At 39.0% G+C, this 72,089-nt stretch overlaps 3 protein-coding genes and 1 pseudogene across 3 annotated transcripts; 2 read left to right on the top strand and 2 right to left on the bottom strand.

Annotated features, from left to right (window-relative positions):
- Positions 1 to 25,283: 25,283 nt before the first annotated feature.
- Positions 25,284 to 26,246, top strand: LOC110195146 (olfactory receptor 52I1-like). Its single transcript, XM_020967778.1, has one exon. The coding sequence runs from the start codon at positions 25,284 to 25,286 to the stop codon at positions 26,244 to 26,246; it is 963 nt and encodes a 320-aa protein (XP_020823437.1).
- Positions 26,247 to 32,669: 6,423 nt separating this feature from the next.
- Positions 32,670 to 34,362, bottom strand: LOC110195147 (ribosomal protein S6 kinase beta-2-like; annotated as a pseudogene).
- A 13,605-nt stretch (positions 34,363 to 47,967) lies between these two features.
- Positions 47,968 to 48,915, bottom strand: LOC110195012 (olfactory receptor 52P1-like). Its single transcript, XM_020967663.1, has one exon. It carries the CDS (start codon positions 48,913 to 48,915, stop codon positions 47,968 to 47,970), a length of 948 nt encoding a protein of 315 aa, XP_020823322.1.
- A 17,413-nt stretch (positions 48,916 to 66,328) lies between these two features.
- LOC110195257 (olfactory receptor 52K2-like) lies at positions 66,329 to 67,273 on the top strand. The gene has a single exon (XM_020967916.1). It carries the CDS (start codon positions 66,329 to 66,331, stop codon positions 67,271 to 67,273), a length of 945 nt encoding a protein of 314 aa, XP_020823575.1.
- Positions 67,274 to 72,089: the final 4,816 nt, after the last annotated feature.

The following is a 72,089-nucleotide window of genomic DNA, read 5'->3' as shown; positions in this document are numbered from 1 at the left end:
GCAATATTTTCTCCTTGAACTAGGAACTCTGGAAGTTGGCTATAATACTCCTAGGAGCTTTCCTTTTGGGATCTCTTTTGGGAGGTGATTGGTGGATTGCTCCATTCTAATTTTTTAAGGAATTATTTTCTTCAGTGAGCTTTTGGACCTCCTTTTCCATTTGGTCAATTCTGCTTTTTAAAACATTCTTCTCATTGATTTTTTTGGACTTCTTTTGCCATTTGGGTTAGTTTATTTTTAAGGTGCTATTTTCTTCAGTATTTTGAAGGGGGTTCCTTTGCTGAGTCATTTTTCATGTTTTTCTTACATCACTCTCATTTCTCTTCTTAATTTTTTTCCTTTATTTCTCTTACTTGCCTTTCAAAATCCTTTTTCAGCTCTTCCATGGCCTGAGACCAATTCATATTTTTCTTGGAGCCTTTAGATGTAGGAGCTTTGACTTTGTTGTCTTCTTCTGGTTGTATGTTTTGATCTTCTTTATCACCAAAGTAAGATTCTAGAGTCAGCTTTTTTCTACTGTTTGCTCATATTCCCAGCCAATTCCTTGATTTTTTAACTCTTTGTTAAGGTAAGGCTCTGCTTCCAGTGTGGAGGGTGTACTGTCCCAAGCTCCGGGGTTTTACGTAGCTGTTTTCAGAGATACTTCTAGGGACCCATAAATGTTCAGTTCTTCAAAGGTGGTATGCTCACAGGAGATGTGTTTACTCCTTTTCTGGCCTGTGTTCTGGTCTGTGAGTGACCACAAGCGCTCTTTTCTGCAGTGGAACTGTGAGGAGGATTCTCTCTTTACCTCCTCCCTGAGCTCCGCCATGCCAGTGCTCCTCCTCACCCCAGGACTGCCACTCAGGAATGTGACCTAGGTCCAAGCACAGGCAAAGCAAGGGAATCCTGCCTATGTGCCAGGAAAGAGAACCCTGAAATCCCCTTCTGATCATCTTCTCAATCCCTCTACCATCTGTGGGCCACGAGCTTCAGAAACAGCCACCACTGCTGCCACCCTGGGGCTGCACCATGGCTGGGGTCTGACCATGCCCCTCTCACCCAGATCCAACAGACCTTTCCTACTTTCTAAGTTTTCTTTCGCATTTGTGGGTTGAGAAATCTGGAAACTGACACTGCTGCCAGTGATTCAGTACCCTGAGGCGTGCTTCAGGTTCATTGTGGCCTTGTCTTTGCTGGTGCAACTCGTGCTGAATTGTGCTTCTCTCCTAGCCTGGTACAACAGACCTTTCCTATCAACCATCCAGGTTGTCTCGGGCTGGAAATTTGTTTCATTCTGTTTTTGTGTGGGTTCTGCTGCTCTAGAATTTGTTTAGAGTCGTTTTTACAGATATTTGGAGGGGTTTGGGGAAGAGTTCAAGCAAGTCACTGCTTTTACTCCACTGTCTTGGCCCCAGCCCCTCAGCTCATCATTTCTTATACCACACTAGTATTCTATCAAAATTATATACCACACTTGTTTAGCTTCAATTTCAATTGCCTCAATTTCAAGTTCTTTGCCACCACAAAAAGAACTGCTATAAATATTTTACAACATATGAGTTCTTTTCCTTTTTTCCTGATCACCTTGGGAAATAGACTTAACAGTGGTGTTTCTGGGTCAAAGGGTATACACAGTTTTATAACTTTTGGGGCATAATTCTAGATTGTTCTCTGAAATGGTTGGATCAGTTCACAGCTCCACTAACAGTGCATTAATGTTCCAGTTTTCCCACAATCCCTCCAACATTTGTAATTTTCCTCTTCTGTCATTTTAGCCAATCTGATAGGTATGAGATGATATCACAAAGCTGTTTTAATTTGCATTTCTCCAATTAATAATGATTTAGAGCATTGTTTCACATGCTTATATACACTTTTGTTTTCTTCCTCCAAAGTCTACCTGTCCATGTCCTTTGACCATTTATCAGTTGTGGAATGATTCATATTCTTATAAATTTGACAAAATTCTCTATATATTTAAGATGAGACATTTATCTGAGACATTGTTTAAATTTTTTTTCCTCTAATTGTCTGCTTTCCTTCTAATCTTTACTACATTGGTTTTATTTGTACAAAAACCTTTTTTTTACTTTGATGCAATCAAAATCAGCCATTTTATGCCTCACAAGGCTTTCTATCTCTTATTTTTTCAAATTATTCTACAGTCCATAAGTCTGATAGGCATTAAGTTCCATGAGAACTTTTTCTAAAGAAAATTTCAAAGCTTTCAAAAGAGATATAGTCTCATCTTTGTCTTCCTAATTCTGGACAGATTGGGAATTGAAAAAATGAAATCTTCCCCCATTGCAGAAATTTATAGCATTAAAAACTAGAGAATGATTTTGTTAACTAAAAGGAAATTTGTTGCCAAGCATTCCCAAATTTTGATGGAATAAATCCATATAAATCATTAGCATTTCTATATATTATTAGCAAAGCCCAGCAGCAAGAGACAGAAAGAGAAATTTCATTCAAAATAACTATAGACAATACAAAATATTTGGGACTCTATCAGCCAAGATAAACCCAGGAACTATATGAACACAATTACAAAATATTTTTCACACAAATAAAGTCAGATCTAAACAATTGGAAAAAGTTAATTGCTCATGAGAAGGCTGAGTTAATATAATAAAAATGACAATTCTAACTAAATTAATTTACTTGTTCAGTGTCATACTTATCAAACTACCAAAATTGTATTTTATAGAGCTAGAAAAAAATGATTTAAAAAAATCAACTAGAAGAACAAAACGTCAAGAATTAATTAATTCTTGGGAAATTAATGAGAAAAAAATGCAAATGAAGGTGGCCTAGCTGTATCAGATCTAAACCTATGTTATATCCTGCCCTACAGGGAAATAGAAGGGAAAGGGGATGGGGGGGGGAGATAGAAGGGAGGACAGACTAGGGGAAGGGATATTCAGAATGTATGACATCTTGGGGTGGGGGGAGGGGCAAGATGAGGTGAAAATATGGAATTCAAAATCTTGTGGAAGTAAATGTTGAAAACTAAAAGTAAATTTATATAAAAATAAATAAGACTACATTATAAAGCATCAAAAATAGAGTGGATCAGTGGAATAGATTAGGTACACAAGACATCCGTCAATAACTATAATAATCTACTATTTAATAAACCCAAAGACTCTAACTTCTGGGATGAGAACTCACTATTCGACAAAAACTGCTGGGAAAACTGGAAAATAGTATGGCAGAAACTAGGAATCGACCAACATCTCACACTATCTATCAGATAAGGTCAAAATGGGCACATGCTTTAGACATAAAGGGTGATACCACAAGCAAATTAGGGGAGCAAGGGTTAGTTTACCTGTCAGATCTGTGGAGAACGGAAGCATTTATGACCAAACAAGAGATAGAACATTGTGAAATAGAAAATGGATAATTTTGATTACATTAAATTTAAGTTTCTGAACAAACAAAACCAATGCAACCAAGATAAGAAGGAAAGCAAAAAGCTGGGAAATAATTTTTACAGCCAGTGTTTCTGATAAAGACCTTATTTCTCAAATTTATAGAAAACTGAATCAAATTTATAAGAATACAAGTCATTCTGCAATTGATAAAGGGTCAATGGATATGAACAGTCAGTTTTCAGATGAAGAAATTAAAGCTCTCTATAGTCATATTTAAAAAAAGCTCTAAATCACTATTGATTAGAGAAATGCAAATTAAAACCACTCTGTGATACCACCTTACACCTATCTGATTGGCTGATATGACAGAAAAGGTAAATGATAGATGTTGGAGAAGATGTGGGGAAATTTGGGCACTAATACATTGTTGGTGGAGTTCTGAATTGATCTGACCATTCTGGAGAGCAATTTAGAACTATGCCCAAAGGGCTAGAAAACTGTGTATACTCTTTCATCCAGCAATGCAACAGATCATGAAAAAGGGGGAAAAGACCTACATGTACAAAAATAATTATATCAGCTCTTTCTGTAGTGGCAAAGAATTGTAAATTGAGAGGATACCCATAAGTTGAGGAATGGCTGAATAAGTTGTGGTACGTGAATGTAATGGAATACTATTGTTCTATAAGAAATGATGAGCAAGAAGACTTCAGAAGAATTTCAAAAGACTTATATGAACTGATGCTGAGTGAAGTGAGCTGATGGAGGAGCATATTTCCCAAGAATTAAGGCCATCTCTTCTATCAGCCATGTCCTTCAGAGGCTGGCTGACTGACCTACAGTGTCTGGTCCTAGGATTAGGAAATAAAAAGCCTGGATCATAATTAATAATAGCTATTAATAATAGCAAATAATCATTTCTTCCAATGACATACAAATATATGTATGGATTATACAGGTAAACTGTGAATTGTGGGTATAATATACAGATGTACAAGTATATGGGTATACTGTACATGAATATACATATAGATGTACAGGCATACATGCATTATATGTATTGGGGTTATATGGGGTATGAACACAGGTTTATAGGTAAACTGGATGTTTGTGTGCAAAGTAGCCTAAGTAACTACATGTTTAACCCTTGTTTGACCTTTGGGTACACAAGGAAGCAATCAGCCTGCAGAGAATGGTGATCTGAAATATACCCTTGTACATGTGTACTTACACATGGTGAAAAGCTGAGGTGGCATAAAACCTATCTCCTCATTCTACGTGTACCAATCATTCTTTTCCTGCCCTTATATGGAAGTTTTTTATTCCTGTGTATGACAATGTTATATTGTTTGAAATCAGGGTTGGCCCCACTCCGTCTGTTTGCTGCCTTGGTGGGCTAATAAAATACTTTTGCCTTTCTTTTCCTGAATTTGCCTAATTGACCAGGATGAGCCAGGAACCAAGATTTCTTTTAACAATGTGTGTGATCCCAAATGGGACCCTTTGCTCACATGACTGTCACTGGGCAAGTATACCATCCAATTATTTTATTTATGGTGATCAGCCATCCTTCCCAGATATCTGTTGGGAGCTTATGTAAATTATTGGCCAGAAATTGAGTTAAAGAATAATTCAGTGAGCTAGTTCATTGCCTCTGTGACCGTTTTCATGTACAATTGTATTCAAACCTAAGACCCTAAGGTATAGTTTGCTTGCTTTATATCTGAAATGGCTTATTTACATTTCAATATCTTTCTCTTTTTTTTTTTGCCCATTCTAATCTTCACCTTTGCTGAAGTCTAAACAGATATTCCTTTACACAAATCTAACACACATTTTCTAAAATACAAGTTCACTTCTCATCTAACTTTACAATTAGTAACATGCAAGTTACCACACCGATGGTAAATTATTTAACTTGAAAAGACTACAAGCCAAGGCCAAAGTAGAGGGAACATTGATACATGATTTTTTGTTGTTGTTACTGTTGTTGTTTACAGATGATTGTGCACTCAGTGCAGCCTCTGAAGCTCAGATGCAACAAAGTATGGATCAGCTCTCCGCTACTTGTGTCAATTTTGGCCTGACAATTAACACTAAGCAAACACAGGTTCTCCACCAGCCAACACCACATGATCCATACATGGAACCATCAGTTACAGCAAATGAAGAAGTTTTGAATGCTGTGGATAACTTTACTTACCTTGGCAATATCCTTTCCAGGGATGTACACATAGATGAGGAACTTGATGCATGCATTGCCAGAGCTAGCTCAGTGTTTGGAGGCTCTGAAGAAAAGTGTGTAAGAAAAGAAGTATTAGACTGCCTGTCAAACTGAAGGTCTACAGAGCCCTTGTGCTTATTTGTTGTATGTTTGTGAACCCTGGACAGTATACTAGCACCACACCAGGAAACTGAATTGCTTCTGTTTGAATTGTCTTAGGAAGATTCTGCAGATCAACTGGCAGGATAAGGTACTAGACACTGAGATCCTTTCTCAAACTAAACTGCCAAGCATTCAAACTCTGCTGTAGAGAGCCCAACTCTGATGAGCTGTCCATGTTGTTTGAATGCCAAAAACACATGCTTGTCTAAAAGACTATTTTATAGAGAACTCAAGCAAGAAAGCAGATCACGTGATAGAAGAAGTGATATAAGGATACTCTCAAGATCTCTCTGAAGAACTTTGGAATTTATTGCATGTCATGCAAGACACTGGAACAATACTGCCAAGAGTGGCATATCAAAGAAGGCACTGTGCTCTATGAGCAAAGCATAATTACAGTAGCTCAAAAGAAATATGAGATACACAGATGTTCACATGGACTATTTGTGCCCCACCTGTGGTAGAGCGTTCCAAGCTCATATTGGTTGGATCAGCCATGGTCAGACACACTGTAACTTGATTCTAAAACAGCGATGTAATTTTGGTCCTATTCAAGAAGGAAGGACAACCAACATGGAATGCTCACCCTGTTCATTTTGGCTTTTTAGAATCCATAATTCCATCAAGATTCAGCTGAAGTGCCAACTCCTATAGGAGATATTTTCTGCCTCTGCCCATGACCCAGTTATTTGTCCCCTCTACTTGCCCAACAAAATTATTTTGCATTTAATTATATAATAAAGTTTGAAAAACTAACTGGTATTACAGGATTTATAGTTTCAAGGGACAAGAATTCCCTCTGTAATGAACAAGGCTGACTTAGGACAATTCCCTGTTAGAAGTTTGGTTCTGGAATGAAATAAGAGTTGTAAGTCATTCACTTTTTTGCTCACTTGTTTTTCTGTCATGTCTGACTCTTCATGACCCCATTTGGTGTTTTCTTGGCAAAGGTACTAGAGAGCTTTGCTATTTCCTTCTCCAGCTAATTTTATAGATGAGGAACTGTGTGCTCAGGGTTACACAGCTAGTAAGTGTCTGAGGCTGAATTTGAACTCATGAAGATGAGTCTTCCTGATTCCAAGCCTAGTACTCTACACACACACACACACACACACACACACACACACACACACACACCCCTTATCTTCATATGGAAACCTGTCTGTTCAGTAGGACAGGGTATAATTACTAGAGGCAGATGCTATTACTATCCTCATTTTATACATGAGGGACTGAAGCAAATAAGAGTTAAGTGAATTGTGCAGGGTCACCCAGCTAGTAAGTATCTGAAGCCAGATTTGAATGTATTTAGCTAATACTGAGAAAAGAGGAATGGATGGAGTAAACCAGGGATTAGCTGAAATACACAAAATTAAATGAGTATAAAGAGTTACACTTCTGTGTGGATTTTAGGCCCTTTGCAGTCTCCTTCAAAGGTAAGGCCTTCCCTCTTAGGTTAACTTCTATTTATCCTGTATCTAAACTTGTATGTACTGGCAGGGAAATTAATCTTAATGTTATTATTATAAAATAACTGCCCTTCTGTCTAAATAATCCTAGTAATGTCAGAATTCTAGTAATGTCCTTGTATTTCTACTCTTGTGGCATTTACTCTCTTTTTAGTTGAGCTGAGGCCCCACCCTGGGACCTTACCTTGTTAACAGATCTAGCTTAAGCTAGTTGCAGCTATTGAATGTCCTTGCATCTCTCACTGGATTTATGTAGTTAGATCATGAAGGGTAAAACAACCAGAATGAGGTGGATTTTCCTGCTCTGATTGCTGAGGGCAGCTAGTGCCGTAGGACTAGTCCTCACTCCCCATATGACTCCCATTTTTTTTTCCTTCTGAAAATGCTAAAAACCTTTTCTGTATGTTTTCTCATTGGATATCCATGTACACAAATACATGGGTGACTCAGGTTCTTGAAACCTGCCTTTTTTTCTCCACTTATGAGTTTGATTTATTTCATGACTAATTAATATATAATTATACATCCATCTCCTCCATTAGACTTCCAACTCCTTAAAGACAGGTACCATTTTTGCCTTCCTTTGGATTGCCAGTACTTAGCAAGATGATACTATGACTCTCTGGGAATGATAAGCTTTGGTGACCACTGAATATCAGGAGCTTTGCCAGAGTAGCAGTTGTCAGGCTTCTGTTCTAGTTTGCTTGTTATACCCAGAACACTGGCTTCCTGTTCTGGGGTGTCCTAGCTCTTAAATGAAGCCTATGCCCTACCAGATTCAAAGGATCCAATCAATTCAAGGTTATTTGCTTAAATTCTTATTTTATAGAAAAATAATGTTTAATAGAGTAATACCATTGAGAAAACACACCAAAGCTTATGGGATGTAGCTAAAGCAGCCCTAAAAGAATTATTCTTGTGAGATTTGGGGCAAGTCTTCACCTATTTGGGGCTCACTATTCCCACTTTACAGATGAAGAAACTACCACCTGTCCCTTTTCCTTCCCTTCCCAGAGGAAATGTATTTAAAATATTTCCCAGTTTACTTTGGATCATCCTTTTAAGTGTGAGGAAGGGAAGCAAGAGAAGAGATACATTAGACTCCAGTCTCCCAGAACCTCCATTAATTCAAAGAGGAGTGGTAGAGGAAAAGAACAGTGATTTGTGATCAGAGGACCTAAGTTCAAATCCCGAGTCTGTATTTACTGGTTGTATGACCTTAAGCAAACCACTAACTTTTCTGTGCCTCATTTTCCTCATCTGTAAAATGAAGAGGTTGGACTAGAAATATTCAGCACTGAAAGAGACTTTAGAACCTCTATACAATAAGCATGGCCTATAAAGAATGTGACAAAAACCCAGTCAAAATGAGTTCCAGCCACATTCCCTTCCTCTCCCAGCACTTTTAGACTTTGGGGACAAGAGGATTTTACGTACACAAGTTGTCTGTAACTCTTGTCAATTTCCTAGATAGTCCTTAATATAATAACGCCCGCTCAGCATATCTTTCATTACCCTGCCCCACAACTGCATGCCCCTGAGGCCCCAAAGGACCCCTTTACCCCAATGTTTTGGATTCTTTTTGTTTGTTTCCTCAGACCCAAGAGTTCACTCTCCTGCTTTGTCCCTTTGGGCCTGTACCTGGAAACAGAAAGTCCTCAAGGTATTTACGGTGGTTGGCTATGGTAAAGGCTAAGCTATCTAGAAGGAGTATAGACAGATGGAGACAGATGGGGCCTCAATGTGGAGTCTTTTCTTTCACAGACCCTGCCCATTGATATTGGCTTCCTTTTATGAGTCTCAGCACCACATTTCCTTCTCTTCTGTTCTGTGACTTGACCCACAGTCTATCCTCTGCAAGATCCTTGGGTCCTCAAACTGAAGCATCTGGAAGAGATTCCTCAGAAGGCGAGCCCAGAGTCATCCTAAGTAGGTTGGTATCTGAGCTGAACCTAATGGAATAGTCTTGGCTGTATAGAGAAAGGCAATAAGATGGACTTCCCACTAGAGTTTAAATGTGTTGCAGGGAAGAAATGGGCAGCAAGAAGGCTTCACTGCCTCAGTTTCCTCAGCTACAAAATGAACAAGTTGGATTAAATTATTTATAAGGTCCCTTCCAGTTCTATATCCTAAGGTCTCAAGTTGATTGAAAGACTGTTCCAATCATGATAATTCTCTGACCTTCAAATCTGATACCAAGAGAAGTCAGGAATAGTGCAAGGAGTACAAAACCCCATTTGGAAGACTTATTCTATGATTCTATAAGCCAATCACAGGAGAAGGGATCATGGCAATTGTTTCAATCCAAACTTCTCCTTTCTACATCTCCTCTCTTCCCCTCAATGAAGGAATCCCTCTGTAGTCCAATTAAATGCTCTCAGGGTCTCCCTGCCTACTAAGGAAGTGCTTCCATTGTGAGAAAACTAAATTGTTAGAAACCTCTGCCTTGGCTAGTCAACTTCATTGTAACTTCTATGAGTTATACCTTGCCTTTTGGGCAAAAGAAAAGTGGAACAGTATGTTGGAAGAGCTCATTTAAATTAGCTTCAGACACTGGTTGCTTCATTCTAGTCTCATTCATATCTAGAAGTAAACCGCTCTTCTACTGGTTAAATGGAAATGATAGTTTCCAGGTGCAGTACAATCAGGTTCATCTCAACACCACTGTTCTTCAGTCCCCTAGGCCACAGGAGTTTTTGCCCCAAGACCCTTTCCTATGCACTCATTCACCAAAAATAGAACCATAGAATTTCAGATTCTTAAAGGACTAAACAAAGGGATCTCTATTACAAGATCCCTACCCAAGGGATCATTCAGCCTGTAATTGGAAACCTTGATGACATAGAATGTACTAAATTTTCAAGCTTTCCATTGAGTTTTTGGGCTAGTTCTAATTATTTGGGAGTCAAAGGAAGGCATATTGGGGACTTCACATCTCCTCATTTGTCCAGGACTGCTCTTCAGGGCCAAGTAAAAGTCTATTTTCTCTTTCAATAACAGGAGTGATATGGGCAAAGTATTCTTTTCTCCAGGTTGAACCTCTCCAGTTCCTTCAAATAATCCTCATATATCATGGTTTCTCTCCCCATCCTGGTTGCCCTTCTCTTTACAAAGTCTAGTTCTGGGCACCTTTTACAAAGGGCATGGACAAAGCTGGGCAAAGTGTTCCAAGTATTGTCTGATCATGGTGGAGTACAGCCAAATCATGACCTCTGTTAGTCGAGCTCAAATGGCACATCCTGCACAAGAACAGTTCTGATTCCCAAGTTGTAAGTAGTACCGCCCCTCACCCAATTGTTTCTGTGTATACATGTCTCTCATTAGAATGTAAGCTCCTGGAGGGTACTTCTGTTTTTGTTGGTGGTGGTGGTTTGCTCATTTTCTTTTCCTGGGGATATCTGGCACCTTATTCTAGTAGTTGGCATATAATAGATGCTTAATAAATACATTAAGGTAAACATAGCCTAGGCATATAATTTTTTGAGGGGTGGGAAGGGTAGATAGGGAACTCCTATGTGTGGAAAACTTCCTCCCCTAGTATAGATCATCAATTCATTTATAAATTATAGACACCCTTTCAAAATAGAATTTTTAAAGTGATCTCATTCTGGATGTTATACCTATGTCAAACTAATGATTAATATTGAGCCTATAGCCCACCAAAATCCCCAGGTCTTCTCCATACCAGCTACTTATTATTTCTCCTTCATACTTTACTTGGGCAGGTGGTTTTTGAACCTTGTGTCCTTCCTCTAAATGTGCTCTAGTTTATATCCTTTCTAAAATATGTGCCTAGATGTGAACACAATGCTTGATCAAATCATTGACAGAGCATGCTCCTAGATTCACAACCCTGCACTAGATGAGACTAGAGAAAGTGAAGTCTAGTTCACAGAGTATGCATAATATAGGAGTGACCTTGAAGCACACGCACTGAAGTAATTTTGCTTCAATTTGGCATTTAGCTTCTACTACATCATGATATTACACACAATGAACTTGATTAGGATTCAGAGTTTTAGTAGATCGTGGCAGCCTCATCAGAAAAAAGTTCAATGGAGTTGGCTACTAAAGAGAGAGGGAAGAGTATGGGAAGTTAAAGAATGGCTTAGAAGATATTTTTCTACCATAACCTCCTACAACTCAAGCAAAGGACTGAAAAGGACCTTGGAAAATGAGACTTAGTATGTTAGAAGATCTGGAGAACAGTTTAGGATCTGATTCTACAACTTGACTAGTAATTTTTTAAATATAAATTGTAAAAAGAAAACTGATTCTCAGTTTCTTCTTCTATAAAATGGTGATAACAATGCATCTATTAAGCTATCACCAAAGAGCTGCTGTAAGAAAAAATAATTTGTGAACTCTAGAATTATATATATATATATATAAAACATCTATTATATATGATATATAATCATATAATTTATATTGTTCTAGAATTATATATTGTGTAAGTATATAGAATTATATATTGCTTATAGTTCTAAATATATTCCATATACATATACATGCACACCTTTTTTTAGGGGACCTGTGATTTTATTGGTGTAGGGAGCTCCTAGTAAGGAGCATTCTCTATCAGTGCAAATCAGGTATATACCTAGGATACTAGGTATCACATTGGTTGGAGACCTTGACTTGTAGTCAGGAAAACCTGAGTTCAAATCCTGCCTTAGACACTTATTAGCTGTGTGACCTTAAGCAAATCATTTAACCTCTGTCTCAGTTTCCTCATTGGTAAAGCATGGGTAATAATAACACCTACCTCCCAGGTTGTTGTGAGCATCAAATGAAATAATATTCATAAAGCCCTTAGTAAAGTACCTGGAAAATACTAGGCACTTAATAAATGTTTTTTTTAATTTAAAGTTTAATTCTTTTTAACTTAGTGTTTCAGGCAACTCTGTAAGTTGTTGTTATTGTTGTTGTTGTTGTTGTGTTGTTCAGTTGTGTCCAACTCTTTGTGACCTCATTTGGAATTTTCTTGGCAAAGATACTGGAGTGGTTTGCCATTTCCTTCTCCAGATCATTTTACAGATGGGGAAACTGAAGCAAATAGAATTAAATGACTTGCCCAGGATCACATAGCTACTAAGTGTCTGAGGCCAGATTTGAACTCAGGAAGATAAGTCTTCCTGAGTCCAGACCCAGCACTCTATTCACTATGTCACCTGGCTGCTATCTAAGACTAAGCAGCTAAAATGACTGGGTCACAGAGTCATATAGAAGAGGCAAGTGTTGAATCCAGGTCTTACTGACTGAGGTTTGTGACCGTGCACCAATCTGGACTGGTTTCTTCATTTTCAGTAGTGTTAGACAATGGTTCTTTCCAAAGGTCCCGTTCTTATCTATGTGATTTTTACACTGATCCTGATTTCCTAAGCTATATAGGCTCCTAAAAATAGGTCACTCTAATGAAACAAGGGAATAATCAGGGAGAGAAGACTGAAATCAACCTGATCACTCAGTAATCCTTGGAATATATTAACATCCCAGTCAGCAGGGGAAGATATGGGGGGTGGGGAATGCCAAGGCTCTGAAGCCTTGGGCTTTGCTCCTCTTTCCAATTATTCACTAAGAACATTTAGGTTCATTCCTTTGAGGTACTTCTTCTGTCCCTCAAATAGTGATGCCTAGCCCTAGGTTTCCAATGTATGCTATATATTTATCTTCTACTCCTAATTCTAACAAAGCCATATTATGACTACAATACAGTGGTTGTATTTAGGCAGAACCATTTTTAGAAGGGAGCAATGGATACCAGACAAGGTATTCTTCCAATGAATCAAGCTCTGAGAAATCATCATTTTCCTGATCCCCCAGCTGGTCACAGGGACAAACACTAATATGATTACCTAATAGATAACTTTAGATATAACCTGGAATTATGGGTAGGCTTATAGGAGGCAGAATATTTATAGAGACATAACTAGGGCAGAACAGACAAGATTTCCCCCCAAACATTGATATCTAGGAATTGGGGTGGAGGAGAAGAGGAGAGTTCTCTTCCTTGAGAATTGGTAGACCTCATGCTACTCCCTCTCTGCTTTTGTGCTCCTGGAGGGCTTTGTAGAAGGATAAGATAGACCTGGGGAGAAGGCAAAAAAGAGAGATTACAGGCTGGCAAATTATGATGAAAAGAAGGACAAGTCACCTCATCTTCTGGTAGAACTGGCTTTGGGACACAAGTATATATTTGATGTCTTAGAAAGGTCATCCTGGGGGCAGCTAAGTGGTGCAGTGGATAGAGCACCAGCCCTGAAGTCAGGAGGATGCGAGTTCAAATCTGGCCTCAGACCAAACACTTGACACTTACTAGTTGTGTGACCCTGGGCAAGTCACTTAACCTCACTTGCAAAAAAAAAAAAAAGTCATCCTGCTCAGAAGTTTCTGGTCAGTGGAAGCTCCTACCATCCTCATTCCCTAGACCATTTAGTGCCTTATCTCCATAGTTTGCAAAGAGTGGAGGTAAAATTCTATATTGCCTTGCACAACAGTTTAGGGATGCAAATCCCCTCCACTGAGAAGCTTGGCTCCTATCACTGGAGTCTTCAGGGGCCCTTTATGACCCTCTGAGATCCACAGAAATATACCTACTCCCTAAGAAACCACTCTCCTCCAACCAATGCCATCTCATATTCTATTACCCTAGCTGTTCTCTCCAGTGGTAGTAAAAACTTCAACAGTTTTGCTCCCAGGTCTCTAGGGGTTGGTGATATATTCCCATCTTTTGTGACATATCCTTATTGTTCATGACCTCAGTGTCATCCTTTGTGAGACAGCCCTTCAATTCTTATAAATAGATTGTGGGGAAATATGGAAAAGCCAAGCACAATGTTCTTTCAGGTAAATAGCAGTACTGTTACTATTGTTGGTAATGCAGTTGTACCAATTTTGCTTTGAGAAAAGCCCTTGCCAATATCTAAAGTATTCCCACCAGAGAGAAAGAGAGAGAGAGAGAGAGAGAGAGAGAGAGAGAGAGAGAGAGAGAGAGAGAAGAAAAGAGATCTAGCTAATCTAATAATGGATTGCATTTGTTAGCATATTTAATTCTAAACAACCACATGAAGGAGGTACTATCATTATCTCCATTTTACAGATGAGGAAATTGAGGCTGAGAGAGGAGATTAAGTGGCTTGGCTTGACTTCTCCAGGATCACACAGTTGGCAAGCATCTGAGACAGGATTCTAATTCACTTCTTCTTGACTCCAACATCTAAATTTTGCCATTATGTGTCCTTAATGAACTCATGCTGGCTCTGACTGATTACGCTTTCCTTTCTAGATGCTCAAAAGTCATACATACTAGTGTTTTGCTAAGAATGGAAGTAAAGATCACTAGTCCTTAATTCGAAATCTGAGACATTTACCAGGCTCCAGTTCCATAGCATTCTCCAATTCTTGACTTTTTTTTTTCAAACAAAACTATCACATTCACACTTCCTGGAATATAATTTGTCTGGACCTGGTGACTTGAAGCCATTGTAGAGAGCTAGATGTTCTGGAAGTAACTTCTAATTGAAGTCTTCCTGTGAAGATTGCTTGTCCATTATATTATCACAGCAGTTTTTTTTTTTGAGGGGGAGCTGTTAACAGAGTTAGTAGGTTAAGAGATCAGAGAAAGCCCTACACATAATATGTCTGGATTTTGGCAAAACATTTTTAAAATTAATGGGCTGTTTTTATAAGAAATGAGCTCACCACCAATAAATGGTCATTTAATAGGTCATCTACTCAAATCTCCTACTTACTCAATAAATATTAAGTGCTTTCTATTTGCCACTCCCTGGGGATACACAAACAAGAAAAGAATATAAACTTCTTGAAAGCAGAGATTGTTTGAATCAGAGGAGACAAATATTTAAGCATACACATGTAGTATAAGTGGCATTGACCTCCAGTTCCTGAGGCTGGAGTGCTCACATGACCTGTACTCACAGTGCATATCCAGGTGGTTCCCCAAAAGATAGACATACTACTAAAACTCACTTTCAGGGTCCTAGGGGCAATCCTGGTGTGTAGAGTTATATCCCATAACTATGACTTCTTACCCTCTAGCCACCACTAGTGCATCTCCCATTAGAACAAATCAACCAAGTAGATGTTAACTCTTAATCATGAGGCATTCGGTAAACAAAAGGTAAAGCATAAATAATAACCTAGTGGTCTACCCCATAAATCAGGGTCATAATATCCCACAATTTACACAGTGGCCATATAGGCATAAGCTTACATTAACTTACCAATGACACAAGTTAAGAAACCCACATGCCAGGGCCAGTCAACTCTGAACTGCAGGCTACCATGTCTTAGGTCTCTTAAGGGAACAGTTTAGCATGGGTCACCTGTTAGGTGGAACCATTCTTTTTCTAGGCTTCTCTACCCTCCTGCTTAATGAAACAGCTTCTCTGATACTCTTAGGCCACTGAAACAGTGTTAAGCTCTTTTAGCAAACAGCAGCCATAAGCTTGTGATCTGCAAAGTTTCCTAGGTCTGCTCCTTAGCTACATGATGATGTAGCTTTCTGCTCTCTCAGAGAAAGGAAGCTCCCTTAAGCCTGAAATCTGCAAATCTGCAAGAGAATAAATACGTAATAGTTAAATATAAGGTAGTTAGAAGGGGAGGGTCAAGATCAAGAAAGACTTCACATGGGTGATACCTGAGCTACATCTTAGAAGAGAGAGAGAGAGAGAGAGAGACAGAGACAGAGACAGAGAGAGACAGAGAGAGACAGAGACAGAGACAGAGAGAGACAGACATTACATGAGGTGGAAATGAAGAAAGAATGCATTCCAGGGATGAAGGACAACCAAAGATAGGAGACAGAGTATTAAGAGTGAGAAAGAGAAAGTCAATTTGACTAGAATGTAGGTATCCTCTGTATAGACCCTCTAAAAGTCACAAAACCTTAACATTGTTGCCTAAAATGCAGAGGTTAATAGATATTTCTTCTGGTTTGGATGTGAGAAAAATCTCTCTTCCCACATAAACTGGCCTGAATTAGAGAACTGCATGGAAAAAAAAAACCCAAAAGACTTCATTTCTTCAGTATCTACAAGCAATGGCCAGACTGTGGCTAAGGCAAAATAAAACTAGAGAAAGGAAAAAAAAAAGAACTTCTTAGAGGAGACCAACATGAAAACATGAATGAGGGGACGAGGTTGTGATATTACTGTAATGGGGGTTCCTTATGCTGCTTTCCCCGAGGTTTATTCCTGGTTGCTAGAAACTTTACCAGTTTTTACATCCTACAGCAGTCTGACTGTGGCAAGATGTTAATGAGGACTCATTTTTAAGATGGGTAATGGAAGACATTTAAGTTCTGAAGATGACACTGTCTGAAGCCTCAGGAAGAAGGATGCCAAAGTCTTAAGTCAACAGATGGTCTCCCTGTTGTGGGTGCCTCTTGTAGGGAGAATAGGATATGAGAGGCAACATGGTGTAATGGACCAAGAACTAGCCTCAAAGCAATAAAGACAGAGGTTCATATCTTATCAGTGTTAATATGAACAAATCATGAAACCTCTTAGCCTTAGGTTTTCTCATCTATAAAATAAAGTTAGAGTAGATCAAGGGTGTCATATATATGGCCTGCAGACTGCATGTGGCCCACAGTACTCCTGAGTGTATCCCAAATCAGATATTGGGAAATATTCTAAAAATAAATAAAAATACTAGGTAACATTATTTTTATTAATTTATTTTGATTTATCAACAATTATTTCTACTTTTGAATTTTAATTTTTTCTCCCCCTCAAGATGGCATGCAATCTGATGTAGGCTATACATATACATTCCTATTAAACATATTTTCACATTAGTGATGTTGTAAGGAAGAATTAGAACCAGTAGGAGGAACCACCAGAAAGAGGAAACAAAACAAAACAGAAGAAAAAATAGCGAATAGTATACTTTGATCTGCTTTCCAACTCCATAGTTCTTTTTCTGGATATGAATAGCGTTTTCCATCATGAGAACTTTGGAGATGTCTTAGATCCTTGCATTGCTGAGAAGGGCTAAGTCTATCAACATTATTCATCACACAACATGGTTGTTACTGTGTACCACGTTCTGCTCACTTCACTCACCATCAGTCTGTGAAACTCTTTCCAGGTTTTTCTGAAGTCCACCTGCTCATCATTTCTTGCAGCACAATAGCATTCCATTACATTCATACACAACCACTTGTTCAGCCATTGCCCAGTTGATGGCCATCCTCTCAATTTCCAATTCTTTGCCACCACAAAAACAGCTGCTATGAATATTTTTGTACATGTGGGTCCTTTTCCTATTTGTTTGATTTCTTTGGGATATAGCCCTAGAAGTGCTATTGCTGGATCAAAGGAAATGCACATTTTTGTAGCCCTTTGAGCATAGTTCCAAATTGTTCTCCAAAATGTTGGATCTTTTCACAACTCCACCAACAATGTATTAGTGTTCCAATTTTCCCACATCTTCTCCAACATTTATCATTTTCCTGTTTTGTCATGTTGGCCAATCTGATAAGTGTGATGTGGTACCTCAGAGTTGTTTTGATTTGCATTTCTTTAATCAATAGTGATTTAGAGCATTTTTTCATATGACTATAGATGGCTTTAATTTCTTCATCTGAGAACTGCCTACTCATATCCTATGACCATTTATCAATTAGGGAATGGCTTGTATTCTTATAAATTTGACCAATTTTCTACTTTCCTTCTATCTTGGTTGCATTGGCTTTATTTGTGCAAAAAACTTTTCAATTTAATGTAATCAAAATTATCCATTTGAATTTCACAATGTTCTCTATCTCCTGTTTGGTCATGAATTCTTCTCCATAGATCTGATACCTAAACTATTCCTTGCTGTCCCAATTTGATTATAATATCAGCCTTTATATCTAAATCATGAACCCATTTTGACTTTGTTTTGGTATATGGTGTGAGATTTGGGCCTATGCCTAGTTTCTGCCATGCTCTTTTCTAGTTTTCCCAGCAGGTTTTGTAAAAGAGTGAGTTCTTATCCCAGAAGCTGGGGACTTTGGGTTTATCAAATAGTAGAGTACTATAGTCATTGACTGCTGTGTCTTGCATACCTAACCTATTTCACTGATCCACCACTCTATTTCTTAGCCAAGTAGTTTTGATGATTGCTGCTTTATAATACAATTTAAGATCTGGAATGGCTAAGCCACCTTCCCCTGCATTTATTTTCATTAGTTCCCTTTATATTCTGGACCTTTTGTTATTCCAAATGAATCTTGTTATTTTTTCTACCTCAATAAAATAATTTTTGGTAGTTTGATTGGTATGGCACTGAATAAGTAAATTAGCTCAGGTAGAATCGTCATTTTTATTATATTAGCTCAGCCTATCCATATAAACAACTGGTAGTTTTCCAATTATTTAGATCTGACTTTATTTATGTGAAAAGTGTTTTGTAATTGTGTTCATATAGTTCCTGGGTTTGTTTCAGTAGGTAGACTCCTAAGTATTTTATAATGTCTACAGTAACTTCAAATGGAATTTCTCTTTCTATCTCTTGCTGTTGGGCTTTGTTAGTAATATATGGAAATGCCAATTATTTATGTAGGTTTATTTTATAGCCTGCAATTTTGCTAAAGTTTTTTTTATTATTTCAAGTAGTTTTATTTTTTACTTGATTCTCTGGGATGCTCTAGGTATATCATCATATTATCTGCAAAGAGTGATAGCTCTGTTTTTCTCTTTGCCTATTCTAATGCCTTCCATTTCTTTTTCTTCTCTAATTGCTAAAGCTAATGTTTCCAGTACCATATTGAAAGACAGTGGTGATAATGGACATCTTTGTTTCACCCCCAATCTTATTGGAAATGCTTCTACATTGTCCCCATTAGATATGATGCTTGCTGAAGGTTTTAGGTAGATGCTGCTTATTATTTTAAGGAAGACTGCATTTATTCCTATGCTCTCCAGTGTTAATAGGAATGCGTGTTGTATTTTGTCAAAAGCTTTTTCTGCATCTATTGAAATGATCATGTGGTTTCTGTTAGTTTTGTGGTTGATATGATTAATTATGCTAATAGTTTTCCTAATATTTAATCAGCCCTGCGTTCCTGGTATAAATCCTACCCAGTCATAGTGAATTATTCTTATGATAAGTTGCTGTAATCTTTTTGCTAATATTTTATGTAAAATTTTTGCATCTATATTCATTAAGGAAATTGGTCTATAATTTTCTTTCTCTATTTTGACTCCTCCCAGTTTAGGTATCAGCACCATATTTATATCATAAAAAGAATTTGGTAAGACTACTTCTTTGCCAATTTTCCCAAGTAGTCTATATAGCATTGTAATTAAATGTTCTTCAAATGTTTGTTAGAATTCGCTTGTAAATCCATCTGGCCCTGGACATTTTTTCCTAGGGAGTTCATCAATGGCTTGTTCAATTTCTTTTTCTGAGATGGGGTTATTTAAGTATTTTACTTCCTGTTCTGTTAATCTGGACAATTTATATTTTTGTAGATATGTATCCATTTCACTAAGATTGTCAAATTTGTTGGCATACAGTTGGGCAAAATAGTTCCTAATTATTGTTTTAATTTCCTCTTCCTTAGTGGTGAATTCACCCTTTTCATTTCTGATACTGGTAATTTGGCTTTCTTCTTTCTTTTTTTCAAATTAAATTCACCAAAGTTTTATCTATTGTTTTGGCATTTTTTTTCATAAAACTAGCTTTTAGTTTTATTAGTTCCATAGTTTTCTTAATTTTAATTTTATTAATATCTCCTATGCTTTTTAATATTTCCAATTTGGTGTTTAATTGAGGATTTTTAATTCGTTGTTCTTCTAGTTTTTTTAGTTGCATGCCCAATTTATTGACCTACTTTTTCTCTACTTTATTCCTGTAAGCATTTAGAGATATAAAATGTCCCTTAAGTACCACTTTCACTGCATCCCTTAAGTTTTGGTATGTTGTCTCATTATTGTCATTCTCTTGAATGAAGTTATTGATTGTTTCTTTGATTTGTTTGTTTGACCAATTCATTTTTTTAGGATTAGATTATTTAGTTTCCAATTAATTTCAGTCTACCTTTCCATGGCCCTTTATTTCATATAATTTTTATTGTATCATGATCTGAAAAAGATTCATTTAATATTTCAGCTTTTCTGCATTGGATTGTGAGGTTTTTATGCCCTAGTACATGGTCAATTTTTGTGTATGTACCATGTACTGCCGAGAAAAAGGTATATTCCTTTCTGTCCCCATTCAATTTTCTGCAGAGGTCTACCATACCTAACTTTTCTAATATTCTATTGACCTCCTTAACTTCTTTCTTGTATAGTTTTGCTATGTATTTCTTCCTGCAATTCCCTGAACTCCTCTAAGAATTTGGATGCTATACCATTTGTTTCATGCATGTTTAGTAATGATATTACTTCATTGTAGTTTCCTTCCTTATCCCTTTTGATAAGATATGCTTTTGCTTTTGCTTGGTCTGAGATCAGGATTGCTACCCTTGCTTTGTTTTTTTGTTGTTTTGTTTTGTTTTGTTTACTTCAGCTGAAATATAATACATTCTCCTCCAGCCTTTTACCTTTACCCTATGTGTGTCACTCTTTTTCAAATGTGTCTCCTGTAAAAAACATATTGTAGTATTGTGGTTTTTAATCCATTTTACTATCTGCTTCCTTTTTATGGGAGAGTTCATCCCATTCTAATTCACAGCTATGATTACTATCTGTGTCTTTCTCTCCATCCTATTCCCCCCTGTTTATGCTTTTCTTTCTCCTTTCTCCCTTTCCCTCTTCACTAGTGTTTTGCTTTTGACCACCACCTCCCGCAGTCTCTCCTCCCTTTTATTAGCCCCCTGCCTTTTCTTCCTTTTTACCCTTACTACTTCCTCCCTCCCTTTTCTTCCCCTTTTCCCCTCTTACTACCCACAGGGCAAGTTAGATTTCTATACCTAACTGATTATTTATTCCCTCCAAAGCCAAATCTGATGAGAGTAAGGTTCAAACAACAATTATCTCCCTCGCTTCTTTCCCTCTGCTGTAATAGGTTTTTGTGTCTTTTCCTGTAATGTAATTTACTCTTGTCTTCCTCCTCCTTTCATTTTCTCTCAGTACATTTTCTTAGATCAGATTAATAAACTTATTTAGATCCATTTAACCCACTTAATTAGATTTTTTTTTATCATTTCACCAAAGTCAACTTATACCTACCCCCTCTATGTATACTCTTTTAAAATGGTGTAATAACAATACAGTTCTCAAGAGTTACAAGTGCCATCTTCCCTTGCAGGGATGTAAACAGTTTGCACTTATTAATAACATGGTGTTGTTGTTGTTGTTGTTGTTGTTTTCTGTCCCATTTACCTTTTTGTGTCTCTCTTGAGTCTTGTATTTGAAGATTAAATTTTCTGTTGAGCTCTGGTCTTTTTATCAGGAAACTTTGGAAGTCCCTTATTTCATTGAATGTCCATCTCCTCCCCTGAAAGATTATGCTCATTTTTGTTGGGTAGTTGATCCCTGGTTGTAATCCAAGCTCTTTTGCCTTACAGAATATAGTATTCCACATCCTATGATCTTTTAATGTAGAAGCTGCAAAGTCTTATGTAATCCTGACTGTGGTTCTATGATATTTAAATTGCTTCTTTCTCACTGCTTGCAGTATTTTCCCTTTGACCTAGTAATTTTGGAATTTGTCTACTACATCCCTTGGCATTTGCAATTTGGGATCTCATTCAGGAGGTGATCTGTGGATTCTTTCTATGGCTATTTTGTCCTCTGGTTCTAGGACCTCAGGGCAGTTTTCCTTTATAATTTCCTGAAAGATGCTGTTCAGGTTTTTTTTTTTTTATCGTGATTTTTAGGTAGACTAATAATTTTTAAATTGTCTCTCCAGGATTGATTTTCCAGGTCAGTTGTTTTACCAATGAGGTATTTTATATTTTCATCTATTTTCTTCATTCTTTTGTTTCTGTTTGACTGATTCTCACTCTCACATAGAGTCATTAGCTTCCATTCACCCAATTCTAATTTTTAACAAATTGTTTTCTTCTATTAGATTTTGTACCTTCTTTTCCATTTGACCCATTTTATTTTTTAAGGAATTCTTCTCCTCAGCTAGTTTTTGTGTCTCCTTTTCTGTTTGGCCAATTCTGCTTTTAAAAGAGTTGTTTTCTTCAGTACACTTTTTTTTTCTCATTTGGCCAATTGTATTTTTTAAGTACTTGTTTTCTACAGTTAATTTCTGTCCTTTCTTTTTCTTTTTCCTATTGACTCTCTCTTGTGTACCTCTCATTTCTTTTCCCAATTTTTCTTCTACCTTTCTTATTTGACTTTTAAAATCCTTGTTGAGCTCTTCCAAGAAGGCTTTTCAGGCTTCAGACCAGTTTATAATCCCTTTTGAGGTTCCAGATGTGGGTTTGTTGACAGTGTTGTCCTCTTCAGAATTTTTGCCTTAATCTTCACTGTTCCCATAATAAGAATCTATATTGTGTTTCTTTTTGCTCATGGTGTTTGCTTATTTCCTGACCTTTAAAAAAAATTGAGCTCTCTTGCAGGGGGCACTGACCCAAACTTCTTGTGCTGGGAGCCCAAGGCCTGGTCACTGGCTTTGTGTGCTGGGTCTTCTGATGCTGGCAGTTGGAGGCTGTAGGGTGCTGGTAGGTTACTTGGTGTTGGGCTGGAATCAGCAACACTGAAACTCTAGGAGTAGGATTGGGTAGTCTGGCCCCTGGAGGTTGCCTGTTTACCCAGCCTTTCCTTTCCATCCTTTCATTTTCTTCAGCTCCTTTCAGATAGATGTTTCACTGCTATGGGATGTTTATCCACCTCAGGCCCTTGGAGCACTTCCCAGAGTTTTGCTGAGGCACTAGGAGACTTGACTGCTATAGAACACCAAGGCACGTGATGATTTTCTAAGCTGGTTTCCACTGGTTCCCCTGCCTGTAGTTAGGTACTCGGTGAGTCCTGGTGTTGTTGTTTGCCCACTCCACCACCTGAGGTTCAGGATCTCCCCCTAGTATGCAGAGGTGGGGTTTTCAGCTATCTTGCTGGGGTGCCTCCCATTCTATACTGCTCCCCTTTCCCCAGGGCAAAAGGGGCCTTTCCCATTAATCCCTCAAGCTACGTGGGCTACTAGACTGCTGCACCCCATCCTTCTTCTGGTTCAGCTGTTCCAGGGTTTTTCCTGGAGAGATATTTTCTGGACTTTCAGGTTAATAAGGGACAGTAAGAGTGACTTACTTCTTACTCTGCCATCTTAGCTCGACTAGGTTAACATTAGCATGCGGTTTCTAAGTTAATATGTGGCCTGCAGGTCCTTACGTATAGCTTAGTGGTCCCTGTTTCTTTCTGAACTTGACAGCAATGGACTAGATGGACTCTTCTTCTTTGACATCCAGCCCAAGAACTATGCTCCAAAGAACTTTACCCTTTTACCAACAGAGATTCGCAGCCCCAGTGGTCTAATTGGTGGTTTCCTCAGTTATCTACTTCATCTACACCTGGCTCCAGCCATGCTTTACTCCACACACTAGCCATATTCTGGATAACTGTCTTCTGTCATCAGTATACCCTTCTTTCCCCATCTCCTTCCAGTTTTGTACCATGAACAAAAGAGCTATCATTTGTGCTGGAAATGGTGCCTCAATCTACTCCCCTAGATCTAGTGGATTCAGATAGCTGTATTCATCCCCATAGCTTTCCAAATCAAAGTGCCCAAATAGCCTTACCTTGGTCTCTACTCCCCTGTGGGTGTAGTCTCCTACTAATAGTCCGTGCTCTAAAAGAGTTTAATTTTTTTTTCACTTTTTTATTTGTATCCACAGCACTTAGCATGGCACATGTTATTTGGTTATTCAATCATGTCCAACTCTATGTGACCCCATGGATTTTGTCCAAGGGGTTTTCTTGGTAAAGATATTGGAGTGGCTTGGCATTTTTTTCTCTAGTATGTCTCCATTTTAAAGATGAGGAACCGAGGCAAAAAGGGGTTAAGTGATTTGCCTAGGGTCACATAGCTATTAAGTTCTGAAGCTGAATTGAACTCAGATCTTCCTGACTCCAGGCCCAGTGCTCTATCCACTGCACCACCTAGATGCCCCCACTTGACACATAGTAAGTGCTTAACAAATGCTTTCCCGTTCCTTCCTTTTAAGTCTATGACCCCATAAATATCATTATTACTTACAATGTAGGAAATGGTTCTTAAAGGGGCAATTGATGCAAAGGTGTTTAGTTCTTTCATGGTGATCCAGAGGAGATACAAAACACAAATAGAGTTCTCCAGTCTCAACATGATCTGGAAATGGCTCTGAATTTTTAATGGAAATGTCAGCAAAGTGCCAAGCCCCAGAAATTAGTATAGGTCCAGGGTCGAGACAGTCAGGTCTACAACATGGAGTCATTGTTAAGAGGTTGGCTTGCAAGTGATATTTTTTTTTCAGCCACCCCCGAAGGCTGTCCAGTAGGAATGGTACCAGAATCAGTGGAGAAGTGACAGACCCTTGAAATACTGAATTCAATGCTATCTCTGAAGCAGGATAATGCTTCAACTCACAAGGCTGGAGCTATATTATTTCCCACTATATGACAGAAAGGTAACACAGTAGAGTGGGAGGAGAACTGGATTTGGAGACAAGAGCTATGAGTTCTGGTCCTGGTTCTGCAACTTATTAACTGTATATGACCATGGGTGACTCATCTCCCTCTAATAGAAAAGGAAACATGCAGAAAAATTAATGTTAGCTCTACCTACCACATAAAGTTGTGAAGAAAGTACTATGCAAATATAAGCCATGATTATGGTTATCATGACTTTTGAATTCTATTTAGGGTCAATGTTATTATCTTCTGTAAAAAAAAAAATGATGTTCAAAGGGGTATACAGAATGATTTTAAGGACCTTAAAATGAGGTGCCATCATTTTGGGCCCTCCCATTAACTTTCCCTCAGTACTTTCAATACTTTTTTTCATCAATTATAAAAAAAGAGAAGAATAAAAAATATAGACCAACAGACTTGGGGGCTAGAAGAACCAGGAAGGCTTTCCTTGTGATATTTTTGTTTCTTTCACAGGAAAGAAAGTTCCCAGCAGATGCTAGAATTGCCATTCAACCATACATCACCTTCTGATACATTTGTCCTCATGGGTATCCCAGGACTAGAAGTTACTCACCTCTGGCTGTTGGCCCCACTAGGCACCATGTATGTTGTGACTTTGGTGGGAAACAGCCTCATTCTGACAGTGATCTGGGTTGACCCTGCCTTGCATGAACCCATGTACTATTTTCTATGTATTCTGGCTATTGTGGACATTGTTATGGCAACTTCTGTGGTCCCCAAGATGCTAAATATCTTCTGGTCAGGTGATGGAATTATTGGCTTTGCTGCCTGCTTCACTCAAATGTATGTTGTCCATGCAGCCACAGCTATGGAAACAGGGCTTTTATTGGCTATGGCCTTTGACCGGTATGTGGCCATCTGTAAACCCTTGCACCATCAGACCATCCTTACACAACGAACAATGCTAGGGATAAGTGTGGCAATTATCCTGAGAGCTACCACATTCATGACACCTCTGAGCTGGATGGTGAGTCACCTGCCTTTTTGTGGCTCTCTGATGGTTCCCCATTCATACTGTGAACACATGGCTGTGGCCAAACTGGGATGCGCTGACCATATGCCAAGCAACCTCTATAGCCTGATTGGTTCCTCAATCATTGTGGGTATTGATATGATCTTCATTGCTACCTCCTATAGCCTGATCCTTCAGGCTGTATTCCATCTCTCCTGCTGGGATGCCCAGCTCAAGGCATTAAGTACATGTGGTTCCCATGTTGGACTTATGGCCCTCTATTACCTACCAGGGATGGTTTCCATTTATGTGGCCTGGTTTGGACAAGACCTGGTCTCCCTGCCTGTCCAGGTCCTACTAGCTGACTTCTATCTGATTATCCCACCCACTCTTAACCCTCTCATCTATGGCTTAAGGACAAAACAGATCCGTGATCGGGGATGGAGCATAATAGAGAGGTGCCTTCCTGGACAGCCCCACTGAAATTCCCGATGATGTATGAATGAATTCAAACCAGCCACAATCTGAGTGTGGGGAGAGAGATGTTATGTGATTTCACCTTCTGGATTCACTTAGCTTGACTTTACCTCTATTTTAATGACTTCATCTCCCTTTTCAGCCTTGACCTTTCTCCATTTCTAGGTACATGCAGGACACTTCCACTTGGATGCTGTGTTGGGACCCAAAAGTCAACTAAATATGAACTTATCCTCTCCCTTTGAAGAAGTTACCCCCCCAACCTTACTTCCCTTTTTCTATTGATGGTATCACCATTCACCATTGTCTCCTTCAACTAGGCTATAAACATGTTAAGTACCTAGTCACTTTTCTGAAAAGCTTTCATAAACTTTGTATTGATAACAATAAAATGCCTGTTCCTAGCCTTTAAGACCTACTCTCTGGTTACAATCTACTTTTCCAGGCAAATTTCATAATTCCCTTTTATACACTATGCTTCAGCTAAATTTTTACATTGTTTCAAAATCACTCCTGCCTCTATGCCTTTATATATGGCATCATCTCTCTCTCTCTCTCTCTCCTCTCTCTCTCTCTCTCTCTCTCTCTCTCTCTCTCTCTCTCTCACACACACACACACACACACACACATACACACACACACACACATACACACACTCCTTCCCAAGCTGAAATTTGTACCTGCTGCTTTAATACAGTTGCCACAGGGATTTAGCAGAGAGTAAAAAGTCATTCAAGAGTTTGGCCTTAACTACCCACACAGATAAAGAAGCCTATGAGGGAGAATGACTTTGTCCAGATGATGTTCATTTAGGAGGATACCCTATACTGTGTGTATATGCATATGTATGTGTATATGTGGATGTATATGTATGTATATACACATATGTACGTATATGCACATATATACATACATATACATATATACATATACATACACGTGTTGTGCATATGTTTGTGTGTATGTGAATATATGCACACATACATGTACATATACATGCATGTATACATAAATGTGTGTATATATTCACATATATAACCATCCCATGGAACAATGTGCTTGGCTTTGGTTAAGCATATCTTTCATCTTGTCCTTTTCCCAAAGACCCTCCTGGAATGGAGGTGTGCAAAGAAGGTTGGCCATCGAGCAGCAAGATCTGTCCACATAATAGATTAAGAGGATGAAATTTCTATTTTCACCCTCTTTTGAACACATGGCTTGGGAATTGTGCAACTGTGTGAACTTCTAAGAATTGGAGGAAAGAAACCTCTTTATCTCTTGCAGTAATTCTAAGAGGAGATATTCACAGTGGCAGTAAGAACATGCACTTGTCTAGGCAAAACTGAACCTAAACCTCGAGTTCCCAGTGTCTTCTTCTGCCTTGTTTCCTTCCTGAAAACAGATTACTGAATATGGACTGAAGCATGCTATTTTTTATTTTCTTTCATTTTTTTCCCTTTCATTCAGGTTTTCTTATACAAAATAACTAATATGGAAATGTTTTACATAACTCCACATATATGACCCATATCTGATTTCTTACTTTCCCAGGGAAGGGTGAGGGATAGAATTTGGAACTCAAAACTTTAAATAAAAATGTTTAAAAAATTGAAAAGAAATACCACAAGCCATTTTTCTTTCTCAAAGGAAAATGAGAAATAAAAATACATTTTATTAATAATTTTTAAAAAAACAGATTATCAAACATTCCAGAGGCTCAAAATTCATATCAGAATTGCTAGTTATTGGATTCCTTGGTCAGTGTCAGGAACCTTGAAGGCATGTTCACATTAATCTCAGCTCTATATTATGTAAGCCAACTTCCAAGGTCATTATATTCTGTCAAGACAGAAAATGGTTAGGGTTCATTTTCTTCATCTGCAGCAAAGTATCCATTTTTATGATTAGGCAGAACGCTTCCTGTTTTTACATTTAAGCATAATCTTCAGGGACAGAGCCAAGATTACTGAGTAAAAGCAGTGACTTGATTGAGCTTTCCCAAACCCCTCCAGATACCTGTAAAAATGACTCTAAATAAATTCTAGAGCAGCAGAACCCACAAAAAGATAGAGTGAAAAAAATTTCTAGCCCAAGACAACCTCAGTGGTTGATAGGAAAGGTCTGTTGTACCAGGCTGGGAGAGGAGCACAATTCAGCCTGGGCTGCACCAGCAAAGATGGGGCCCCAGAGAACATGGAGGAGGCCTCAGGGGACTGAATCACTGGCAGCAGTGGTGGTTTCCAGACTTCTCAACTCACAAACCCCAAGACAACTTAGATCAATAGGAAAGGTCTGTCACACCTAGGTGAGAGAAGGACATTGTCAGGCCCAGCTCTGATGCAGCTCCAGAGCGGTAGCAGTGGTTGCTGTTTCTGGAGCTCTCAGCCCACAGATGGTGGAGAGATTGAGCAGCTGGCTCAATGGATTTCTTTGCTGGCACTGAAGCAGGATTCTTTTGCTTTGCCTGTGCTTGGAACTGGGTGGCAGTCCTAAGTGAAGAGAAGAGCTGGAGTGCTGAAACTTGTGGAGGAGATGAAGAGTGAATCCTTCTCACAGTTCTAAGGCAGAAAAGAGTGCTTGTGGTCACTCATAGACCAGAGCACAGCCCAGGAAAAGAGCGAACAGCTTTCATATGAGCCTACCACCTTTGAAGAAATGAAAATTTACAAGTCCCTAGAAGTATCTCTGAAAACAGCTACACAAAATCCCTGAAGCTTGGGACAGTACACCTTCCATGCTGGAAGCAGAGACCTACCTTAACAAAGAGCTTAAAAGTCAAGTAATTGGCTGGAAACATAAACAGTGTAAAAAAAATTCAGACTATAGAATCTTACTTTGGTGACAATGAAAATTAAAACATACAACCAAAAGTCAAAGCTCTTATGTCTGAAGCCTCCAAGAAAAATATGAATTGGTCTTAGGCCATGGAAGAGCTCAAAAAGGATTTTGAAAGGCATTCTTGATGAAAAGACAGAGCTTGATAGAAAATATGACTTTCAAATACAAAATTCAAAAGAAGCATGAAAAGGTAAACAGGAAAGAGAAATCATAAGGGACTTATTAAAGTCAAACTGTTTACATTCCTACATGGAAATATGGTATTTGTAACTCATGAGACCTTTCTCAGTATTAGGGTAGGGTAGTGTGTATGTATGTATGTACGTATATATGTATGTATTGACGAGTGAGTTGGATATGAAGCAATGATATCTAAAAAGTAAAATTAAGGGGTGAGAGAGGATTGTACTGGAAGAAGGAGAAAGGGAGAGGTAAAATGGGATAAATTATCTCACATAAAAGAGTCAAGGAAAAGCTTTTACAGTGGAGGGGAAGGGGGGTGAGAGGGAATGAGTGAATCTCACTCTCATCGGATTTGGCTTAAGGAGGGAATAACATACACGCCCAATTGGATATAGAAATCTATCTCACCCTACAGGAAAATAGGGGGGAAAGGGATAAGAGGGAGAGATGGTAGAAAGGAGAGCTGATTTGGGGGAAGGGATAATCAGAAGCAAACACTTTTGAGGAGGGACAGAGACAACGGAGAGAATAGAATAAATTGGAAGTGGGATAGGATGGAATGAAATATAATTAGCCTTTCACAACACGACTATTATGGAAGGTTTTACATGACTACACATGTATAACCTATATCAAATTGCTTGCCTTCTCAATGAGGGTAGGGAGGGAGGAAGGAAGGGAGAGAATTTGGAACTCAAAGTTTTAAAAATGAATGTCAAAAATTGTTTTTATGCGCAATGAGGAAATAAGATATACAGGCAATGGGGTATAGAAATCTATCCTGCCCTACAAGAAAATAGAAGGCGAAGTGGATAAGAGAAGGGGAGGGGTTGATAGAAGAGAGGGTAGAAGATTGGGGGAAGAGATATTCAGAATGCACACCATATTGGGATGGGGTAGGGGAGAAATGGGAAGAAAATTTGGACCTCAGAATTTTGAAAGTGAATGTTGACAACTAAAAATAAGTTAATTAATTAACAAAAAAAAAAAAGCATCACCTTTCACAGCAGACAACAGGAGTTATGAGTTACCATCTCGTATTTTAAGTCTCTCATTTCCTGTTTTCTTTTTTAGATTTTTACATCATACACATTTTAATGTAGCAGTCCTCCAAACCCCACCCAGCAAGTCATCTTTCCTAAAGAAGAAAAAAAAACAATATAGTGAAACTTACCAATTAATCATGCATTTATTTTTCCTTCAATTTCTCCCCTTTAGCTAAAAGGAAAATAACAACAAATGTTAAAACCCTTGCCTCACATAAGCACAGTAAGCAAAATATTCCCACATTGGTCACTTCCAAAAATTTATTTCTTGGGGCAGCTAGTGGTGCAGATAGAGCACCAGCCCTTGGAGTCAGGAGGATCTGAGTCCAAATCCAGCCTCATACACATAACATTTGCTAGCTGTGTGACTTTGGGCAAGTCACTTAACCCCAATTGCCTTGCAAAAACAAAAAAAATATTTCTTATTCTGCATATCAGTCCATCATCTGTCATGAGGTTGTTATCATTTTTGTTTATTAGTCCTCTGGACTCATGATTGCTCACTTTATTAACCAGAGTTCTTAAATCTTTTTATAATATTGATGTTAAGGTACAGATTGTTCTTTTGGATTTGTTCACTTTATATTCATGTACCACAATGTTAGTCTTTTTAAAGCATTTTTTTTTCTCATAGAAAAAGGAGCTGCCCTATCCCTGTTCTACCTTGTATATCAAGTATATCTCTAGAAGATAAGTAGTCCCTTCTAGAAAATAATATATTTCTTTTGGGAAAACTCTAGATATGCACCAAACCCATATTTTAATTGACCTTCCTTCGTTCAAGGTGTAAGGAGAGTTAGAAAACCTGACCCTTCTCTTTGGGAACCAATATTTCCCAGCACTAATCCTGGTCTTTGAGTTTAGAGCAAAATCTTTTAATTGGAGAGAGTACTTCAACCATCCAGAGCCTGCAGATATGGATATCTACATAGAAATGTAGGGATATAATTTTACCAGATAATGCAAATTATATTTCCTAATGACAAATTGTCTCAGCACCTTATATGAACCCATTTTTCCCCTTTGAAACAAAGGTCCATCATTTTGATACCAATTTTATATCAGTGCTCTTGTATAGATATGTGTCATGGTATCCAACAGAGAGCAATACAGAACCTAGGTCCCTTAGTTAAAGGTCTCTAAGCAGCAGGGAGAGATGGTGCAATTTCCCAGTACTGCAAGACTGGGTTCAAACAATGCAGTGAAGTTTTCCTACAATTCCCATAATTGAATGAAGTATTATCACAAGACAGAAATTAGACTACGCTAAACTGAATAGAAAGAGAGCTGAACTAGCTCCAGAATTGAGTCACAAGATGGAGTCAGTGTGGTTCACTCAATTCCCACAATTTACCCCTTTTGATACACAGGGGAGGGGACAGCTTACTTCCTCCATGGGTTATTTATCTATGAACCAAATCTATAAGGTTTTTCATATATTCATAATCAGAATTACATAAGTCAGACTACAGTTCAAATTACTTAGAGGACTTACAATGGACTAATTTTGAGAGGGGAGATTTACATGTCCCCAAGGTAACCAAAACAAAAAAACAAAAACAAAAACAAGAAAACCTCAGCAAACAAGAACATCATGAAACAAAAGGCCAAAGCAATGGAATGATCCATATTAAATAACATCAAATCTCCTTGGATCCTAGTAACCCACTCTCAATGTCCATTTCATCATTCTTGTCTTGACTCCCAGATGTCCCATGGAGTCATCTGATTCCTGCAGACAGTCTTTTCTTGGACATTCTGAAATAGGCCTCTTTCTCAAGGCAGCCCTGAAGGAGCCTCTGGTTCTCTGTTTCCCAATCATTTGTAGAGATTCCTAGATAATCCTGCTAAATTCAGCTAGTAATAAGAAAATTCAATTTAGTACAATCTCTTAAATTTGATTTTCTAATAACTAGTTCATATAGTGAAAGGCTCAAGCCTTATGGTTCTGATCCTATCAACAACAGATCTATAAAAAGAACATTAAATTGGGAACCCATAATTTACCTGAAAGTTCAGAGAATTTCGTTGCGATTTCTTTTTTTTTTTTAGTGCCATAATTCAAATATTCAATCTCCTAAAAGACACAGCACAAGCAGCTGAGGGCCTGGGAGGTGAGCACTCACTGCTCCCTCAGGCTGCAGCGCGGAACTCCCTGTAGTGGTCATTTCCCATGATTCTGTGCAAAAGGTGCCCTCCCCCTAGGCCCCAAGGGCACTTTGCTCAGTCTGGCCCAAGGGGCCTACAGCACTTCCAGGCCAATGCCAAGAAAGCCTTTTTCCAAGAGGTAAAGGGGCAACTTAGGTTAAGAGTTCAGGGGAGGCAAAGGGACAGCCAAGGACAGCCAATATCATCCCCTCTCTAGCATCCAGAATGGCCCCTATCCTTCTTGGATTTCTTGCCAGTGGCTGTCTGGATGGGAAGAGGAGCTGAGCTGACTGGAGGTGGAGGCAGAGGTGGGGCTGGGGGGAGCTCCGTAGACTCATCTGGGCTGGTACTGGGTTGGAACTCTTCAAAGGGTGAGAATTTTAGGAGCCTGATGGGGGTCTGAAGACTGCTGTGGAGGCACCGAGGGAATGGCAGCTTGGGCTGGAATGAGAAGCCTTCTTTGATGCCCTCCAGGACAGAGGGGGCCATGTAGGTGGAACCCAAGAAAGTCTGGTTGGTGCTTTCACTGGTTGCTGTGTCATCAGGGCTATCCACTGGCATCTGCTTCATGAAATGTGTGTCACGTTGGCTTACGTCCTCTTCAGACTGCAAGCAAGGCCAGAAGGGAATTATATTTGTCAGGTCAACAGGTCTTCACAATTGATATGATGGAAAAAAGGGTGTTTCTGCACATCCACTGTATCCCCAGGTATACCCCCAAGTTGCTGCCTGGGTTTCTTTTCAAAAGCTTTTTCTTTTTTTCTTTCTTTCTTTTTTTTTTGTGGGGCAATTGGGGTTAAGTGATTTGTCCAGGGTCACACAGCTAGTGAGTGTTATGTGTCTGAGGCCAGATTTGAGCTCAGGTCCTCCTGACTCTAGGGCCAGTGCTCTATCCACTGTGCCACCAGCTGCCCCTCTACAAAAACTTCTTGAGGAGGTCCTGAGCATCTGAGTGACAATGCCAGTTTTGCCCTGAGGATGTTATCGATTGTTTTCTTTTGATTCTCTGTGGTGAAGGGTGGCTGGAGAAGGCAGACAATGAACAGAGACACTTGCTGCTGCCCTTCTTGTTCCCTGCTCTCATCTCCATGCCTGCCCACCCTCCTGAAAAGATGGGGAATTTGCCATTCCTGTGAGCATGTCATACATCAGGGCTCTCCGGCTCCACCAGTCCACTGCCCAGGTGTGACCACTGTGTGTGAGGATGTCAGGGGCCATATACTCAGTGGTGCCACAGAATGTGTGAGTGACCAAGACCTCATGGATGGACTCCTTACAGAGGCTGAAATCTATCAGCTTGATGTGGCCTTGGCTGCCTAACATGATGTTTTCAGGCTTAAGGTCCCAATAAATGAGGCTTTGGGAGTGGAGGTAGCCCAGAGCCAGTGTGATCTCCCCCAGGTAGAAATAGGATGTCTGCTCCATGAAGATGCCCTCACACTCCAGCTTCATGAAAAGTTCTCCTCCACTGAGGCATTCCAGAATGAGATAGAACTTGCCTCCAGTCCAGAAGGCATACACTAGCTCCACAAGGAAGAGCTGCCTCAAGGACTTCAGGATACTCCATTTAGCCCGTGTGGGCTGTGACCTTAGAGTTATGCATAATTTTCATTTTTCTCAACACTTTCATGGTGAATATTTTCACTGCATTGGTGCCTCATACCTTCCAGATCTGGAATACCTTGCCATATCCTCTTTTGCCCAGGACTCAGAGGAGTTCAAAAGAGTGGGGGTTGATGCATTTGGGTCCAGGGTTCACACAGGTCTCTGACAATTCCACCTCTTCATCATGCCCCACAGGCTCCAAACCAGCAGTTGTCAAATCCAGATCAACATCTGCAAGGCTGAGCTCTGTCTTGCCATCGCTCTTGCTGCCCTCTTCAGTTTCCAGGTCGATATCAAACATGGCCAGGTGCCCATGCTCAGCATCCCATGTCCCCTTCCCACTGGGTCTGGCTAGTCTGCTATTTCTTTCTTTACCTAAACCCTATATCTGATATAAGAATCTTTTTAAAATGTATAAGGGTCTAACTATAAAATGAACTCTTCTCTTTTAAAATTATCAGACAGATACTTAAAAAGTGGGGGAATTATCTGATTTTCTTTACAATTATCAATGTATTTTATGTGTAAAGTCCTTAAACTAATTTTGAGAACTTGTTACTAAAACATACTCAAAGCCTGAATTTCCATACTAGATATATTTGGAAGCCAATCCTTTACATTTGCATATAGTTCTTGGAGAAAACAATCTAATCCTGTTGTATTCTCAAAATTTACTATTCCATTTAATTAGGAAACTTTATATTACATCTTTGTCTTATTACTTTGTCTAATTTCCCCTTTAGGGAGATATCATCTCTATGTCATAATTTGACCAAAATACAGATTAAAATTTTAAGATTTTTCATATTTGAATCCTATTATAGTAACAGAGATGTTCCAGTATCAGTCTATTAATTAATTAATTGATTTAGTGTTATTGTACTTTCAAAACTTCACCTACCCTGATTATAGAAATTTGCTATGAAAGGAAAAGAAGGGATATAGTTATAACAGTGTCAAGGCTTTTCCCCTCAAGGGTACAGACTGACTTGCCATAAGCCATAGCAGGGGGAAAACTGCCTTAGCTCTGCTTGATTCCAGGCATGAGTCATAATTAACAGCCAATCATATAGTTACAAGGTATCAAAAGTCAGGTTCAGGATTAATCAGGTGGAGAATTTTCCTGTTCAGAAAGGAAAAAGCACAATGGGGAAACTGAGTTAAGAGGATCTTACTGTAGTCCACCCCAACATTACCCCTTCAACTTTTTCCAGGGAATATATCTACCTGTAGCAGTTCTCAGACTGCAGTACATGCCATTTTCTGCTATCAGTTTCATGACAATTAAGATAACCATCCCTATAACCAAAACTCAAAACAATAGTAAATTATGTTCCCCAAGAGTTTTCACCTCATACAGCAAAATATCACTAATCACAATTTAGTGCTCGAATATTATTCTCATGTTTCCATAAAAGTTGCACTTCATTTGTCCTTTACTTATAAATTAAAACCAACCACATTCTAAGGTTTCAGACAAACAGCAAATACCTGATAGTTGACTCATATTAAAGTATTAAAGTTACATCTTTAAGCTACCTTGTACATTTTCAGAATTTTTATAAGTGGTGACCAAAAATTTTCCAGTGAAAATGCAGTCTTTATTATAGTAAACTTACTATAATTGTTATCTGTTTTAAAACAAATACACTCCATTAAATATTAAACAGTTTTCAACTATCTACTTTATCACATTCAATTCATAATCAAGCAGCATACAAATTTTAAAAAAAGTTTGCCTAAGAGCATTTATTATACAAAGATTTTCCAAATTTCATGATATAAGAGAATTTATGAATATAATAATAACATACAAAATATCATGTGTTTTTAAAATGAAAAAAACTTAATACCAATCAGATGACATCGATTCAATCCAATGCATTTCCAAATTATCTTACATAGAAAATCATTGATCTTATTACCATTAGCATTTGATACTAATCGCATCTAAAACCTGGTATGCAATTATTCAATTAAAGTAATAGTAGTAATAGTTAACATTTATATAGTGCTTACCATATGCAAACTGCATACCTATTTTTTTCCCCTTCCCTCTGGAATTACTTTCAAAGTAACTGCCTTCCTTCATTACTCTAAAACAGGTATATTAATCTTCAGGGTAAAAGTGTTCTAAATGTAGCTTACCCATGAAACTTTTACATAATTTAATTCTTATTTTTCCTTAAAACAAATTTTGCAGAGCAGTACACTCAAACTCACTAAGATATTTCAGCATATGTTAAGCTTCTGCCAAGTGCTAAGATCATTTCTACCTTTACATCTCATAGATGTGCCCCCCCCCCAACTCACTGCCTTTTCTAACACTGTTACTTCCCTGGTGCAAGCCCTCATCAACTCTTGCTGAGAGTACTATGATTGCCTGCTGATGTGTCTCCCTGCCTCAAGTCTTTTCCCACTTAGTTATCAAACTGATCTTCCTAAAAGTATAGATCTGACCCTGTCACCCACACCCACTCAGTCAACTCCAATAGCTCCCTGAAGGCACCTAAATGGCACAGTGGGTAGACCTCTGTGCCAAGAGTCAAAAACACTCAAGTCAAGTCTGGACTGAGACACTAACTTTGTGACCCTAGAAAAGTCACTTAACTTATGTCTCCCTTAATTTTTCTAAACTGTAAAATGAGGAGAATCATAGCACCTATTGCCTAGAGATTTTAAGAAAATCAAAGGAGATATATTTATAAAACACTTAGCACAGGACCTGGCATATAGTAGACATTTAATACTTATATTCTTCCTTTTCTCCTGATTAACCCCAGGATCAAATATAAAATCTTCTGCTTAGTTTCTTACAATCCTTCATAATCAGCCTCAACCCCTGCATTCAGTCTACTTACATCTTACTCCCTTCCATATACACTACAATCCAGTAACACTAGTCTCCTCCCAGTTCCTACAACTAGGAACTCTATCTCTTAAATGTATTTTCATTGGCTGCCTCATGCCTAGCATTCTCTCATTGCTCATCTCCACTTCCTAGCTTCCCTGGCTCCCTTCAAGACTCAGCTAAAATCTTATTTTCAAGAAGCCTTTCTCTGTCCCCTCTGCCTTCCCTCTGAGATTACTTCTAATTTATTATATATGTATATATGTGTGTGTGTGTGTACATATATATATATATAATATGTGTGTATACACACACACGCACATATATATATACACACCTATATGTGTATACATATCTATATTTATATAGCTATGTAGCTATATCTACATCTATCCATATCTACAAATCTGCATATCTATTTAGATATAGATATATTGTTCATAAATAGTTGTTTTGTTATCTCCCCCATTAGATTGTTAGCTCCTTAAGAGAAATTTCCGCCCCCCCTTTTTTTTTCTGGTAACTCCAGTGCTTAACACAGTGCTTGGCACATAGTTTGTATTTGTAAATGCTTGTAAATTTGAATTAATTAGCTTGAGGTCCTTCCTCAGTTCATCCAAAGATAAAAGGGAAAACTCCTCTAATACTATTAAGGGAGAAATTCCCAGAGGAAGCAATTCCTTCCACAAATGTACCTTCTGTGAGGTTTATAGGGATAGAGTTATAGAGAGAACAAAGAGGTTAAGACACATTTCCAGGGTCACACAACCAATGTGTCAGGGCATGACCTGCACCGAGTTGGCCGTGGAGTCAATGCTATCTTTTTTTTTAATTCTAAATTGTAGTAATTCATGTACAATATGTTAGTAAATAAAAGCAATAATAAAGCAAAGACATGCATAACTATTCACAATATTTTAGCTATACAACATTTCACTGACAGAGTCACTTAAAACCCTCAAAAGTCAATAATGCTTCACTTTCTAGGAAACTTCTTCCTTCAGCTCTTTCCAGAAACTGACTAAAGTTTGCCAAAAAATTATTTCTTTTTTCTTCTCAAGAACTGTATTCACTCTTAATAAACAATCTAGACCAGTCCTTTCTTTGGATTCTTTCTAGTTATCCTGGGAAATGGTCTTCCCCAAATATAATGCTGTACTTGCCAGTTCCTCACAAATTCCTCAGAAATTTTCCTTTATAAGGTTTCCCTGTAACTGCAAAAGTTTTGTGTCACCTTCTGTATTCTCTACAAATTCCTTAGATCTTTTTTTTAATTTTTTTTTTTGGTTGGACAATGGGGGTTAAGTGACTTGCCTAGGGTCACACAGCTAGTAAGTATTAGGTGCCTGAGGTTGGATTTGAACTCAGGTCCTCCTGAATCCAGGGCCAGTAATTTATCCACTGTGCCACATAGCTGCACCCCTCTTAGATCTTATAGAATGCACCTAGCTTCCTAATGTGAGAGAGAGAACTTCAAATTTATACACTTCTAGAGCAGATACCTCAGAAACTTCAGCACTGCCTGCTTTTCTAAACATTCTTTGACTTTCAAAATTACAGTAACCATATTTGTAGTCTCCTCAATTCAGCACTAGAAAATTTTCTTCCAGAGAGATAAGGAAAGAACAGAGACAAGGACTGCCATTCTGGTCAGATTTTTTTTTTAATTTGCTTAGATTTTCAGTTTTCCCACTTTCATCAACCAAACCTTATGTCCCCCACACACAGCTGAATCTAGTCTTATCTCTTTCTCTAAAAGAACCTAGAACAGGGGTGGGGAACCTGTAGCCTTCAGGCCACATGTGGCCTTCTAGACCTTTTGATTGAATCTAAATTTTACAGAACAAACAGAACAAACTTTTCTTCTGTAAAATTTGCATTCAGCCAAAAGGCAGTACTTAAGGACACAGAAGGCCACATGCAGCCTGAAGGCCACAGGTTCTCCATCCCTGACCTAGAACCAGAAGGAGCAAAGGAGCAGGTGAGCTGATTGCAGCCTGAATGCCCTACTCTTAACTCCTTGGTTCAGCACAAGATAATGCAGTTCCAATGACTTTCACCAACATCACTCACACAAAGCCCAGCTCTCCAGCCCAATTAAACTATTTATTCTTTATTTACTACTAAACTATTTACCCTTTGAAGAACTGTCCAACCTGTTCATGACTCTACCCTCTGTGCTTATAGTCCCCTATGCCTGGAACACATTCCCCTATCCACCCTTTTGAGGTCTTTTCCATCCTTTAAGGGCTACATCAGGTGCTACTTTTTCCATGAAGTTTGGCCCAATTACCCTCAGCTGTGAATGCAACTGCTTCCCCCTCCTTCAACATCCTATCACTTTATTCATAGCTCTCCTATAACACCTAGCCTTTCATCACTTTATGACTTTTTTGTCCAAGTTCCTTGAAAGGCAGGACTACGTCTTGTTTGTCTTTGTAACCCCCCACAACCCCAGGGAAAGGACTTGACATCACTGTTCGGTAAACTAAAACTGGAGCAGACACAAATTTAGGATATAGAAGTACCCAGAATAAGTCAACACAGATTTATTAAATGTTTACTATGTGCCAGACATTTTAAGTCCTGTAGATACAAAGAAAGGGAAAAAAATAGTCCATGTCCTCTAAGAGGGCAATTATTAAATTATATGAATGAGGAGATAAAACCTAGAGTTGTTTCCACAACCCCAATGCTCATCCTAAATGGAGCCTGGAGAGGGAAGATTAGTCCTATCAGGGCATTCCCCCACCATCTGAAAAAGGGAAGAGAGCTCCTACTCTATAAGGGACCCAAACTAAAGGTGACTAAGATCTATCTGCAGAAAGGGACAAACCTAACTCCCAGAATTCATGTGGAAGCAAGGAAGGGTAAAGGAAAAGCCCAGCATATGCACAGAAGTGGACAGTATTAATACCTAAGCAAAGCTTCCAAGAAATATGGAAACAAAGGGTGAGGGAAAGACCAGAAGGAGGAAAGAAGACTAGAGATGACTCAAAGCCAAAACATGATTTGGAGATTAATATAGAATGCAGGCCATTGTAAGGAGGTGGGGTAGGGAGGGTGGAGTCAAGAGAGTCAGGAAAAAACTGCCAGAATTGTGCATGAGTACCTGTCCTCTAGGCAACAGTTCAGAGCATAACTGAAAAAAATAAGGGAAAATTGAGCCCTGAAGTCCAACCAAGCAGAAATTAACTTCCAAACACCTTCTCCCCTTGCCAAGGCCTTTTCCTTCTACTCCACTTAGGAAGAATTTGGGAGGAGATAAATAATAGAGAGAGTTACAGTTTCTTTCATGAGCCCTCTTTCCCTATTTTCTTGAAAGTTCAGGTCCTGGCTCAAGAGAAGCTTCTTGATTCCCAAAGTTAGGGAAAGGAATGTGAAGCTGAAAGCCCAGGAATCAAAAACTTGAACAGCGACCCTCATCTCCTAAGAGAAATGAAAGAGGAAAAGCAGAGGCAGAATCATGAAAGGCAGAATCAGGAAAGTTGAGGCTTCCTTTTCCTAGAGCTCTTATACTCTACCATCCCTCTTTTCTAAGAACAATCTCACCTATACCTTCCCTTACTGCCCCTGCAATAAGACACCACAAGACTTTTCTCTCACCCCCACGGTTAAATAGCCTAAGAAGATGAGATGATTATATGAGGCATTGTAATTGGTCAGCCTAGAACTCCAAATAGGTTGGAGACCTAGGACACCTGGAAGCCTAGTCTAAGTTTTTAAAAATATCATTAACTCTATGGGTGCCTATTTACCCAGCAAAGAGTTGTTTTTCTCATCACACTGGGGGAGGAGGGTAGGCAGAAGAAGGGTTTCCTTCAGGAACCTAGAGAGATATTGATGAAGAGAGGAGCTCACTGAAGTAGATATGGAGATTTATCTAAGGGCATGAATTGTCATTGAATGGAGTGAGGTTTTGGCTCTGATGGAAATCCTGAGAGTTCATTGAAAGGGCTACTAAGCAGGTATAGAGTTGGAAATAGGTCACTGAAAGGGTTAGTTATACAAGTATAAGATGTAAAAGACATGGCTTCACAAGTTGTCAGAAAAAGACTACCACTCTTAGCTGACCGTAGTTTTGGGAGGTGATGATCCCACTCTCCCCTTAATAGCAAACCTTCTTTCTGTTGATTACCCTAATACAACCTCTCTATCCTTGTTTTATGTAGTTGTTTGAATGCTGGTATCATGGCACCCCATTAGACAGTGAGCCCTGAGAATGTCTCCAGTCTTGGCTCTCACATCCTAACATGTGAGTTCCTCCAAAGGCAGGAGGTATCAAGGTGCCCCATACAATGGTGAGATCCTTAAGATCAGGGATTGATTGTTGTTGGGGTTTTTTGTTTGTTTGTTTGTTTGTTTGTTTTTGCTTTTCTTTATTTCCCTAGTGCTTAAACATAATGCCCAGTACAAAAAAGTGAGTAGTAAATGCTTATACACTATCATAATTATACCTCATCTAGAATATCTGGGTAACAAATCTGGAGAATGACATTGGAGTGTGTCAAGAGAACAGTCATCAAAACAGTGATATCATGTGACATGAGAATCAACTGAAGGAACTGGAGGAAGAGAAAGTGCTGTTGTTGGTTGGTTACTAGAGTGAGATATGCTCTGTGTCTCCAGAAGAAAAAATCAGGACAAATGGGAAGAGGCAGCAAGGAGGCAGACTTTTAATCAACATAAGAAAGAATTACCCAATAATCATTGCAGTCCAACAACTCAGGAAAGTCTTTGTAGATAGTAAGACCTCTGACCCTGAAAGTGTCAAGAGGTTGCATGGCCACCTGTCCAGAATGTTATATAGGCAATTATGATGTGAGGTGCTTCTCCCTCTGAAATGTGAGCAATTAGGTTTGCTGAAAATGGCAGGAAAAAAATACTTTTGCGTAAAGAAAAAGAAATAAACCAACTTGGAAGAATGTAAAAATACTGCCTCTTATACATATAAAAAGTTTGAGGGCTAAAACGGGCAAAAAAAGAATTTTTTTACTAAAAATTTACAAAATGCAAGTGTGAGGAAATGTAGTTTTCAGAGTCATAGAATGTTAAAGGACACTTTGAGAAATGGAGAATGACTGATGCTGTAGGGAATTATGGTCCCTCAGTTCATTTGCATATCAAGTTTTTAGGCTTAAGAAGTCCAAGCTCACAAAATAATAAATCAATAACTGTTTGTAAGCTATGAGATCAATAAACAAAATCTGTTAGGTTTATAATTAAAAGGGAAGTTCAAGAGTTTTTAAACGCATAAAGAAAAGGTGAACCAATAAGTATGATGAGGCATTAATTTAAGTCATTGAAAATAGTGAAGAAAGGCCTAGATGGCAGAGCAAGGCAGGAACTTGCCTGGATTCTCCAAAATTCACCTTTAAACAACTATAAAATCATGCCTGAAAATGAATTCCGAAGCAGCAGAACCAGTAAAGAGTCAGAGTGAAACAATTTTCCGGCCAAACAATATCAAAGGTTGGAAGGAAAGGTCCATACCACTCAGGTAAAAGAGGAGTGCAGTTCAGTGCAGGCAGCGTCTGGGCAAGCCAGCAGCAGACTACACCCCAACAAATGAGTGGTGTGGTGCTGAGCTCCTGGCACAGATCAGCAGACACCCTGTGGCCTCAGTACATCAGACCAGAGGCCAGGCTGCATAACCCCAGTGCGAGAAGCTTGGGACAGTGCCCCCTCCACACCAGGAGCAGAGACCATCTTTAAAATAAAAAATTTTAAATCATAAAATAGGCTGGAAAAATGAGGGGGAGAAAACAAAACAAAACCAATCTGATCATAAAAAGTTACCACAGTGACAGGGAAGATCAAAACACAAACTTGGAAGAGGACAACAACGTTGAAATAGCTACATGTGAAGCCACAAAGAAAAATGTGAATTGGTCTTACCTCCCTCCCCCCCCCAAAAAAACCCTGGAAGACCTCAAAAAGGATTTTAAAAATCAAATAAAATAGAAGAAAATTAGAAAAAGAAATGAGAGTGATTCAAGAGAAACATGAAAAAGGAGTAAGTAGCTTGGTAAAAGAAGCACCAAAAAAAAAAAAAAAATGAAAAGAGATGTACAAAAATTTGTTGAAGAAAACAACTCCTTAAAAGGTAGAATTGGCCAAATGGAAATGGAGTACAAAAATTCATTGAAGAAAACAATTCTTAAAAAGTAGAATTGTCCACATGGAAAAGGAGGTGCAAAAGCTCACTAAAAAAAAATTTCTTAAAAATTGGAATTAGGCAAGTGAATGACTTTGAGTTCATGACTCCATGAGACATCAAGAAACAATAAAAAAAAACATTAAAACAATGAAAAAATAGAAGAAAATGTAAAATATTTAACTGTAAGCACAACTGACCTGGAAAATAGATCCAGGAGAGATAACTTAAGAAATATTGGGCTACCTGAAAGCCATGACTAAAAAAAAGACCCTGGACATTGTCTTTGAAGAAATTATCAATGAAAACTGTCCTGATATCCTAGGACCAAAAAGTGAAATTGAAATTGAAAGACTCCACCAATCACCTCCTGAAAGAGATACCAAAATACAAACTCCCACGAACATTATAGCCAAAATCTGGAGTCTGAAGTCAAAGAGAAAATATGGCAGGCAGCCAAAAACAAACAATTCAAATATCATGGAGAGACACAATTGGGATTACACAGAATTTAGAAACTTCTGCATTAAAGGATTGGAAGGCTTGGAATATGATATTCCAGAAGACAAAGGAGCTAAGATAACAACAAGAATCACCTACCCAGAGAAACTGAATATAAGCCTTTGGGGGGAAATGGATATTCAATGAAACAGGAGACTTTCAAGCATTCCTAACAAAAAGACCAGAGCTGAATAGAAAATTTTCTTTTTAAATACAAGATTCAAGACAAGCATTAAAAGGTAAACAGCTAAGATTTTTTTAATAAGGGATTTAATAAGGTTAATAACCTGTTCACATTAGTATATGGGAAGATGATACTTGTAACTAGTAAGAACTTTATCTCTATTAAGATAGTTAGAAGAATTATTCATAGATAGAAGGAATGAATATAAGTTGACTTCGATGGGATAATATCCAAAAAGAACAAAAATAAAATTAAGTGGTGAAAAAGAAGACTGCACTGGGAGAAGAGGGAAGGGAGAGGTAGAATTGGGTAAATTATCTCACATGAAGAGGGATGGAAAACTTATTACAATGGAGGGGAAGATGGGAATGAGGGCATTGCTTGAACCTCGCTCTCATCAGAATTAGCTCAAAGAGAGAATTACATATACATTCAGTTGGGCATAGAAATCTATTTTACCATAAAGAAAAATAGAGGGGCAGATAGGTGGCCTAGTAAATAAAGCACTGGCCCTGGAATCTAGAAGACTTGAGTTCAATTCTGGCCTCAGACACCTACTAGGTATGTGACCCTGGGACCATAGGTGTGTGACAACCCCAATAGCCAGAAAAAGGAAAGAAAAATAGAAAGCCAAAGTGATTAGAGAACTGGGGGACTGATGGAAGGGAGATTGAAGGAAATGAAAATCAAAACACTGGTGAGGAGAAAGAGAAGAAGAAAAGGGTGGGGAGGAGAGAGACAGAGAGGTGGAGAGAGACAGAGAGGGAGAGAGAGAGAGAAGAGAGAGAGAGAGAGAGAGAGAGAGAGAGAGAGAGAGAGAGAGAAGGACAAACTTAGGAAATTAGAATGGAGGGAAATACAAAGTTAGTAATCATAACTTTGAATGTGAATGGGATGAACTCACCCATGAAATGGAAGCAGATAGCAGAGTGAATTAAAACTCAGAATCCTGCAATATGTTGTTTATAAGAAACACATTTGAAGTGGAAGACACACACAAAGTAAAGGTAAGGGGTTGGAGTAGAATCTATTATGCTTCAGCTGAAATTAAAAAAAAAAGCAGGAGTAGCAATCATGATCTCAGACAAAGCAAAAGCAATAATAGATCTAATTAAAAGAGATAAGGAAGGAAACTATATTTTGTTAATAGGTACCATAGACATTGAAGTAATATCAATATTAAACATATATGCACCAAATAGTATCGCATCCAATTTTGTAAAAGATAAGTTAATGATTTATAGGAAGAAATAGAAAAGCTATGCTAGTGGAGGACCTCAATTTTCCCCTCTTAGAACTATAAAAATCTAACAAAAGAAAAAAAAGAAAAAAGTTATGGAAGTAAGTAGAATTTTAGAAAATATAAATATGATAGATCTCTGAAGAAAATTGAATAGGAATAGAAAGGAATATGCATTTTCTCAGCAGTATGTGTACCTACATAAAAACTAGTAATGTATTAGGGCATAAAAACTTCACGATCAAATGCAGAAAGGCACAAATATTAAATGTATTCTTTTCAGATCATAATACAATAAAAATTGCATTCAATAAAAAGGTTGAAAAGATAGATTAAAATTATTTGGAAACTAAATAATCTAATTCTAAAGAATGAGATGGTCAAAGAACAAATAATACCAACAATCAATAATTTCATTAAAATGAATTACAACAATGAAACAATATACCATAATTTATGGGATGCAGCCAAAGCAGAACTTAGGGGGGAATTTATATCTCTAAACCCTTACATCAATAAAATAAGGCAAGAGCAGATCAATGAAGTGGGCATGAAACTTAAAAAAAAAAAACTAGAAAAAGAACAAATTAAAAATCCCTAAGTAAGCACCAAATTTGAAATCCTGAGAACCAAAAGAGAGATTAGTAAAACTGAAATTAAGAAAACCATTGAACTAATAGACACATCTATGAGCTGGTTTTATGGGAAAAAAACAGTAAAATAAATAAACCATTGGTAATTCAATTTAAAAAAAGAATGAAGAAAAGCAATTTAACAGTATCAAAAGTGAAAAGAGTGAATTCACCACTTACGAAGAGAAAATTAAAGTAATTATTGAGTTATTTAGTCCAATAATACACCAATAATTCTGGCAATCTAAGCAAAATGGACAAATGTTTACAAAAATATAAATCCCCCAAATTAACAGAAGAAATAGAATACTTGAATAATTCCATCTTTGAGAAAGAATTGAACAAGCCAACAATAAACTCCCTAAGAAAAATTCCCCAGAACCAGATGGATTCACAAGTGAATTCAGCCAAGCAGTTAAAGAACAATTAATTCCAATATTATATAAACTATTTGAAAAAAATAAGCAAAGAATGAGTCCTATTAAATTCCTTTTATGACACAAACATGGTGCTGATACCTAAACCAGGAAGAGTGAAAACAGAGAAAGGAAACTATAGTCCAATTCGCCTAATGAATTTAATGAAATTTAAATAAAATACTAACAAGAAGATTACAGCAATATATCGCAAGGATCATACACTATGACAAGGTGGAATTTATAGCAGGAACTCAGGGCTGGTTTATTATTAGGAAAACTATCAGCATAATTGACCATATCAATAACAAAACCAAGAGAAATCATATGATTATCTCAATAGATGTAGAAAAAGCTTTTGACAAAATACAGCACCCATTCCTGCTAAAAAACACTAGAGAACATAGGAATAAAGGCAGCATTCCTTAAAATGATAAGCAGTATCTGTGTAAAACCATCAGCAAACATTATCTGTAATGGGGATAAGCTAGAAGCCTTCCCAATATAATCAGAGGTGAAGCTAGTATGCCCATGTGATCTATACAAAGAGTAATAGTAGCATCATAGTCTTAGAATCTTAGAATCCTCAAATCTTGGAGTGGTCCACTTTACAACAAGACATATTTCTAGGTTCCTTTAATGAGCAAACTTCCCTAACGTTGAGATCTAGTGAGCTTGACAAAGGGGGATTTAATTACCTGTCACCTTCCTGAGAGAAGTGGCCTGTTCCCCAGCAACAAGCACGTTGTTGACTAATCCATATCATTGCCACTATGTCATAGGCAGAGAAACTGAGACCAGGACCAAGAGGTAGCCAGGGATATCATGTATAGAATAGCCCAGCTTAAATTCTTCTTCCCGAGATTCTTTGGAGAATGGCCCTTTTGGATACCTGAGCTTATTATGCTGTTAGAGGTAGAGGCCCTAGATTCAGGACCTGAGTTCAAATCCCATCCCAGACACTTACTAGCTGTGTGACCCTGGGCAAATCACTGACCCTGTTTGTCTCAACTCCTCATCTGTAAAATGAACTGGAGAAGGAAATGGCAAACCAGTGTAGTATCTTATGGAGAGCTGAATGTGACTGAAACCACACACACACACACACACACACACACACACACAAATAGAGGTAGAGGTGGTAGAGGAAGAAGTAATAGGAAGCCTTTTTCTATGGGAACCAGGTTCAAAACTCACCTCCTCTAGGTAGCCTACCTTAATCAACTTCCCTTTTCCCCCCTTACTTATAAACATATAAACTTAGGTTGTTAGAGCTGGAAATGCATTAGAGCAGGGAAGTCAAACCCAGGGCCTGCCAGCCATATCACAAGGTCAGTAAAATTCTTGCTCAAATAAGATTAAAGTGTAATTAGGAAATGCTTAAACAAAATAAATAAAAATACAATACATCATAAATAATGTTAATTTGTGGTTTTCTCAGTCAATATGTGCCTCCTCAGGAATCTGTTTTTATTTGAAATTAACACCATTGCCTTAGAAGTCATATAATACAACCCTCTACCCCCATTTTATAGCTGATCTTTCTTCCATTCCATTTTCCCTTGGCACCAATGAATGTGTATATATCATCTTCTTTTTCACCCATTTCTATTTCTCTCTGTTTTTGTCTGTGCCCTAAGAATGTGTCCAGTCTTGGCTGTCAGACCCTAAAATGGTAGTTCCCTCCAAGGGTATGGAGTATCATGGTGCCCCATCCAACTGAGTGCTCCTTGAGCACAGAGTCATGCTCTTCCCCTGGGCTGCCAAAGGACAAGTGCCCTGAGTATAGGCCTATATATTTTCCCATTAGCACAGGGCCATGCCTCCCTTATAGATAGGAAGTCTTACGTCTTTTCCTGAGAGTAGTAACTACTTTCACAGCAGGAAAATGAGGTCAGAGATATGGTAGGATCTCTAAGAAGTTTTTAGGCCTGGACTGGACCTCTCTGTAGCAGCCGCAATGCTCCATCCTGGATCTGTTTGGTCTTCATGCCATAAATAATAGGGTTCAGCATAGGGGGCACCACAAGATATAGGTCAGCCAGGAGTATATGCACATGGCGTGGTACATGCTGCCCAAACCGCTGAGTATAGAAAGAAAAAAGACCCGGAGTGTAGAAAAGCAAGATGACCCCAAGGTGGGAACCACAAGTCCCAAAGGTCTTAGCTCGTGCCTCCTTGGAAGAAAGTGCTAACACTGCCCGCAGGATGAGAGCGTAGGAGAGTGCAATGCATATGGAATCAGTGCCCACAACCAGTGTAGCTGCAGTGATGCCATACACATTATTGGCACGTGTGTCATCACACGCTAGTTTTACCACAGCCATGTGTTCACAGTAAGAGTGAGCAATCACCTGGCCACAGTAATGCAGCCTTGCCAGGAGGCAGGTGAGTGGGGTCATGAGTCCCAGGCCCCGAAATACAGCAGCCATGCCCATATGGCCCACAGTCCCCAATGGCAATAAGGTATCATAGTGTAAAGGACGGCAGATGGCCACATACCGATCCACAGCCATGGCCAGCAGGATGCCTGACTCCACAGCTGAAAAGCCATGAATGAAGAACATCTGTGTAGCACAGGCACCAAAAGTGATCTCAGCCGTGCCTGCCCAGAAGAGAGCAAGGAGCCTGGGCACTGTGGAGGTGCAGAGAACCAAGTCAATGACAGAGAGCATGCAGAGGAAGACGTACATGGGCTGGTGCAGCTGTGGCTCTGTCCAGATCACCAGCAGGACAGCCAGGTTACCCAGGACAGCCATGACATACATGGAGCAGAATGGGAATGCAATCCAGTAGTGGGAGACCTCCAGGCCTGGGATGCCCATCAGGATGAAGGTGGTAGGACTGACATGGCTGTGGTTGTAGAGTGTCATGGTTCAGTGCAGGAAGGGGGAAGAAAGGGGTTGTTTCCTCCAGCAAAATGGAGGTAGGACAGGGAATGTCACTGGCCTTCTCTGAGCTCCAGGTAGTGTGCCATGAAGAAAAGGAGGCAGCTGGGATCCATCTCTATAGAGACAGAGCTGAAAAGGCAGTGTAAGGGATTCTGATTAGGCCTTAAGAATAACTCCTAGAGAGAAAGGGGGTTGTTAGGTACTAGGATCTAATGGAAAGAAGAAAATACAATTCCCTTTTCTGGGGAACAAGAGCCTTCCCCACCTTCCACTGTCTAACTTAGATATTCTCATATATTGGAGGCAGAGAGGTGAACAAGATGGTCTTTGGCTTTGTTCTATAGCAGCAGCGTTTGTAAAACCTATCTACTTCACCCTCCTTTCCTCCTACTGGTCCCCTGCCTACTCTCTCCTTCTGGTTTTCTGTCCCTCTATCTGTCTGTCTGAGATTACTCACATGATTAAAAGGCCACATAGGCTGCAGCACAGAATTCATAAAGATGATTTAAAAGACGAAGACCAATCAGCTGCCAATCCTATCAGTTTTTCCCGCAGACTATCTTTTGTATCTATAACTTCCCGATTTCCACAGCTACACCTTAGTACAGGCCCAAGGCCAGTGGAACTTTATATGTTGCTAAACAGAATCTCAGAGTTTGAATAGACCTTTGATTGATAAGTCACTCCTCTGCTCAAAGACCTTCAAAGACTCCCTATCATCTTAAGATAAAAACACAAAATTCTTAGTCTGGCATTTAAGGCCTCCCACAATTTGACTAAAACCTACCTTTTCAGCCTTATTTTATCCCCATGGTTTATGTTCCAGCCAAGCAGACTGTTCTCTGTCCCACTGAAGTATTCTGTAAACTCTCAAATCTCTGCTTTGAGGATGATGCTCCCTTTGCCTCAAATGCCCTTCCTCCTTATGCTGTCACCCTGTACCCCATCCCCTGCATCTGCTAAATTCCTATCAATTCTTTTTGACTCAGTTCAAATATCAGTTTTTTAATAAAGATTTACCTGAACCTCACAATGGTGTGTTAATTTTTTTTCTCTTCCTTGAATATTACAAAATATTTTGCCTGCCCGCATCACTTAATGCTTATTTTTTAGGCCCTCCTGGCTCAACAAATATTGATGGTAACTGTTTCTCTTTTGGCCAGCTCTGAAGGTCTTCCCGTCCCAGTTTGATTTTTTTTTTTTAATTAAAGGGGCCATCCCTTGACTCACTTCTTCAAGAGGCCTATTTATTGAATGGGCATTGCTTCACTCAAAGTGAGAACTTGAAAAGACATTAGCTTACAATGGCCAAGGTCTCCCACTGAATCCTGGGCCATCTCCAGTTGCCCTGATCAATATCTGGCCACTGAACCCTGGAGAAAGTGAGGCTGGTGACTTACACAGCCCTCCCCACTCAAAACGTAGTCAATTGCAAGTCATGTCATCATCTCCATGATGGCATGGTCCTCTTAAAGAATGAAGGACAAACCACAATGGTTACCAATATATGTGTCACATCTCCCTACTAATTAGTAAGTTCTATGAAAGCAGAAACTATGTCTTATATAAAGTGTGTACCTCTCCAAGTGCTGAGCATAGGGCTATTATGAGATTAGGTAATTAATGGGTCTCCTGGTGTAATGAATAGTGTTGAACTGGGAATCAGGAGACCTTGGTTCGAATTCCCCATCAAAGACCTGACTAATAGTGTGACCTCAGTCAACTTCTTTCAGCCTCAGTTCCTCATTCATGAAATGGGATAATAGTAGCAGCTACCTCCAGAGCTGTTGTGAGGATCAAATTAAACAACATGTGTAAAGTGCTTTACAAACCTCAAAAGGCTACACACACACACACACACACACACACACACATATATATATATAAATATATATATATGTGTATATATATACACATACACTAGCTATTATCATCATTATTATCACTTGTACTTACAGTATCAAAGGGCTGTTATAAAGAAAGGGCTGATCGATGTAAGTTATTACTAAGGGTTTTCTCCTTGGATCTTGTCCAGCTGGGAATTTTCCTAGTCCTATTCCAAAGCGATGTGCCACAGTATTCCATCTGGAGTTAACTTGAAAAACATCACATCGGAGCTCACAACTGAGTAAGTTTGCTGTTACTGTACACATTCGATCAGTTGCTGAAAGAACACCTATCAGGGATACCCTAGAGAGCATTTGTACACTGGCTGTAGAGAGCATGGAAAGAGCACTGAGCTGGGAGTGAGATGTCTTGCTCACTATGTCACTTTGCTGTTTTTTTTTTCTTTCAGGCAATTGGGGTTAAGTGACTTGCCCAGGGTCACACAGCTAGTAAGTATCAAGTATTTGGTCTGAGGCTGGAATTGAACTTGGGTCCTCCTGACTTCAGGGACTGCGCTCTATCCACTGTGCCACCTAGCTGCTCCCTGATTATGTTACTTTGGGAAAGATACTTCCCCTCTCTGTGCCTCAGTTTCCTCACCTATAAAATTAAAGGGTAAGATTGAAATAAAGTTTTCTCCCATTCTGAATTCATAGAATGTGAGAGTCAGGAGAAGTCCTAGAGATATAAGATAAAAGGGAGCAAATTTCTTTTCCATATAGGACAATTTAGAGCTGTCTCACAAGTGAGCAGTCTCTGCAGTCAAGAACGTTCTAGAGGTCTTGGTTTCTGTGGGTGCTAGTTAATAGAAGATTGCAGCATTCAAGGGGTTACTACATTTTCTCCTTGAGTCCAGGGATCCTGTACCACTTTCAAACTGTATCACCTCAGGATAGCATCTCTACATCTCTGGACCTATCTCCTCTTCTGTTTAATGGGCTGCATCACCTAAACCACAGGGTTGTTTAGGGGATTGAATGAAGGGCTATATACACTTTAGCTTGTGACATCCTCACTATTCCCTCCAGGTATCTTTCACAAGGATGGACCCACTGCATGTTCTGCACAAAAGGACTTACCAAAGCTTGGGGAACATGATAAAAGTCATTGTGGCTCCTCTTCCTATAGGGCTTAGGATATAGAGGCCAGCTGACCCATTTATCCCTAGCTCTAATGACTGCTCCACTGGGAAAAGAAATTCTCCAAGGTAGGATGGGGAGGTTAAAATAAAAAAACCTCTGTAAGCTCTGTGTCTGGGGAAAGAGGCACAAATAGCATGCAGGAAATTTAACCCTTGAAGCAGAGGTAAAGGAATATGAGCAGAAGTATAGTTGGATGGGAGGGGTGGGGGAAAGGGGAGCAGAGCAGAAGACCTAGTTGTGAGTACTAGCTCTACTACTGACTCCTATGCAATCCTAGGCAAGTTATTCCCTTCTCTAGGTCTCAATTTCTTCATCTACGAAATAGGGATAATTATCCTTGTCCTGCCCTTGAAGAACTAATGACAAAATGGAAGGGCAAATGATTTCTAAGATGTATATTGGGGTTCAATTAGGTTGCTGCTTTATGGGCTAAGCAGTATAGCACTTGATGCTTGTTTTTTCAAATGGGAAGAAGGCTATTAGGCCTTAACCATTTATACTGAGGGCTGGGGTTCTTGTCTATGAGCTTCAGGGAATCATGGCATAAGAGATTTTAAACTGGGAGGAACTTTAGAGATTATTTCATGTGTCCCTTTCACTTATGTAGATATAAACAAGAGGAAGTACTTTGGATCCTGTCCACAGTCAGAAATCCAGGACATATGGCTGTGAAAAAGCCAACACTTGACTACTATGTCATGTGCCCAATTCTTTCATCTAGAGGCATGACTCACTTGATCTCTGGATTAGCTACCACTTATCTGGAAATATCTCATTTTTTCCTTCTCCTTGTGTTGCTTTTTTTACCTACCTTCACTCAAAGTCATTTCAGACACAAGAGATCTCTTGTCTCAAACTAGGTCTCTTCAAATGAGATAATGCTTGTGAAGTATTTACAAATGCCTGGAACACAGTAGGTGCTTAACAAATATTTATCCCTTTCCTTCCAAGCAATGAAGCATCAGCCTCTGAAAACTGCTCATCATGTCAACCATTTTCCATATGGAAAACTTCACCCAATATTTCCATGTTCCTCACAGTCTCTCCCTCACCCATTAATAAAGTAGATGGTAAGCAGACCCCATGAACATCCATTTTATAAATAGGACACCACTTCCTGACTGAAGTAGTGAGTGCTTCAGCTAAGTCTGGGGTCATTGTGGCGTTTCTTTTGGGACAGGTGGAAGTAGACCCACTCCGCCAAAAGACTACAGAAAGGCTTTCCATGCCACACAGGTAATGCCAAAGAATTAGAAGAAAAGGAAGATTCAATAGAAGAGACATGAAAGTTCAAGAAATCCAGAGCCAAGAAAGCTCTTGCATTTTGCCCAGAATTGAGCTGGATAATTACTGAGTAATGCTGGTGGATGAAGAAGAGGAAGACAAGGAACCAGGAATGGTTGAGGAGGATACTGTGGGATATGATATCCATGTAGACTTAGGAGATTAAAAACCCAAGATAATTGAAATAAGTCAGTTATTATTTTGCCTTCCAGTTCTATAGTATAGCATAGTAGACACAGCTCTGAATCTCGAGTCAAGCACACCTGATATGGAATCCAGTTTCAGACACTCACTGGTTGTGTGATTCTAGGCAAATGACATGGCCTTAGTATCAACTTCCTGTAAAATGAGGGTAATAGTGCCATCTCGTCCATAGTTATTATGAGGACCATATAATGTCTCTAATGTGCTTTGTAAACCTTAAAGCATCAAATAAATGTTAGCTATTATTATGGTACAGGGGATAGAGCAGTGCAGCTAGGTGGTACAATGGATAGAGCAGTCGTCCTGGAATCAGGAAGATTCATCTTCATGAGTTCAAATCTGTCCTCAGACACTTACCAGCTATGTAACTCTGGGCAAGTCACTTCACCCTGTTTGCCTCGGTTTCTTCACCTATAAAATGAACTGGAGAAGGAAATGACAAACCATTCCTTTATCTTTACAAGAAAACCCCAAAATGGGGTCACAAAGAGTCAGATACAACTGAATCAGTTGAACAAAACAAAGTGGATAGAGCAACCAACTTACCTTACTAAGTTGCCTGAATTCCAATCCTCATTAGATTCTTATTTGCTATGTATCCTGGACAAGTCACTTAAATCATTTAACCTCTTAGCTTTAGTTTCCTTATCTGTAAAATGGCTATAACAGCACCTACCTTATAGGTGAGTGAGCATCAAATGTCAAAATATTTCTAAAGCAATTTGCAAGCCTATATAAAATTTTAGCTATTACTATTTCATACATTCACACTGCATAAATGAATTATACCTTAAAGCTTTTCATTCTTCATCCCCAAATGCTACCTTTAGGTGACTGTGCAAAACCAAAACTCAGTTACTTTGAATACATACTAACGTTATCACCAAAAATACAGAAATGACTAATTTCACAAGGCCCTGAGCTAGATCCAACAATCCCTGCCCTCTAGGAGTTTCATTCTAGGACAGCCTCCCTGATATAGATGGTGCTGCAGAGGATAGACTGAAACCTAAGATGATTGTTGACTGACTGATGTTGGTCCTCAGTTGAAGTCCTTTCCTGATTCCTTGTTGTGGAGGTGAGAATGAATTTTGGACGTCTAGGCTACTGTCTTGTAAGCTCTAGCAGATGCTACCCATTGGGAAAGGTTATGACTATGGGCCCAAACCATTAGACTATGAGTTCTTCAATTAGAATGTGGATTCCTTAAAAGAAGAGACTTATATTTTTTGTTTTGTTTTGTTTGTTCTTTTTTGTATTCCCAGCTCTTAGCACAGTGCCTGTGACCTTTCTCCTTCTTCATCACCTCCTGACTTCTCTGGCTTCCTTCAAGTCTCAGCCAAAATCCTACCTTTTGCAAGAAGCCTTTCCCAGTTTTCCTTAATATTAATACCCTCCCCCTAGATTATCTCCAGTTTATTCTGTATATATCTTGCTTGTACAAAGAGTTTGCATGTTACATTATAAGCTCCTTAGGAGCAGGGACTGTTGTCATCATTTTATTTTATTTTGGCTTTCTTTATATCCCCAGTGCTTAGCACAGTGTCTGGCACACAGGGGACAATTAACAAAGGCTAACTGAATGTTGTCTAACTGATGAAGCTGAGGTATAAGTCCTGATATAAGGCTAGAGTGAGTTTGCTACATTGAGATGATGTTCAGAGTGGCTGAGAAGCAATGGCAGGAGGGAAATACAATCTAATTTCCTCTGACTATATGATCAACACTTTTTCCAGAACTGAATGAATTTAGAATGACAAAGCCAAATTAGAACTGAGGAATGACTTAGTCTAAACCATTCTTCGAATAAATGGGGAAACTGGAACCTGGGGAAGAAAGCTAACTTATCCAAAGTTAAAAACTATTAAGTACTTTGAAATATGAAGATTGTTCCTTCATCTATTTTCTCTACTCCAAACTAGGGATTTGCAATCTTACCAGAGCTTCAGCCATGATAAATATAATCTCTTAGTGCCCTATTCTTTGACTAAGTTGTACAGAAGGTACTGCTATGAATCTTAGAAGGTGTTTTTTTTTTAATCTGGGAGTTCAACTTAGGTAAAATTACAGAGCCAGTCTCTATCTCTATATTTTTCATATATTTATATGTGTACATACTATTTCCCCAGGAGTACATAAGGCCGTTGAGTACATAAATTACATCTTTTCATTGTTGTTGTAGCCCAATCACGTAGACTAGTGTTTGATAAACCCAAAGATTCCAGTATTGTGTCACTATTTGAGAAAAACTGTCAAGAAAGTTGGAAAACAGTCTGACAAGAACTGGCAAGTCTAGACCAACATCTCATAATGTATCCCTAGACAAGTTTCAAATGGGTATATAACTTAGACAATAAAAAGGTGACATCACAAACATATTAGAGAATCAGGGAAGGAATTGTCAGTTCTTTAAATAGGGGAACAGTTCATGACCAAACAAGAGACACAGAGGATTGAAGGAGGTAAAATGGACAATTTTGATTACATTAAATGAAACAGTTTTGTACAAATAAAACCAATGTAGCTAAAATTATAAGAGGAACAAGTAAGTAGGAAAAATCTTAACAGCAAGTTTCTCTGATAAAGGTCTCATTTATAAAATATATAGGCAACTAGTTAAAATGTATAAGAATAAGAGCTAATCCCCAACTGATAAATAGTAAAAATATAAGAACAGTTTGTAGAATAGGAAATCCAAGTTATCAATTGCTACATAAAAATGTTCAAAATCACTAATAATTAGAGAAATGTAAGTGAAAATAACGCTGAGTTTCTACCTTATTAACCATATTAGGAAAACTGGCCAAAAAAAAAAAAGGAAAATAATAAATGCTGGAGGAGTTTTAGGATGGCAGGTATATTAAGAAACTGTTAGACTGGTCCAGGCATTCTGGAAAGCAATTTGGAACTATACCGCCAAAGCAATTAAACTGTGTGTACCACAGCAGTACCATTGCTAGACATAACCCCCAACAATTAAAAAAAAAAAAAGGAAATGGCTTCATATATATATAAATATTTAAAGCAGCTCTTTTGTGGTGGAAAAATTGTGCACTGAGGAGATGCCCATCAATTGGGGAATGATTAAATAAGTTTTGGTATGTGAATACAGTGAACATTTTTGTGCTATAAGAAATAATGAAGGGGATCGTTTCAGAAAAACCTGGGAAAGCTTATATGAACTGACATAGAGTGACATGAGCAGAACCAGAAGAACAATTTATACAATAACAGCAATACTGTAAAGACAAACAACTTTGAAAGAACTATCATCATATAGAGAACTGAGTCAAATTTATAAGAATAAGAGTCATTCCCCAATTGATAAATGATCAAAATATGAAAAATCAGTTTTCAGAGGAAGAAATCAAAGTTATCAATACCACGTGAAAAATCCCTCCAAATCACTACTGATTAGAGAAATGCAAATTTAAAAAAATTTGAGGCACCACCTTACACCTATCAGATTGGTAAATATGATAGAAAAGGAAAATAACAAATGTTGGAAGAGATATGAAAACATTGGGACACTAATGTTCTGTTGGTGGAATTGTGAACTGGTCTAACAATTCTGAATAACAATTTGGAATTTTATCCAAAAGGCTATGAAACTGTGCTGTAGAAATTTAACCCAGCAATATCACTGTCAGTATCTCAAAGAGAGGAGAGAGAGAAAGAGAGAGGGGGGGAGGGAGAAGGAAAAGGACCTATGTGCACAAAAATATTTATAGCAGCTTTTTTTTGTTGTTGTGGCAAAGAATTGGAAATTGAAGGAGAGAACGCTTATCAATTGGAAAATAACTGAACAGGTTGTGGTATATGATTGTGATGGAATTTGTTCAGTCATTTTTCAGTCATGTCTGACTCTTCATAATGCCATTTGCGATTTTCTTAGCAAAGACACTAAACTGGCTTGCCATTTCCTTCTCCAGCTCATTTTACAGCTGAGGAAACTGAGGCAAACAGGGTCAAGTGACTTCCAGGGTTACACAACTAGCAAGTATCTGGGACCAGATTTGAACTCAGGAAGATGAATCTTTCTGACTCCAGGCCTGATGCTCTCTCCATTGTGCCACTATCTGCTCATTTTGAAGGAATACTATCATGCTACAAGAAATGATGAGCAGGATGATTTCAGAAAAATCTAGGAAGACTTATATGAACTGATGCAAAGTAAAGCGAGCAGAACTAGTAGAACACTGTGCACAGTAACAGCAGTACTGTAACAATGATCAATTGTAAAGGACTTAGCTACTCTGATCAAGACAATGACTGAAAACAATTCCAAAGGACTTATGATGAAAAATTCTGTCCACCTCCAGAGAAAGAACTAATGGAGCCTGAATACAGATTGAAACATTTTTTTTTTACTTTTTTTATTTTGCTTGTTTGTTTTGGTCTTTGTTTTCTTTCACAACATAGCTAATTTGGAAATATGTTTTGCATGACTGTACACGTGTAATGTATATCAAATTGCTTGCTTTTTCAAGAAGTGGGGAGGGGAGGGAGTGGGAGAATTCAGAGCTTGAAATTTTTTAAAAGAATGTTAAAATTGTGTTTACATGTAATTGGAATACGTGTGTGTGTGTGTGTGTGTGTGTGTGTGTGTGTGTGTGTGTGTGTGTGTGTGTGTGTAAAAAGAACCATGACCAACACAATGATATTTCCTGAAAACTCGTGATGGAATATGCCATGTATTTCTAAATAGAGAGCTGTTTAGCTCAGAGTACAGACTGAGCCTTCTTCTTGTTATTGTTGTTGCTTTATGACATGGTCAATGCAGGAATTTGTTTTGATTGACTATACATACTTATAATGGGGTTATGTTCTTAGTAGGAGAGAGGAAGTGGGAGGAGGAAGAAAAAGATGATCTGCACTTAAAAAGAATGTTTGACTTTTAAAAATAATTAAGTCTTACATAGTCTGGCTCTAGCCTACCTTTCCACACTTATTATACATTGCTCTCCTCCATGCATTTTATGTTTTAACCAAACTGATCTGCTTGCTGTTCCATTTATACAACATTTCAGCTCCTATCTCTGTAGCTTTGCACTGGCTATCCCCATCGGTCCTCCTCTTAGATTCATGATGCCTAATTATGTTCAAACCTCAACTCAAGTGCCACCTCATACAGGAAGAATATTCTGATTAGCTCTACCTACTAACGCCTTCCCCAAAATATTATTTTGCATAAATTTTGTATTTAATTGCACACATATGTATATGGGGCAGGTTCTGGAAAGAGTGTTGATCTTATAGTCAGAGGAAATTAGATTGTATTTCCCTCCTGCCATTGCTTCTCAGCCACTCTAAACATCATCTCAATGTAGCAGACTCACTCTAGACTCATACCAGGACTCTAACATTCTATACCTCAGCTTCATCAGTTAGACAACATTCAGTTAGCTTTGTTAATTGTCCACTGTGTGCCAGGCACTGTGCTAAGCACTGGGGATATAAAGAAAGCCAAATCAAAATAAAATGATGACAACAACAGTCCTGCTCCTAAGGAGCTTATAATGTAACATGCAAACTCTATGTACAAGCAAGATATACACAGAATAAACTGGAGAAAATCTAGGGGGAGGGTACTAATATTAAGGAAGACTGGGAAAGGTTTCTTACAAAAGGTGGAATGTTGGCTGAGACTTGAAGGAAGCCAGAGAAGTCAGGAGGTGATGAAGAGGGAGAAAGTTCACGGGCACTGTGTAAAAGCTGAGAATACATTCATTCAACAGACATTTATTAAGCACCTACTATCTACCAGACACTGTTCCAGAAAAACAACATGTATCCATGTATCTATCCATACACATACGTCATATATGTCACATGTAATATACTATATTTATCCACATTGATATCTACATATTTTTGCAAATCACTTAGCACACTGTCTGGCACGTAATAGGCACCTAGTGCATGCCAGCAATTATTATTATTATTAACATGTGCATCCATATATTTATAATGGTTACAATTTATATAATGCTTTATGATTTGTGAAGTTCTTTACATGAGTTATCTCATTTGATCCTCACAACAACCTTAAGAAGTAGGTGCTATTATTATCCCTATTTGTTGTTGTTGTTATTGTTTGGTTGTCTCAGTCATGTCTGACTCTTCATGATCCCAGCTGGAGTTTTCTTGGCAGAGATACTGCCAGATAATTTTACAAATGAGCAAATTGAGGCAAACAAGGTTAAGTGACTTGTCCAGAGTCATGTAACTAGTAAGCATCTGAGACCAGCTTTGAGCTCCTGAAGAGGAGTCTTCCTGACTTCCCAATACTCTATCCACTGCACCAACTAGCTGCCTTATCCCCATTTTTCAGAGGAGGAAGCTGAGGTTGAGAGAAGTTAACTGACATGCCTAGGGTCATGTAATTAATAAATGTCCTAGGCATGATTTGACCACAGGTCTTACTGACTCCAAGTCTAGCACTCTATCCACTGGGAAGTCTTCTAATTAAACATGATCCTCAGTAGAATCACCTCTAACCAACCCATACTTGAAGTTTTCCAGTAAGGGGCGAATGTGCTACCTTTCAAGGTAGCCCATTACAGTTTGAACAGCTCCAACTGATGAAGAGTTTTTTCCTTATATTGAGCCTAAATGTGTCCTTCAATTTCCAACCATTCCTATTAGTTTTGCCCTCTGGACAACATAATCAAGTTGCATACCTATTCTACATGACAGCTATCTTGTAGCTGTTATCTCTTCTCCCCTAAGTCATTTTTCCTCCAAGAGAAACATCGCTACATTCTTTAACTGACCTTATATATTATGGTGTCTAGAATGGTATAGTTGAAAAAGCACAGGAAAGTTGGCTTGGAAACCTGGCTCTCTTGCGTTAATGGAAGCGGAACCAGGGCAGCTAGGTGACACAGTGGATAGAGCACTGACCCTGAAGTCAGGAAGACCTGAGTTCAAATCCGGCCTCAGACCAAACACTTGACAATTGTTAGCCGTGTGACCCTGGGCAAATCACTTAACCCCAATTGCCTTAAAAAAAAGTGAGTAGAACCTGAGGCATTTCACTTCACTACTCTGGGCTTACTGCCTTCTCTACAAGATGAGAGGATTAGTCATAGAAATTATCCTTTCCAGTTTTAAATCATATGATGATACAAGCATCGTATCAGTCAACTAAAACTTAGATGGCTATTTATTAAGATGCTGTACAGGGCATTTCTGTTCAAGGAGAGGGCAAACTAAAACTTTGAGTCTCTTCTTGTCTCTGAAATTCTGTGAATATGGGTGCAATTATGGGGGGGGGAGGAAGGGAGAGGAAGAGAGATCAGGAAAGAATTTAGTAGAGATAGATTATAGACAAAAACCCAGGTCTTCAGACTCCCTGACTCTGTCAAGTAAATTACAATTCCCCTAATTCATTCCCAGTAGGAATGAAAAATACAAGATCACACCCCACATTCCAGTATAATAGCTTCTAATGGCCTTATAAACAGTGATTTTATGGTCCTTCTCTGGAGTCTCCCTAAAAACCTTCCTTGGGGACAGAGGCACCTTTAATTACTCCCTTTCACTATCTAGAAAAGAGGCCAGTGGTGAGGTAAATATTCATTTACCTCCCTTCTACCTTTCATCCTCTTCTTGTGTGGTATTTGGAAAGCACAGAGGAGAACAACTCCAAACTGCGTGCATAGATACTAGAGCCTATGGATACATACTAAGACAACTTCCAGGCCTTGAGGGTAAGAACAGTAGTCAGAGAAAGTGGAAACATGATCAGGCATTAGGAGTTCTAGAGGAACATGGGTAGCAGGGTGGTGAGAGACCATCTGTTAAGACTCATTGCCTCCCTAGAAAGATAACATCAGGGTGAATAACTATGATCTCTTCCAACGGTCTATATAGAGCTGATCAGGTTGACAAGGCTGAGCTTATTTTAAACAGACAAGGTAGGAAGGAAATGAGCCTATATTGGGAGATAGGGTATTTGGGAGTCTTAAAGTCTGTTGTTTTGTCTTTGTTACTTATATGATCCATACCTCATGTCTCATCTATGAGGGACATCAATTTCATATGAGAGATCATGTGATCTCTCATAGAATAAACCAGAACCACTCATCCTACACTTCATTTAATCATCCTGTACTTCATCTCAGTTTCAGCACTTTCTCTTTCGTCTCCTGTTGTTCTATATTACTTTTCCTTCAAGGAAAACTTTCCTCCCTATGACCCCTATAATTGTAACAATTCACATTTGTATAGTACTATTAACAAATGGATCTCTCTCTCATATATGTGTGTGTGTGTGTGTGTGTGTGTGTGAGAGAGAGAGAGAGAGAGAGAGAGAGAGAGAGAGAGAGAGAGAGAGAGAGAGGCAGAAAGACAGGGACACACAAAGTATAAGGTACGTGGTACAAATATTTTATGGACTTGAAATCAAGGAGAGTTCAGATCTGGACTTAAAGCCTTTCTAATTATGTGCCTCAGGGCAAGTAACTTAGCTTTAGTTTCCCCATCTGTAAATTGGGAATGATAATAGTCCTCTACCTCCCAGACTTGTAGGAATGATCAGATGCAATAACATAGTTAAAGGACTTTGAAAATCTCAAAGTGAAACATAAATTCTAGCCATTATTAGACTCATCATACAAATAAAAATACTGAGATTCAGAGAGATCCTGTCCTTGGTGTCTATCCTTACCCACTGAGAAGTGCCACTAATTGACTAACTCATCTAATTACATTTCCACTGCACCTCTGTGTCTTATCCTCCTCCAAATCTCTATTCTTCCCACTTGGAATGTCCTCCTGATTACCAGGCCCTATGTTTGCTCTTCTTCCCCATCTAACTCATATATCACCTCTTCCATTTGATTCAGTTTTCTAAACTGTAAGGTAGGAAGCATAAGTTCACCTACCTAACAGGGTTACTGACAGGATGAAATAAGAGAGTAGCTATAAAGTGCTTAGCACAGTATCTGGCACACAGTATATGCTTAATAAATGTTTGTTCTCTTTCCCTTCTCTATACACCAAACCAGATTCTCTAATTTCTCACTTCCCACTAGTGTCTCCTAAACACTATGGTATTTCAGTTTGTCTGAATATCAAAACTTACGTCCTTCTCGAGGGCATGGACTAGGGGGGGAAGATAAAAGGGAAGAAAGGAAAAACGGTATAGAGACCAAGACATAGATATCAAAATGCTGTATGAACACGATTAGTTCTGTAAACCAGGAGACTAGGACTGTAGCCCCAGCTCCTTAACTGACGTGGTAAGTTACCTTGACCAACTCTCTTGGTTTCAATTCCCCTGTTGTTTAGAATGAAAGTTCAGATTAAATTATCTCTACAGTTCTTTCCAGCTTGACAATTTCAGGGTTCTGCAATACTTGCTCCAGCAGTCAGTTAACAGGACTGATTTAATATCCACTATAGGCAGAGCCCCATACTAGGCACCAAAGAAATAGGAGACATTCTTGGGTATCTGTGAGCTAAAGGCTAGGGGGTGAAATAAGGCAGAGAAGTGGAAAATGACAAGATTATGGAAATATAACTGATATCTCTGAGGTTTTCAGTACAGAAGGACCAGAAAGTAAATGATACCAGCACATATGATCAGATCATTTATTCATTTATTAATTCATTTGACAAACCATTTAAGTTCACAGTACAAATATATATTTCTTGGTCTTAAGGGTGCTGCCTTTTAGAAAGGACACCGAAAAGCTAAATTATGGCAACCAAGATGGTGAAGGAACTATAAATCATGTCATATAAAGATCAATTTAAAGAACTAGGGTTGGCTGGGGGCAGCTAGGTGGTACAGTGGATAGAGCACCAGCCCTGGATTCAGGAGGACCTGAGTTCAAATCCGGCCTCAGACTCATAACACTTACCTGGGCAAGTCATTTAACCCCATTGCCTAGCCAAAAACAAAAAAAGAACTAGGGTTGGATGCCTTAGGATAAGATGATTATGGGGGACATGATCCCTAAATTCAAGTATGTGAAGATCAGTTATGTGGAATGGGGATTATACTTGTTTGGTTTATTATTATTATTATTACCATTGTTATTAATTATTATCATTAATAATAATAGCTGGAGCTTATGTGGCACTAAAGGTTTGCAAAGAACTCTACAAATATTATCTCATTTTATCCTCACAACAACCTCAGGAGGTAGGTACTTTTATTTTTCACATTTTGCACATGAGGAAAACTGAGGCAGACTGAGACTTTCCTAGGGTCACATAGCTACTAAGTGTCTTAGATCAGATTTGAACTCAAGTCTTCTTGACTAGAGATCCAGTGCTCTGTCCATTGCCCTAGGCCACCTAGCTTCTGGGTTTTACCCCAGAGTGTAGAAGGAGTAACATCAGATATATGGAACTTCCAGAGAGGCAGATTTGGGCTGCATGGAAGGAAAAGCTCCTTAACAATGAGAGCTGCCCAAAAGTAAAGTGCCTCAACAGTGAGTGGGGTCCCTTTTTATTGAAACTCCTAAATCAAAACACATTGTTGGGAATGTGGTGGTAGGGAGGATTCCTGTTCGTGTACCAATTGGACTATAAGCACCTAGATGATGCAGTAGAGAGAATACTGGGCCTGCAGTCAGGAAGACCTATATTCAGATCTGGCCTTACTAGTTGTATGATCGTGGGAAAGTCACTTAACCACTCACTGCCTCAGTTTTCTCAATTGTAAAGTGGAGAAAATAATAGTATTTATCCCATAGAGTTGTTATAAGGATCAAATGAGATAATATTTCTAAAGCCCTTAGGACAGAGTAGGTACTAAATAAATGTTTATTTCCTCCCCCTCTTTCTCTTTGAATCTCTAATCAATGACTCCTCTTTCTATAATACTTATAGGTTTGCTAAGCACTTTCCTTAAGACAACCCTATGAGATGTACAGTGAAATGATTATTATCTCTATTTTACAAGTGAGGAAATTAAAATTAAGAGATCTTAGGAGACCTGCCCCCGAATACACAACTAATTAGTGTCCCAGTCAGAAGTCAAATGCAGATCTCCCAACATGTACACCTCTTCACACACCCCACATCTCAACCAAATCATTTCCCAATCCATTTCCCAAACTCAATATTCCTTCTCTCAACTCTGTACCTTTGGCATCAATTTCCTCCCATTTTCTGAATGTACTCCCTCTTTTCTGTTGTCCCCTGGCATCCCAAGCATCCTTCAAGGTTCACCTCAGGAGCCGTCTCCTCCGCAGAACCTTTCTTGAACTCCCCATAAGTTGTTGGTATTCTTCATCTTCTCAAATGATCTAATTCACTTCTTTGTGCACATAACCTGTCCTCCAAGAATGAGTAAATATCTTGAAAGGACTATTTTGGTTTTTGGTTTAGTTCCTTAGCCTGGTACCTGAAATATAGTAGGCATTTAATAAATACATGCTGAGCTGAATTCAGTGGAATGCTCACCCTAAGCCCAGCACTTTTTTCTATATGTGCATCTTCACCCATCAATGAGTTATAGTCACATTAGTTAATGGAAGGGTTTTTGAGAAGGAAGACACACATACACACACACACACACACACACACACACACACACACACACACACCCCTCAGGATTAGGAGAAGGATAGATTTCTTCCAAAGATAGGCAGAATAATTCAGGCAAACAGAAGATCCTTCAAAGGCGATCGCAGAAGCCTTGGGAGCCCCTGACTCTTGCCCTTGAAAGTATTCTGGACCTTGAGCAGGATGGATCAAGAGGAGACCATCAGTTGCATAGAAATCACACATTCTGGATGATCCATCCTCTGACACTGAGGGCTTTTATGCCCCTCAAATGGCTTATGCAGAAAAATATAAGCAGTGTCCTCATGAATTATTTAGGGACTTCTTTGCTATTTGAGCACAGGTGCCATGCACCTCAGGGAGCGTAAAAAGTAGGAAAAATCTAGGTCATGAGATATAATCCTTGAAATTTGGAGGAATCCAGAACTAATTCAATATATACACCTCAGGGTGTGTACATACGAAGTCAGTACTATGTGTTGTCCTTCACATTTCAGGGGAAGACAGGTAGGTGAAGGAGTTTCACACAAGCAATGTCCATCTTCTCAGTCAAGTTGGAAAAAGTGGTGTACTGAAGCCAACTGAAACCAACTCACTAGAGCCACTTGTTACATTTTCAGTGTAAGGACTTACACCTCAGAAAGTGGTAAATGCTATAAATTGAGGTTTGATTTATTGTTTTCTTGATTATCTCGACTTAGAAAAATGAGGGAGAAAATATTAATAATGCAGATTAAACTCGAAATTGTGCCATGTGCACTTTTTTGAGATTCAATTAGTAAGCATTTATGAGAACAGCTCAGGCTAAAAACTATGCCTACCACAGAGCTTCATAAAATTGGGGTTCCATGGACAAGGTGTTCAGAGCAAGAAAGTCGTACATCAGTGATTACTAACCATTAGATACCTACAGACATGAAAACCTGACTATTTAGATTTCTAAAATCCAACTTTTTGAAACAGGGAGCCATTTCATGTTAGCCAGTCATTGTATATTTTCAGGGAGAGGATTAATATGATAGTAACAAGGCCTCCAGGTATCTTCCCTGACCACTTGAACACTCAATGCTCATTTGCTCCTCTTAACTTCTACAAAACTTAACATCAATATATCTCATTTTCCATTTAGTACACACTGCCTGGTGGCATTTCTTGCCCTGTTATTTAATCTTGGAAATGTATTCTAAAGCGTTCTTTTTTGGTTTCCATCTAGGTCAATAACTTTCTAATTTCCAAGAGGTTGGACCAAAGGAGGTATTCATAATTGCAAGGTGAGAGGCCCTTCCTGGGCACTTTTAATGGGAAAATATCACTGAGAAGGCAGCCATAGGTAAGCTCAGCTAAGGATCATCATGTCAGCTTCCAATATCACTTCCTTACATCCAGCCTCTTTCCTGCTAATGGGAATCCCAGGACTAGAGCATCTGCACATCTGGATCTCCATCCCTTTTGGTTCAGCCTACACCCTTGCAGTACTAGGTAACTGTACTCTGTTGTTCATCATCTGGACAGATCATGCCCTCCATGAACCTATGTACCTCTTCTTGGCCATGTTATCAGCCATTGATCTTGTCCTCTCTTCCTCTACACTTCCCAAGATGCTGGCAATCTTCTGGTTTGGTGATCATGAGATCAATTTCCATGCCTGCCTGACCCAAATGTTCTTCCTCCACTCCTTCTCCATTATGGAGTCAGCTGTCCTCCTGGCCATGGCCTTTGATCGTTTTGTGGCCATTTGTGAACCACTGCGATATGCCACAGTGCTGACACAGTCACTCATTGCCAGGATTGGAATGGCAACTGTAACCCGAGCAGTGACACTCATGACCCCTCTCCCATTCCTACTCCGACGTTTTCCCTACTGCCAGAGCCGAGTGATTGCCCACTGCTACTGTGAACACATGGCAGTGGTGAAGCTAGCCTGTGGTAACACACGGTTCAACAACATCTATGGCATTGCAGTAGCTCTGGTCATAGTGGGGTTGGACCTGCTTTTTGTGGCCCTCTCCTATGCTCTGATTCTTAGGGCAGTGCTGAGACTGGCCTCTCAGGAGGCTCGTTACAAAGCCTTTGGAACATGTGCCTCCCATGTGGGTGCCATTCTAGCTTTCTACACGCCTGTTGTGATCTCATCAGTTATGCACCGGGTGGCCCGCCATGCTGCCCCCCATGTCCATATCCTTGCAGCCAACTTCTACCTGCTTTTCCCACCCATGGTCAACCCCATCATCTATGGAGTCAAGACAAAACAGATCCGTGAACGAGTCCTAGGTATCTTCCAAAGAAAGAAAATCTAGATGGGGGCCAGTGAATTGATCATGGGACTGTAGGGCAGATGGCAGGAAAGAGTTTCCCATTTCTCACTGCCCCCTGCCCAGAGTTCTGAACTTGGTCCCTAAACAGAAGAAGGGAGAAATGAAACACTTTTGCTTCTTCTGGGAACTGGCCTAAGATTATATGAAGAGAAACACAGTATCTACCCTTGATTCAAATACTAGCATCCTTGCCCTTTGAGAAGTACTTATCAGATGTAGAGAAGGCAAAGTTCCTCAGTGAGTCTTAGGCTAATGAAAGAGGCTGAGCACACACAGAGACACAAAAATATTTCCCAAATGACAAACCAAAAAACACAAATAAGCAAAGTGATAATAAACAGTTATAGAAATCTAGCTTTTACTTAACTGGCACAGGGCCAATTCCTCTCCTCTAATGCCCTTTTGACCTTAGGAAGACCCTTCCTTAGGATGGAAGAAGAGAACGGGTATCCTGTCTGTCCACTCAGAATATACTTTCCAAAAAACGTTCATTAAGCACTAGCTGTTCACAGTGATCTGGGTGTGAGGAGCAAGGGAAAGCAGCCTATCTTTGCCTTCCAGGAGATCACAGTTTGCTCAGAAGGCTTTAATACACTTTTAATATACTGTCTCTGAAGCAGAAACAACTCCTCCTGTTAATGGGCCCTGGAGTCTTTAGAAACTGTTGGAGAACTATACAGGACATCAAAGTCTCATGGGGAGGCAGTGACAGATGCAGAGATAACTCCCTTTCTAAGACCCACTGCCTTCCTTCCTCCCTTCCCCAAGGCAGCCCTGTAAAGGGAACAGAATCTCAGAGTTCCAAGGGATTTCAGAAGTCATCTGAGCCCACTGTACTTTTCGGTGGTTGAATTGTTTGGAAGGTTTTCCTTTATCAAGTTAAAATCTCCCTCTGTACAACTTTCACACATTGTTCCATTTTTATGACCTTAGGAGCCTAACAGAACAAATCTCATTTCTCTTTTATAGGAAGGACCTTCAGACATTTAAAGACAATTATTATTTCTTCCCATGATTATTCTCTTCTGAAAAACAAAGCAAATATTTGGCATTTATATGGGACTTTAAGGTTTGCAAAACATTTTATGTTATCTCATTGAGACTCCAATAAGACTGAGAAATAAATATTATAGGTTTTATTAATCTCAATTTTACAAATGAGGAAACTGAGGCTCGAGGAGCTTATGTTTCAGCTTCAGTCACACAAGTGCCTGAGGGAATTTGAATGACAAGTCTTTGTGACTCCAAGTCTAACACTTCACTCACTAAACCATGCTTTCTTATTGTGCTCAGCACCTCTAGCTCCTTCAGCCAAGCTTCAGATGATATAGTCTCCAGTTCCCTTACAAGCATCCTCCCGTGAACCCTCTGAAATTTGGCCACACCCTTCCTGAAATGAGGGATCTAGAAGTGAACCCATCTCAAGGTGTGGTCTGATCAGGACAGAGTAGAGCATTACAGAGTCAGCTCTCTAGACTTTGCTTGCCTTAATGTAGGATTATATTAATGTTTTTGTCTGCCATGTTCTGCTCCAGTCCACTAAAATCCCTGGCAAAGATTATTCCACCTCCTACAGGCACTCATCATTCATGTTACTGCAAATCTCCCATGTTTTTCTCAAAGTCAAGTCCCCAAGTCCTTCAGGCTCTCTCTTCAGGTCCAACACATCTGTGGAAATGGAGCTTCATGGTTTTTCTTCAATCCTGCCTTTCCTGAGTCTCAGAAAGGGCCTTTAACTCTCTGCCTCCAATTTCATATCCCTTATGGATATTCTCTCTTCATCTCCCCTAGCTGACTATGACATCAGCCGACTCTAGACCACATGTTGTTGTTGTTGTTCAGCTGTTTCAGTCATTTCTGACTCTTCATGATTCCATTTGGCATTTCCTTGGCAAAGATACTGGAGTTGTTTGCCACATCCTTCTCCAGCTCATTTTACAGCTGAGGGACTGAGGCAAACAAGGTTAAGTAGCTTGTCCAGAGTCATAAAGCTAATAAGTGTATAAGGCCAGATTTGAATTCAGAAAGATAAGTCTTCTGGATATCAGGCCCAGCACTCCATCAATTGTGCCACCTACCTGCCTTAGATCATGTATAGCAATTCTCTACCTACTGTGTGCAAGGAATTGCACTTGGTGTTAGTAATACAAATACAGAGAATAAACCAATCCTTAATCTATGGGAGTTTACATTCTCTTGGAGTAGGCTACAAGTACATTTATAAGTATAGCCAGAATAAGTATAAAGTGAATAAATGCAAACAGAAATAAATAAATATGAGTGGTTAAATAAAAAAAAAATAGTAGGGGAGGGAGAAATTAGTAGTTGGGGAAATCAGAAAATGCTTCATGTAATAGATGACACTTGAGCTTTTTTCTCTTGAAAGAAAACATGTATTCTAAGAGGTATATCCATTATCACAATCCATTGGATTGTGAGCTCTTTCAGGGCAGGAACTGTCTTTCACCTTTTTTTGTATCCTTAGCCCTTAGCACAGTGCTTCACACATGTTAGGTACTTAATAAATATTTATTGACTAATATAAATTTGAGAAGAATGTTTTCCAAGCATAGAGGATAGCCAGCACAAACATGTGGAGAAGGGAAATAATGTCCTGATATGAAGAATCAATTTGGCTGAGTCACAAAATTTGGGAAGGTGAGTGATATATAATGGAGATGGACAGACACACTGGGTCTGATTGTGAAGCACTTTAAATGCCAAACAAAGGAGTTCATATTGTATCCTAGAGATAATACAGAGCAACTGAAGCTCATTAAGATGGGGGTATAGAGACTTAAGGATCTGTGCTTAAGGGAAATCGCTTTAGCAGATGTGTGGAACATGGGCTGAACTGGAGAGAGACTTGAAGAAGAAAAAACCAATCAGGGGATTGACGAGGCCCTGAACTCAGGTGACAGCTATATAAACATAATGAAGTGGTTCAATGTGGGAAATGTTGCAGAGCTAGAAATGGAAAGATTTGGCAACTGATTGGATCGGTGGGGTGAGGAGGAATGAGGAGTTGAGGATAATCCAAGGTTCTGAACCTGAGAAAGTGGGAGAAAAGTGGTGTCTGCCAAAAGTAGGAAAGTATGGAAGAGAAGCTGGGTATAGTAACAAAGATAAAAAGTTTATGTTTTAGACACATTGAATTTAAGATGTCTCTTAGATATCCAATTGAAAATTGGCAGTAAAGAACTAAAAATCAAGGGAAGACTAGGGCTGTGTGTACAAACATATGTGTATATGTGTGTGTATGTATATATCTATGTACATATATGCACATATATATATGTATGCATATATGTGTTGCATATACAACAAAGAAATTAAGAATATATAAGGAGTGGAAAAAGACCACCAGATTTGGCAAATAAGAGCTCACTGGCAATTTTGGAGAGTCATTTCAGTTGAAAGATGATTCTCCCTTACTGATATTCCTTAGTCCAATGCATGACCTTCTCTCTTCAAGTTACTTCCATTTCCTTTCAACAGCTTCTTCCCCCTCCAGTTGTCCTCCTAGGGCCCTCAATGGAGATCTTGCCGTACTTTGTCCTTAGTCCCCCATGATGAGTATCTTAAACACGTGAGATCACTGGACTTGGTGGACCCCTAAATAGGCTCCCAGGTGTCCCAGGCCATGTGCTCATCAGGAGCTCCAGTTTGGCCAACAGAGGCCCCAGCCCCAGACAATATTCACATATACTGAGGCTATTTAACTTACAGATAATGGGGAGAAAATTGTCTCTTTTGGAGGTTTGTTATGTTATTATTCTCCAGTGAGGTCAAAGGTGTCGGTTTTCTTAGATACACCAGGTAAATAGATTTATATCATTATGGCCTTTTATGTCTGATTGTTCACTTTAATTGCTCATTGGGGCTCTTCTGTTGGTGTCTGTGTATAGTAGCAGGAGGATCCCAAACCGAGACTGAAGATCTAATAGACAAGACTTGAAGAACCAAGGGGAAGACCCCAGGTGGAGAAATGGCCCCCAAATCCTCAGACACAGGACTGTGTGCTAGGGTAGGTACTGTCATGGATCTATGCCCATATCAGTGTAGGCACTGCCCCCTCTGGTACAGCTCATAGACATCCAATTCATCACATATCTTGAGCTAGAAGGGATCTCAGAAGCCAGCTACTCTAAGCCCTCTATTTTACACAGGAAGACACTGAAGTCCAAGGAAGTTAAATGACTTGCCCAAGGTCACACAGGAAATAAATATCAGCTGTGGGATTTGAACCTAGGTCCTCTCAACTCCAGAGCTATTTCTCTCTGTACTGTCATGCAGCTAGGATATCCACTGACCTGCAAGTGGCTGGAGCATGAGGTCTGGTCAGGAAGACCTGAGTTCCAATCTATCCTCACACCCAAGGGTTCCTGGCCAAATCATTTAACCAATCTTTTCCTCAGTTTCCTTAACTCTAAAATGGGCATAATTATAGCACCTTCCTTCTAAGGTTCTTCAAATGAGATATTTTTAAAACACTAGCACAGTGCCTGGCACACAATAGGCACATAATACATATTTATCTTCTTTCTTTTCTTTCCATCATGTGGCCCCTGCCATCTTACTTTGTACAGATCTTGTCCATATTTTTCCATAATTACTTCACAGAAGATTTCTCCAAAATACTGGAGACCAGCTTCCAGTTGTTTTAATATTCCATGAAAACAGGTGAGAAATGTGGGCTGTCTTTCTGGTAGCCCTCACTCTTACTACATGATGAGTCATCCTCCTCCTTCTGGCCATATAGCAACCTTTCATAATTATGAAAAAGAAGGAAAAACAA

This window comes from Phascolarctos cinereus, unplaced genomic scaffold, assembly GCF_003287225.1.
Source record: "Phascolarctos cinereus isolate Bilbo 61053 unplaced genomic scaffold, phaCin_HiC Scaffold_726;HRSCAF=1367, whole genome shotgun sequence".
Classification (NCBI taxonomy): Eukaryota; Metazoa; Chordata; class Mammalia; order Diprotodontia; family Phascolarctidae; genus Phascolarctos; species Phascolarctos cinereus.
This window is presented reverse-complemented; position numbering and strand designations above follow the sequence as displayed.

Bases quoted from the DNA above. Each gene is read 5' to 3' on its own strand.
- LOC110195012 (XM_020967663.1), bottom strand. From the start codon at position 48,915: ATGACACTCTACAACCACAGCCATGTCAGTCCTACCACCTTCATCCTG.
- LOC110195146 (XM_020967778.1), top strand. From the start codon at position 25,284: ATGCTAGAATTGCCATTCAACCATACATCACCTTCTGATACATTTGTC.
- LOC110195257 (XM_020967916.1), top strand. From the start codon at position 66,329: ATGTCAGCTTCCAATATCACTTCCTTACATCCAGCCTCTTTCCTGCTA.